General features: G+C 43.3%; 1 protein-coding gene across 1 annotated transcript; it reads right to left on the reverse strand.

Moving 5' to 3' along the window:
• Positions 1 to 36,354: 36,354 nt before the first annotated feature.
• On the reverse strand, positions 36,355 to 36,820 carry LOC103229403 (large ribosomal subunit protein eL22). Its single transcript, XM_007987425.3, has one exon. It carries the CDS (start codon positions 36,796 to 36,798, stop codon positions 36,412 to 36,414), a length of 387 nt encoding a protein of 128 aa, XP_007985616.1. The 5' UTR covers positions 36,799 to 36,820; the 3' UTR covers positions 36,355 to 36,411.
• Positions 36,821 to 72,089: the final 35,269 nt, after the last annotated feature.

The following is a 72,089-nucleotide window of genomic DNA, read 5'->3' on the forward strand; positions in this document are numbered from 1 at the left end:
TGCCACCCACAGGTTTGGGGTGTCCCCAACAGGATTTATTGCCAGCTCCATGGAGCGCCTATGCTGGTTCTTGTTTGGAGATATAGTTATCAAAATATTGTCACACTGAGTAATGATATAGCTCTGCCAACACATTTTAATTCTGGTTAGGCTTTAACAGTCATTCATCAGCCCAGAAAGGGAAGGGGAATGCTTGGCTAGTCTGCAAGCTCCTCTACGGCACAGTGCCTCCACTATTCCAGGCTGGGCCACCCCAGGGTAGACAAGTGACAGGTAATTGCTGAGTAAGTAAATGAACGAACGAATGAATGAATTCCCAAGGGCCCATGGGGTGAGGGGAAAACGGGGCTGGGTGTGGTGGCTCATGCCTATAATCCCAGAACTTTGAGAGGCTGAGGCAGGAAGATCACTTGAAGCCAGAAGACCAGCCTGGGCAACGTAGTGAGACTCTGTCCTACAAAAATAAATTTAAAAATTAGCTGGGTGAGACGGCATGCACCTGTAGTCCCAGCTACTTGGTAGGCTGAGGTGGGAGGACTGTTTGAGCCCAGGAATTTGAGCTTGCAGTGAGCTATGATCGTGCCACTGCACTCCAGCCTGGGTGACAAAGTGAGGCCCTATCTCTAAAATAATAATAATAATAATAATAATAATAATGATAATAATAATTTCATTAACCACAGCTAACATTTTTTTGTTCACTTATGTATTCTGGATGCTGTTTTAAGCCTTTTATGTGTCTGTTGAAGTAGAATAGTTATGTGTCTGTAGAACAGTGACTGTCATTCTAAGTGCTTGGAATATGTCCCTTTTCATTTAAGATTTCATTATTATTACTATTTCATTTAATTTTCACAGCAATCCTGGGAGGGAGGCATTATCTCCATTTTGCAGAGAAGAAAACAAAGTCACTGGGAGGTGGAGCAACTTGCCCAGGTAACCTAGCTAGTAAGTAGTGGTCCCAGGACTTGAACCCCAGCTGTCTGGCCCCAGAACTCATGGTGTTACCCATCAAAAAAAAAGCAGCAAGGACTTGGCTGGAGGGGTGACAAGAGAAATGAGAAAAAGCTGCCGACAGAGTTGAGAAAGGAAGGGTGCATGGGGGACCAGGCTGAGAAAGAACAGCACAAGGGGGCCTCTGGGAGAAGAAGGGCAAATGGGAGCCCAGAGTCGGAACTCGGTTCAGGGTACCCACCTCCCCCAGGGCTGTTTCCCTGTGAACATGATGGAAGATGACAGATTCAGGATTAATGGAAAGATTTCAGCTCTCCAAGTACCAGGTGGAAATTTGCCTGAAGCATGGCCAGAGTATGATTTGTAAGCAGGCCCTGACCTCGGCCACCAGCCAGGCCCCATTCCCTTCACACTTCTCCATGGGGTCTGGCTGGACCAGGGTCCCTGCTGAGACAGGTTAAAAGGGCTTAAAAACAGGCAAGAAACAAGAGGATGAATCGATTTTTTCTCAGTGAACTTAATGCTCTCTGAAGGAAGTTTGTAATTATATGAATTTAGGTATAGGGGAGAAACCTAGAGCTGTCTGTTTCTCTGTCCCTCCAACCATTTATTACATGGGGACATTTGCTAGTATATGTCTCCACAGCTCATATTTTTGGATGAACAAGGTGAGTAGGTGCAGGTGAGCACCTGCATGGCCCATAGTAAGCAAAATCTTTGATATCATCGCATAATCTACAAATACAAAATGGTAGTAGGAGCCATAGTCTCTGTGGTCCTACAGGCCAGGCCTGAGGGCCAGAGCTGCTGGTGGGTCCATTGGAGGTCGCATCAAAGCCCAGCCCTTACCTTCAGGGAGGCTGAGCTGGTTTGGTTGTGTTAGGAGATTGGTTGAGGGGAGCTGTGGTCAGGGTCCTCTTGTTGAGCAAGTCAGGCCAAGTGAATCTGAGGAGTTGCTTAAAATGGGATCAGGGTATGGTAATTCTATGATGACCAAGTTTTGGCCAAAATGCTGCAAGAATAAGACTGTTGGGGGCTTCTGGGAAAGATGTTTCATTCCTAATAAGTGAAAAGCATGAAAGGAAAATGCCATTTTTGCTAATCTCTCTCTTTTTTTTTTTGCAGTATGTTTTTGGATACTGTTGTGTGATAATGTGATGCTTGGAATATGGTAGCTATGTTGCGACTAAGAGGGGGAGTGTAGTATAGTGAGGATGGCAGGGGATTGATGGAGTTGGGTCCCAAGGACATAGATAAGCCGCTATTCTTACCCTGGGACTGCCCACCTCTATCTTGTGTCCAGTAAGTAATAACTGTCTCTACAATTTAAGCCACCATTGGTGATATTTGTATTCCTTGCAGTGGAGGTAATTTTAACTGATTTAAAAGCATAAACTCCTGAGCTGGATTCCTGGGTTTTAGGAAGTCCATACTTTTTGAACTGGCTCCTAGGACCACTGTGGATGCTTTAGGCCCATGGGTTGGCTTGCATCTTTGTGTGTGTGTAAAGGAAGCAGAGAATAAAAGGGTTCTGGTTAGTGTGGGAACCATACAGTTTTGCTTCAGGTTGTGTATTCCTTGGTGTGTTTTGTTCTATTTGATTTCCTTGCTTTTCCTTTGGGAAATTCCTTTGAAAATGAAACAAAAGCTCACCCTATCAATTTGATCAATAAATTTTCTGGCCTAGTTCCTTGGAAAAGCCATATATGAGGAGCTGAATCCCATGGTGGGAAGAGAATCGGGGAGAAGACCTCAAAATCAATAACACTGATTGTGTACTTATAAATGTCAGACATTAAAAAGTTTACTTCTGGACTCTCAGTTTTATTACATTAATCTATATATGCCAGTGACATGTTGTTTTAATTACTGTAGCTTTGAAGTAACTTTTGAAATTGGGAAATGTAAGTCCTTCAAATTTGTTCTTGTTCTAAGATGGTTTTAGCTATTCTAGATCCCTTGAATTTTCATTTAAATTTTAGGATTAGTTTGTCCATTTCCTCAAAAAAGGTGGCTGGAATTTTGATAGAAATTATATTGAATCTGTAGATCAACTTGGAGAGTATTGCCATCTTTTTTTTTTTTTTTTTTTTTTTTTTTGAGACAGAGACTCACTCTGTCTCCCAGGCTGGAGTGCAGTGGCACTATCAAAGCTCACTGTAACCTCAAATTCTTGGGCTCATGCAATCCTTCTGCCTCAGCCTCCTAAGGCTGCCACCATGCCTGGCTTATTATTTATTTATTTATTTATTTTTGAGATGGGGTCTCACTCTATTTCCCAGGCTGGAGTGCAGTGGCGTGATCTCAGCTCACTGCAATCTCCACCTCCTGGGTTCAAATACATCTCTTGCCTTGGCCTCTCGAGTAGCTTGGATTACAATTGTGCACCACCGAGCCTGGCTAATTTTTTTTGTTAGAGATGGAGTTTCACCATGTTGGCCAGGCTGGTCTTGAACTCCTGGCCTCAAGCAATCCTCCTGCCTTGGCCTTTCAAAGTGCTGGAATTACAGGCATGAGCCACTGTGTCCATCCAGTATTGTCATCTTAACCACATGTTTTAATTCTTCTGATCCATTAACGTAGGATGTCTTTCTATTTTTAAGGTCTCCTTTAATTGATTTCAACAACATTTTGTAGTTTCCAGAGTATAAATTTTACACTTTTTAAAAGATTTATTTCTAAGTATTTTATTCTTTTTGATACTATTATAAATGAAATTTAAAAAAATTTCATCTTTAGATTGTTTGTTGCAAGTTTATAAAAACACAATTGATTTTTGTATATTGACCTAGTATTCTGAAATCTTGTTGAATTCATTTATTTCTTCTGGGTAATTCTTAATGGGAAAACTTTTTTCCCCCTTTAATTCTACTTCTTATTTCCAAGCTTTCTGAGTCAACCTTGGCTTTGTAAGTGCTTCCCGCTCCTACCTGTAAGGTGTGAGACCCCATTTTTAACACACGTAGGCTGAACATTTCAAAAGCAAATAAATCTGATGAAACTAGATAGTCCTCCATTCTTTATTAGTTTCACTCTTGCACTGAGTCTAAGGTGGGGAATAATTTAGGTGTGGAACAATATGGGGAATAATTTTAGGTATTGGGGGAAGGCAGGGAAAGGAGATCTGTTTATTCTGGGACTGGGAAGAGAGGGTCTGAGCAGAAAGAGGAGTAAAGGAGAGGGAGCAAGAAAAAGGAAATGCCCAGCACCATGAGGTGAGTTCCCAGAGAACATGTGAGAAAGAAAGCAAAAGTCAAAAGAGGCGAGGGAACAGTGAAGGGGGTGCAGTGAGGACAGGATTCAGACAAAGGCACATCAGGGTATCTTTGAGCCTGTTTGCCTGGGATAGGGGGTGCCGGCAACTCACCTGAGAAGGGCTCTTTAGTTTTAGTGAGGCTGGGTGTAAAGAATATGATTGTCACCCATTTATCACTATCTGCATCAATTTTGTCTGCTCTATGTCAGGCACTGTGCTGGTACTTACACGCATGACTCCTTAAAATGACCTTGGATTGTAGACCATTTTGCTGGCAAGGGAACTGATTCTCGGAGAAGTTCAGGAACTTTCTCAGTTAGTAAGGGACAAAGTCAAGAGCTCAGAGTTGGCTTCTTTGACTTCCAAGTCTGCCTTCTTCCTGCCCTGTCCCAAAGCCTCCTGAGCACTGGGCTGGGGGAGTGTGCTCTGTGTGCCTGCTCTTTTCTCCCTTCCTGCAGAAGTTGCCTCCCTCGCCTCCTCTGAACATTTCTTTCTTAGGGTATGATGTGTGGGTGTGTTGCTTCTAGGTCCACTTTGTATCGCCGTTTTGCAGGGTATTCTGAACTGAGCTTTACCCTGATGGCCAGAGTTTTCTGCCTTATTCAGGCCTTTGCTGGGTCCAGGTGAGAGAGCTGGGAATGGGAAATGTGAAACACACGCTCCCTTTTGCACTCAGAGTTCTATGACAAGTTGGGAGATGAGCCTTCTTTGTCTTTGGGCAGACTTAGCTGGATTTAGTTTTGTAGCCATAGGAGAAGCCCATGGCTATCCCACCAACACTTTGGCTGGGCTAATAACACTTGGCCACCTGGAAAAGCAACTGGGACATAGCTGGATCTCAAAATATGTATTGAATGTTGAATAAATGGTTTCTAGTCTTTGCCCCAGCACCAGCATTATTGGGGACTGTATTCAGTTAATGATTTTCACAATGGGAGGCAGTTCTGGTTTAGATGAGGCGGTGGTTATCATAGATACCTTGTTATCATAGGTACCACCTTCACAAACTCATCTTTCTGCTAAGTGAGCAAATATTTATTGCTTTATGAAGAGGTGCCAGAGACAGACCAGCCAATGAATCCTGGTTCTCATGGAATTTAGAATTCAGAGGGGGAAACAGAGATAAAATAACTACATGTGGCCAAATCCTGGGCACGGCTGTCTTTTGTTTCCATGTGGCTTTTTATGTGGCTTTTCTTGATAAAACACCTGTCATTGTGCCAGCTCCTTCCTTCTCCCTCTTGCCTTCCCTAGGCTTTTGATGTTACAGCTATACCTCCAGCCATCCTCTCCTTCTGCCCCTTACCTCAGCACTGGGTATCAGTTTGCCCTTTTCCCTGCAACAGTGGTTTTCCATGTCCACCTCTCTGAAGAGCTCCAGGCAAACAGTACAGAGCTCTTGTTAATCTTGATCTGTAAATCATTCTCCCACCCTCATCTCCACTCATAAATTCTGGTCCTCATGTGGAGCATCTCTTGGTTGAGATGGGTTTTGCAGAGCAGTTTCTGCCATCAGAAGGAACATTCCAGAGAGAGAGATGCTGTGGAATAACATCCTTTTAGGCTTAATTCTTCCTGGGTGAATTGCTTGTAACTGAGTTCCACCCCAGGAGTAAAAACAATTCTTATGTTTATTTCCATCCCTGTCTCCTTCACTGAACATGTCTTTAAGGACATTTAGTGGGTTAGATGCAGGGTCAGGGGCTGGAGATGTATATAGTGAGCAGTCACCGTCCCTGTTCTGCCCTGTAGGACAGACAGGATGTACCTATCAAATGTCAGCTAATGAGATATTATGGAATTATAGAATGTCAAAATTAGAAGGTACCTTATCATTTATTCTAATATTTTGCAAACTTCTTTGATCATGACCCACAGTAAGAAATACATCTTATATTATGAACCAGTATGTATGTATTACATTATCCATACATATGTATATACACACAAATATATATGTCTGTCTCTATCATTTATCAGTCATCTCTCTATCATATAACTATATCTTACAAAAGTTTTACAAAGCAAGTGTTTCAAAATAGTAGTTGTGTCTTCTTCCATCTCTTGGTCTTACGTAATGTAGTACCTCTGGATCAGTGGTGTGCTTGATTCAGCATGGACCAGCTCATGAGAATCAATTTCCAAATTTTCAGCAATATTGGGAGCTGATTATTAAAGTTGTTATTAAAAATTAAATTCTGTAACTTACAGATAAATTATAGTAAACATAAGGATAATAAGTATTCAAAACTTATTTCTGAATTATTCAACTACATTTTCTATTATCTATGCTCTTGAAGTTATTTACATGTATTGTACCTGCACAGTGGAAATAATATCTGATGTGTTACTTCCCATCTTGTCCAATTCTGTGCTCAGAGAAGTCTCATTGGTAGCTTGAAATTGGTCATGGGGAAAATATTTACATTACAGGGACTGGCAAATGCCATAGGGCTCCATTCCCTGGAAAGACAGTTGTTAAGCATTTACCAGCATACCATTGCTCTGGAGTCACACTAGTTGGGTTTAGTCTTAGATCTAGCACTGCTAGCTGTGTCAGTTGGGCAAGTTACTCAACATCTCTGGGCCCCAGTTTCTTTGTACAATGCACATCCTTCTACGGTTGCTTTGAGGATTAAGTGAGTTAATACACGAAATGCTTAGAACAGTACCTGGCACATGGCACATAGATAGGTGTTACCTGTCATCTGGGCTAGCTGTTGCTAGGTTATCCCATTCACTCTGGCAGGGTACGGTGTCCTGTTCACTCTCTCCTTACCTTGCCTTTGGACTTGACGTATGTGTTTGTCTTCTCTTCCCAGCCAGATCATAGATTCCCTGAGAGCAAGAGTGATTGGCTTCTTTGTAAACTCTAGGTCTCAGTCTTAAACCAGGTGCAGTCTAGATGCTCAATCTCATTGACCAGATTACAAAAATCTTGTCTAATATCCAATGGGAACCCTCAGAACACAAGGGCAATACTTACCATTACTATGCACACACTTTCTATTCTATTTCATGTGTTGACCCACAGCTCACTAAATTAATTTTGTGACTCAATATTAAGTCCAAACGTTGCAGTTTGGAAAACAGTGTTCTAACGATCTACCTGGAGCTTGCATTCTCTCCAGTTGTCAAGTAGTCATTGCTTGAATTTCTTTGGTGATGGGGAACGTGGTTTCTACCTAGGAAGCCAGTTCTAGCTTTGTGAGCTTTGGCTGTTAAAACATTTTCCTTATAATGATACTTTCCCTGGTCTTCCATAGATAACTGACTCCTTCTTCCAGGTAAAATCTCTTTCAGTGTTTCAAAATGGCAGTTGCCCTGCTTCTCTGTGGCATCCTTCTTCTCCTGGTGGAGGGCTCTGGGGTTGGATGGCTGATTTGAGGAAGAGTAGGTATTTCTGTTCAGGCTGCCCTGAGCTGACTTGCTGGCACAGGCAGCCCAGCAGGTGGTTGACCTGTAAATCACTAGGCCTTACTCTCCCTGCATCTCAGCATCCTGTGTTGGTGATGAAGCATCTGGCCCCTCCCACTCGCATCCCTCCCCAGCTCCGAACAAGTCCTCATGGAACTCATTTAGGCCCTGATTCTTTCTTGCATATAGCAGCTGTGTTATTTGAAGAAGTCAGGAGACTCTCCTGCCTCAAAACAGTTCATCTGGGGACTATATTTTACCATTAGGGATTTAGTCTTTTGGGGGTAAACAGTGCTGTCTCCATGACATCCTAGTTTAAAATGGTGGCACCTGGGGAGAGTGGTGTACTGTGAATATGAAGCCTCTAAAATCTTAGTGTGAATGGACTTGTCAGGTGCGTTGCTCCCTACCCTACTGCCATGCTTCTCAAAGTGCATCAACTCCAAAGAAATACCAGAGGCAGCCCTGTGTTGTGTTGAGTTCTCAAACCTTCCTGCACTTTTGGAATTGCCATGGGAGGACTTCACTTAATTAGAAAAATGTTAATTTGATAACTATTGACGCCCACCTTCTATTCAAGGTAAATGTCACTCATACAATCTCATATTTAAAAGCATACAAATCTCATATTTAAAAATGCTTATATATATTAATAAGAACAAAAGGAAATTACCCCTTGGCCTATTTGCTTCCATCTTGAGAAGTCTTTAAAAAGTAAGGATTTCTTGGGTCTCTCCCTAAATCTACAGAAATAGAGTCTTCCAAATGCAGACCCAAAATCCTTTAAAAAACCCTCTCCAGGTGATTCTACCTGTGCAGAGAGACGTGGACACTCACGGAGTCATGGACTGATGTTTCTCAGTGATAGGTACCATATTTGGTTCATTTCTGTACTCCCACAGCTCTCTGCCCGGGGCTTGGTGCATATCATGCATATAGTAGGTTCTTAGTAAGCAATTTTTATTTAAACTAAACTAGAAGAGGTTGGGAGCTGGGCAGAATTGGATTCGAGTCTAAGCCTGTGCCATTACTGTGTACATTGGGCAGGTGACATCCTCCTTATCTGGGAAATGGAGATGAGAATGTCCACAATAATGGGGTTATGAGCCAGTAGGAACTTCCTACCCACTTCCAGGCCTCCCCTTCTTTGGGCTTTCAGGGAAGGGAGAGGCAGTGAATTCCAGGACAGAGTAAGTCCCAGGGAGTTCTGTGTCAATCACACAGGAGGCAGCTTTAAGCCTCTTTTGAGCGCTGTCCTCGCCCTACTTACCACAGGTCTGTATCTTGGAACACTACCTTCGGATCGTGCAGATGAAAAGCTGGGGACATTGGCAGGGCTGGAATCGATCCCTTCTCTGCCTGCTTGTGTCTGGTTTGATCGGATTTCTTGATAGCTGCAGTAGGGGACCAGCTGAAGCTAATTTCCAGCTGGACCTGCCCTAGCTCCTGAAGACTATGAGGGAGGTGGCATTGGAAAAAGCTGAGTGACCAGCAGGGAGCTTGCAGAGGAAAAAAGGAGGGTCTTGGATGGAGGTGGCAGTAGCAGCAGAGGGGCATTATTTGGGGGTAAGGTTGCAGAGGGGTGTGCCCTGCCATTTTGATCTATAGAGGAGGGGGCTATGACCTTCCCAACAGTCTTATTGCGCTGTGCTGATGCTTGCTTCCTCCAGTCCTTTTTCATCCTCATTTTAAGAATCATCATGTGAATGTATTTTCATAAACATTTTCTTATTAAACTGTGGAACTTTGGCATGCTTAGTGGAGGCGCTGCTCAGCATTAGTTCCCACAGGCCCAGCAGGCATCCGCACTTTGTGGCCTCCTGTTGGAGAAAGGGATTGGGTTTCTCCACTCCTCCTGGACTAGTCTTACTTCAGGGAATTGGTTTCTGACTGAGGTCTCTCGTGGGACCCTGGTGCTCCATTCTTGGAATGGTAAGAGATGAAAACTCTTGGAACTCTGCTACTCTGAATTTGGTTACTTTGGGGCTCAGCTGTCTAGGTATTAAGGCTCCTTGAGTTTTAGTTTCTTTATCTGTAAAATGAGATAACTATATCTTCTTTACCATGGCATGGGAATTCAGCAAGAAAACCCGGAGAAAGTCCCTAGCACAGTCCCTGGAACGTAGTAGTTGCTCAATAAATGGTAGCTATTGTTGCTGGTGGAATTTAAAAATTTTTCTCCTCTATTCTAAGATCCACCCCCTACCCCTGCCCCCTACATTTTAATATATTTGAATCTTGTTATGTCTTAAAGTCAATATGTACATTTTAGATATGGTGGTTTCCTCTCTTCTTCCCTCAAGAGCTGTTATTAAACCAATGTAAACCAATGGTAACTTTTTTTTTTTCTTGAGACAGAATCTCACTGTATTGCCAGGCAGGAGTGCAGTGGCATGATCTTGGCTCACTGCAACCTCCACCTCCCAGGTTCAAGTGATTCTCCTGCCTCAGCCTCCCGAGTAGCTGAGACTACAGGCACGTGCCACCATGCTCAGTTAATTGTATTTTTAGTAGAAACAGGGTTTCACCATGTTGGCCAGGATGGTCTCGATCTCTGGACCTCGTGACCTGTCCGCCTCAGCCTCCCAAAGTGTTGGGATTACAGGCATGAGCCACCACTCCAGGTCAATGGTAAATCTTATAACTAAAAGTTTCTCACATTTCACAGAAAATGTAGTGTCAGAGTTCTGTTCCTGATCCTCAGCTGGGACTACAGTAATTCCCAGGCTAGCCAATAACCTGCTTTTAAAAAGGGAGATTAACAGGTGTTAAAATCGTGTTAGCAGCTTCTTGAGCAAAATTAAGACATCATTGAAGAAAGGGGAGGGTTTGCAGAGAAGTAGCCAGCTGTGCAAAGCATTTCATGGAAAGGAAAATTATTTTGGAATTTCTTTGATTAGGTATCTCCAGAGCCAGGTCTCCAGTTCCATCCTGTTCTCCTGCCTGCCTCTTCTGTAGGGAAGTCTCTCTCCTCCTTTGGGATTATCTGCCTTAGGAGCTTTATTAGAGCCTACAGGATGAAGATGTCTGCACATTCGTGACTTAGGGTGTCTTGGATCTCCCCACACAGATCAGTCTACAAAATGCACTCAGTTAAAAAACCCAACAATCTAGGGCCTAATTTAATGATCTGAAAGATGTCAGGAAATAGGAAACTGTGGTGTACTTCTGGCCCCTCTATTCATATCCCTTCCTTTTTACTGTGTAAAGAATTTAGAGATGTCCTAAGTCTCTCTGTTTGGTTTTGTGTATGTGTGTTCATGCGCGTGTGCTGTTCAATTAGGGGACCTGATCAATATTACTGAGAAAATCTCTTACTGAAATCATTCCAGAGAATTAACAGCTTGCTGTAGTCAAAGGAAGCTTCCAATGCCATCATGGTGTCCAGGTGCGGGTCTATGAGCAGAGCCCTTCTGGGCCCCTATCTTTTATTCCCACGACCTTGTCAGAGTGGCAAGCGGATGGCTGCTTTCAGAGAGTGAGGCAGTGTGGACTAAGGACAATGCTTTAGTGGATACTGCCACCATGACTACTCCTAACATCTGTCGAATGCTTACTATGTGGCAGGTACAATGCTAAACATGCCACTTACATTTCCTAATTTGATTCTCACAGCATTCCTGTTAGAGAGATTCTATCATTAATACCATTTTGCAAATAACAAAAGATAATCAGAGGCTTGTTTTATAATTCCCAAGGCTACTGGACACCACACTCCAGAGTTCTCAGTTCTCTGCCAAGATCACTGCCTTTTGGTGGACCTGGGGGAGGGTGCTGAGAATGGGGACAGATCAGCCGGGAGGATTCTCTGGGTCCTGAGCTGTGTTTGCTCGTTTCAGTCCTGCTCTGTCTTATGTAGCTCCTGCCTCTAATCTCCCTTCAGAGCTGCACACCGCACAAATTGAGGGGCACTATTCACATCCAGGTCTGTGGCAGGAGGTGGCAAACTTGCAAAGGGTATGATACTTAAACAAAGCAACGATAACATCGTTGGCTTTGTGGACCATACAGTCCCTGTCACAACAACTCAATTCTGCTGTTGTAGGATGAAAGCAGCCACAGACAATTCCTAAATGAGTGGAATGGCTTTGTTCCAATAAAACTTTACTTACAAAAACAGGTGGTAGGTTGGATTTGGCCCACGGTCTGTAGATTGCTGGCCTCTGGTCTGTGTCACTCAAAGGGGCGACGTTCACAGAGACAACCATTTGGAGGAGTGCAACATGAGCCCCCTGCTTTGTAGTGGCTGAGGAGTATCTCCAAGAGACGTGGTGATTAGCTGAGGTAAATGACGCTCCTGTATGTGAGTGCCCATATGAATGAATCATGCTTTTTATTACAATTCTCTTAGTTTAATAATCCTTACAACAGAAGCAAATCTTTCAGCGTTCACAGGACAGCTTTGCAGGCAGGGAAAGACGATACAACTCAAGGGCTCTTTCCTCCCTGAGTTTCAGTGGCCTTTGGGGGAAGGACCCTCACACATGATGACCGTGGTCACTCGAACAGTCATTTGTGGGAGGTGCTATTTCCTACTTTAAAGATCAGGCCTCAGTGCAGGTAAAGCTCTTTTTCCTTAGTCCATTTTAGTGCAGCCAAAAGATGTAGAAATTCAAAATGTATCAGAGCATTTAGGGGAAACTGAAGAGAAAAATGCCTACAGTATAAGACATAAATACATCTAGTTTACCACATGTGGGTTTCTGACCCTACCTCAGCCAGCTTGTCTCCATTGGTCTGAGTCTGTCTTACTCCCAATGCTGTTCTAGTACCTTCTGATGAAGTCCTGCTTCAGGCCCAAGGGTGTTCCCTGTTCCTAGGTAATCAGTGGCACTCGGAGCTTGTCATTGTGAATGACCTACACGGAGGATCTCATTCTCAACATAAAAAGGGAGCCCAGGGCCGTGACATGTGGATTGGTTTTAAATAAATAAGAAAGCATACAAGCAGCACAAGGAAAATAAATTACAGAGAGAAAGAAAGAAAGTGAAAATCAGGTGTAGTCCTCATATCCAGGCAGGAACAATCACTGTGCATTCTGACACATCATTCCTCATGCCTTTTCTATACCAGGCTCGGGGCTTTTTTGGACAATAATTATAAACCCATACAATAGTAATGACAGTGCAGCAACAGAAGGGTCATTTTGACACGGCAGAATAAGCACTGGAAGGTGTTGGTGAGGGGATAGGGAGGGGAGAAAAACTTGAGGGGTGTGCAAGGTTCAGGGCTAGTGACTGGCTTCCGTGGCTTTCTGGTGCCCTGGCCTGGGTGCTCATCTCAGCAGCAATGGTGGGGAGGGCGGAGGGTGGTCGTGTTCAGCTGTCTCAGGTGTTCGTGCTCTCCCTGGCCTCAGAAGATGGGTGGCCACTATCCTGCAGGTGGAGATGGAGTTGGGGTGGGAGCTGGTGTCTCCTCCTCATTCTCTGCAGCTGCCCATCCACCCTGGTCAATGATGCTTGTCCATCCCTGCTGAGATCCAAGTCTAGCCATGTGCGAGGGGAACATCTGCTCCCACAGCTGCAGGGCCCTGCAGTCCTGGAACCAGAGTGACTTCAGAAGCCAAATGCGGGGCCATTGGTTATGTGTGTGTGTTGGTTAGGGTGGGGGGTGCATTGGAAGGTGGTGCAGAGTGGAAAGCAGGGGTCTGGTGTCATTGGAGGCATTGCTTTTTACCCTCTGGGCACAGCTGACCCATTGGACATGAGGGCTACTGAGTCTCAGGGCAGGATCTAAGCAGTGGGAGGTTGGCAGTGACTCCTTAAGCTCATCAGGCTGTGGGTAGAGAATGGGGCATAGAATGCACTTATCTCCTAGTTTCCGTACCATTGGGCATCGGCAATGTGAGAGTGGGTTTCTCCTGCTACCCTATTATGAGGGCTTTCTGGACGCGGTTCTTCAGAGCCTCAGAGGTCAGATCTTCACAGCCGGTCCTCCTTCCATCCTTTTTATTAGTTCTGCCTCTAGAGCTGCACAGATAGCACAGGGATTGGGAACCTGCACTGTGGTGTCAGACAGAAGTGGGCTCAAATTCAAGCTCCTTTGGGTACTGGCTATGTGACCTTGAGCAAGAGATGAGTCTCTCTGCCCTTGTTTGCTTGCCTGAGAATGGGGATAACAATCCCTGCCTTTGGAGGCATGGGAAGGATTCACTGAGTTAATGAACGTAAATCACCCAGCCGGGGTCTGTAGCTGTCAGCAGGCAGGTTGGTTGGTTTTGCTTCCTTTCTCTTGGTTTTGTTCACATCTGTGGACTCTGTGACTGATCTCTTTGCGGGATCCCGAGCATCTACCATTTGGGGCAGAATCAAGGTCAGTGCCATTAAGCCCCCTATTTGATCTGGCCATCTGGCCATCACCACTCACTGTTCACCCTGGCGACCTATTTCCCAGGCCTTACCAATATGAGAGTGTGAATGGCTCACACGGACAACAATGACCTGTTTCCCTGGCTTTGGAGTTTACCTACTTACCTGGAACCTCACCCCTGCAAAGTTCCTTCATCCCTGAGCCTGCTGGGAGTGCCTGGGGGCAGGGGTCTTGCGTGATCACGTCTGAGCTGCTCAGCAGCTTGTCACTCTGTGTTCCTCAGAGCCTGCTGGCCTCTTCTCTCACCAAGCTCCCCGCTGTTTCTTAGCAGACACCACCGCCCTTCCCATCATCTCTCACCAGGCCTGTCCATCCTGTCTCTGAAGGCTTTACGCTACTAAGGTTGCCCTCTGCGTCTGTGGTGAAGTGTGGATTTCTGGGGGTGAGGGTGAGGGCAGAAAAGTCCTTTTAGTGTATTTTGATGGTCACACTCTGCAGGGAGGTGGTGTCATCACACAGCTCTGTATCTGCCTTGCCCGGCAGATTTTCCCTTGAGGTCTGTCTTTTCACTTTTTATGTACAGCATCCCCCTACCCTGCAGACTTTTGACCTGGTTCCCCTGAGGAATGGCTGGGAATAGTTCTGAGAAGCTGACTAGATTCATCCCTGGGGTCTGGCCCTGGACTTCTTTGGATTACGAGAACCCCAGGAAGATCATCAGACCTCCCAGAGAGGTTCTGGTAGGCCTGCCCCGCTGGGATCCCGTCCAAGACCAGATACCCAGGCTCAGGCGGAGAGGCCTCCTGTCCACGTGATCATTCGCTATTGGCTTGGAGATCATCACAGGCCATCTGGCCCCCTCTTTTCCAAATAAGTAACCCTATTTCCTCCAACTATCCACTTTCTAGCTGCTTATGTGCTTTGTAATGTTTTTTGGATCCTTTCAAATCCTGCTGTTTGTTTTGGTGTGGGGCCAGCCGTGGCCCCAGGGGCATAGTCTGAGCAATGCCGATGGTACAGGCTCTTATAGCATTTTTTACACACCACCGTCTTTGTGTTAGGCGATCCTCCATCCTCGAGGGGAATGTGCCCCGCTCAGAGGGCTTCTCTGGAATCACAGGGTGTGCCTGCCGGTCAGCGGAGCTCCAGACGCCCTCCTGCTCCCAGCCCAGATGGCTCTCCATCCAGCCTGCCAGTTCAACCTCAGGCTTGCCCCAGAGATCCACCCTCATCTCTCTGAAGCCCAGTGGTCTGAGGACCACCTCACCAGGGCCACTTTGGGGGCTCTTGTTAAAATGCAAAGTCCCAAGCCCTCCCCAGGCCTACCTGCATCTTACACATTGAGTGTGTTAGGGATAGTGGCTTGTGGAAGAGCTCATAAACTACCTCTTCAGGGGCTGGATGGAACAGTTATCCTTGAGGAAAAATAAACTACTGGCCACAGTAAACAAAAATAAAGTTACAAAATCAAAATTAATAAATGTTTAATTAAATGTCTAGGAAATATAACTACGTCAACTCATCAACCACAAGTCAATTCACTCTCAGTTACATATCATTTATATTTAATGTGGGATGCAGATGGCTTTTCATATATTTGTTATGATATGGGGTGGTGTCCCCCACAGCAAGAATACTGGGGCTTCCTGAAGTCCTAAGATAGTTCTGTCCAGACCTTCCCAGCCAGGCTCTGGGGGCGAGGCTGGGAGTCTGCCTGTGTGTCAGGTTTCTAGGGTGATTGGCCATTGTCCCTGGATTCTGGTCTTCTAGGATTCCTGAGTTTGCTGTGGTGCTGATTGGGAGGGTGGTTACTGGAGGACCAGCTACACACTCTAGGGTGCCAATTCCCAAACCTAGCTGACCACAAGAATTGCCAAGGAACTTAAACATGAAAATACAAATGCCTGGGCCCTACTCCATTACCCCAAGCCTATTAAATAAATTCATCTGGTCAGGTGTGGTGGCTCACACCTGTAATCCCAGCACTTTGGGAGGCCGAGGTGGGTGGATCACCTGAGGTCAGGAGTTCAAGATCAGCCTGACCAACCTGGTGAAACCCCATCTCTACTAAAAATACAAAATTTAGCCAGGCGTGGTGGTAGGCACCTGTAATCCCAGCTACTTGGGAGGCTGAGACAGGAGAATCACTTGAACCTGGAAGGCAGAGGTTGTAGTGAGCCAAGATAGTGCCATTGCACTCCAGCCTGGGTGACAAGAGTAAAACTCTGTCTCAAAAAAGAAAAAAGAAAAAAAGAAAAAATAATAATTTCATCTGCAGTAGGGCTTGGGAATCTTTACTTTAATAACAACCTCTACGGGATTCTAACAGTTAGCCAGACTTGGGAACCATTGGAATTAAGAGCAGCAGACCAGAGCATCTCAAAGTTCTGGGCCTAGAGATCACCTGGGCATCTTGTTAAACTTTGAATTTTGGCTCAGCTGGTCTGGGTGGAGCCCCATATTCTTCATTTGTAAGAAGCTTCTGGTAATGTTGACACTGCCTGTCCACAAACCAGGCTTTGAGCATCAAGGACCCAGATCCTGGGCTGGAATTCTGCTTTAGCTACTTACCAGATAGGCAGCCTCTGGAAATTTTAATAACATCTGAAGGTCTTGGAAAAGAGATACTAATCAGTTTTCCCTGAAGGGCCTGGAGTTTTAATATAGAGCCAAGGGGCAGGTGAGGTTTGGTTGGCTCTATTCCCTGTACTTGGCTCAGTAACAGAGTGGTCTGTGGATTCAACAGAGATGGAAAATCTCAGTTATCACAAGAGAAAAGACCTTGGGGGTAGAAAACATTTCACTGTGCTACTAGGATCTGGAAACCGCCAACAAGAATTGACCCCAAAATTGGCATATCATATTAAATGATTTTGTTCAGAGAGATCTCCCCAAGGCCAAAACTGCTTTATGCATTTATTGAATTTCCCAGATTGCAGCCAGGGACCAGTTTATTCACCCTGAAGAATCTGATTTGTGACTGTTAATTTTTTCCTCTGGCTTTGTATTTCCCAGAGATATCCTTATGAGGTGATTAGATATTGTTCTTCTGAGACTGGCTTTCTTGGAAATTCTGTAAGATCCCTAGTATCCTTTTTTTTTTTTTAAGACAGAGTCTTGTTCTGTCACCCAGGCAGGAGTACAGTGGTATGATCATGGCTCCTCACTACAGCCTTGAACTCCTGGGCTCAAGTGATCCTCCCATCCCAACCTTCAGAATAGCCAGGGCCACAGGCATGTGCCACCAGGCCTAGCTAATTTTTGTATTTTTTGTAGAGATGGGGGGTCTCACTAAGTTGCCCAGGCTGGTCTTGAACTCCTGGCCTCAAGCTATCCTCCCACCTTGGCTTCCCAAAATGCTGAGATTACAGGTGTGAGCCACCACTTACCACTTTAATAAATTTCTTTACTTCTTAAATCAGAGTGGGATTGTGTTGTTTGTGGTTTAAAACCCTAACTGTTACGCGGATGGAGAGAGGCAGGGATCAAAACCACTGAAAATTTTAAAAATTGCTGTTCCACCTTACACTGTATGCTGAGCTAGGTAGCTAGGAATTTCAAATACCCCTATAATTTATTCTTTATATTGTGTTTGTTAGCAATTTGACTGAAAGCTTCTTGAAGGTGGGATTAGGTCATCATTCATATCTTCATTTATTTATTCAATCAGCCAATAAATATTTATCAAATGTCAGCTATGTGCTAGGGAAAAACTGTTTTAACCTGGCATTCTGTCTGGAAGAACCTGTGAATGGAGTTGCCACAAAAGTAGTATTCCTGCAAGGGTCTGTCCCAAAGCATCCTGAGATGGAGCTGGTTGGGAGTTCAAAAACAGAAGCACTAAACACTGGGGTGATCAGTCCAAAGCATTTGTTAGAGGAAGTTAGTGCTTCTAAGTTAGTACTTGCAGCAGTCCTCACAACAGGCAGCAAGAGAAAGGGATGGTCTACCTAGGTATGTCTGTAGCCAGGGGGTTAGGCATGGTGTTTATCTGTGGGTTTCAGGATTTTGGCCCAGGACCAGGGCTAGTTTATTCAGTGTTTTGGGCAACAACCTAAACAGCTCTCTCAGTGTCTGGGAATATTCTAGGTCCTGGCTGGCCTTGAAGCTGGCATGGGGAAACATGCAGCTGTCTAGGTAACACAGAGGTCATGGCAGTCTGTATTAGAGAAAAAGGTGGGGAAACTGGAGGACCCTCTACCTGAGTTTCCCAGAAAGCAGAACCTGAGACAAATGACTTATTGGGGAGTGATCCCACAGGGCAGGGATGAGGGGCAGGAAGAACAAATCAAGGGGGAAGGGGGAACCAAAACAAAGATGAACTATTGTGTTGGCCACAGCTGTGGGTGACTGGGTGATGGATCCCTTGGGAGATCTGAGGAGCCATGTGAAACATGTTCCTGGACCACCTGTCCTGGGTGGGTGAGGAAGAATAATCTATCTACCAACTTCTATCCATCATCTGTATTAGCTTCCTAAGGCTGCCATAACAAATTACCTAAACTGGGTGACTTAAAACAACAGACATTTATTCTCTCATAGTTCTGAAGGCCAGAAGTCTGAGACTGAGCTGTCGTCAGGGCCTTGCCCCCTCTGTAGGCTCCAGAGGAGGATCCTTTCTTGCCTCTTCCTAGCTCCTGTTGGCTGCTGGCAACCCTTGATATTTATTGGCTCCTAGTTGCATTATTGTAATTTCTGCCTCTGTCTTCACTTGGCCATCTTTCCTTTGTTTCTGTGAGTCTCTAAATCCCTCGTAAAAGGACACTAGTCATTGGACTTAGGAATTATCCTAATCAAGTATAGCCTCATCCTAACTTGAATACATATGCAAATATCTTGTTTCCAAGTAAGGTCACATTCACAAACACAGGGGTAAGCATGTCAGCATATCTTTTTGAGGGATGCAGTTCAACCACAACACAATTATTAAAGGTTTCCCTGCCATGCTAACTCCACCATAGTTTCAGTTTGCAGAGACACTGTATTAGTTCATTTTTACACTGCTGATAAAGACACCTGAGACTGGGTAATTTATAAATAAAAGAAGTTTAATGGAGTCACAGGTCCATGTGGCTGGAAAGGCCTCATAATCACGGCAGAAGGCAAAAGGCACATCTTGCATGGTGGCAAACAAAAAAGAATGAGACCCAGATGAAAGGGGAAACTGCTTATCAAACTATCAGATCTCACGAGACTTATTCACTACCACGAGAACGGTATGGGGGAAACTGCCCCCCATGATTCAATTAACTCATACTGGGTCCCTCCCACAACACATGGGAATTATGGGCACTGCAATTCAAGATGAGATTTGGGTAGGGACGCAGCCAAACCATGTCATTCCACCCGTGGCCCCTCCCAAATCTCATGTCCTCACATTTTGAAACCAATCATGTATTCCCAATAGTCCCCCAAAGTCTTAACTCATTTTAGCATTAACTCAAAAGTCCACGGTCCAAAGTCTCATCTGAGACAAGGCAAGTCCCTTCTGCCTATGAGCCTGTAAAAACAAAAGTAAGTTAGTTACTTTCTAGATACAATGCAGATACAGGCGTTGGGTAAATACAGTCACTCCAAATGGGAGAAATTGGCCAAAATGAAGGGGCTACAGGCCCCATGCAAGTCTGAAATCCAGCGGGGAAGTTAAATCTTAAAGCTCCCAAATTATCTCTGTTTACCCCATGTCTTACCTCCAGGTCATGCTGATGCAAGAGGTGGGTTCCCATAGTTTTGGGCAGCTCCACCTCTGTGATTTTGCAGGGTACAGTCTCCCTCCTGGCTGCTTTCATGGGCTGGCATTGAATGTCTGCAGCTTTTTCAGGTGCACAGTGCAAGCTGTTGGTGGATTTACCATTCTGAGGTGTGGAGGATCGTGGCCGTCTCCTCACAGCTTCACTAGGCAGTGCCTCAGTAGGGAGTCTGTGGGGGTGCTCCCACCCCACATTTCTCTTCCACACTGCCCTAGCAGAGGTTCTCCTTGAGGGCTCCATCCCTGCAGCTGTCTGCAGGGACATCTGCCTGGACACCTCTGCCTGGACATCCAGGCACATCCATACATCCTCTGAAATCTAGGCAGAAGTTCCCAAACCTCAATTCTTGACTTTATGTATCCAGAGGCTCAACACCACATGGAAGCTGCCAAGGTTTGGGACTTGCACCCTCTGAAGCCACATCCTGAGCTATACCTTGGCCCCTTGTAGCCATGGCTGGAGCAGCTGGGATGAAGGACACCAGCTCCCTAGGCTACACAACAGGAGGGCCCTGGACCCATTTTTTTCCTACTAAGCCTCTTGGCCTGTGATGGGAGGGGCTTCTGTGAAGGTCTCTGACATGCCCTGGAGACATTTTCCCCGTTGTCTTGGTGATTAACATTGGGCTCCTTGTTACTTATGCAAATTTCTACAGCTGGCTTAAATTTCTCCCCAGAAAATGGGTTTTATTTTTTATCATCAGGCTGCTAATTTTCCAAACTTTTATGCTCTGCTTCCTCTTGAATGCTTTGCCACTTAGAAATTTCTTCTGCCAGATCCCGCAAATCATCTCTCTCAAGTTCAAATTTCCACACATCTCTAGGGCAGGGGCAAAATGCCACCAGTCTCTTTGCTAAAGCACAGCAAGAGTCACTTTTGCTCCAGTTCCCAACAAGTTCCTCATGTCCATCTGAGGCCACCTCAGCCTGGACTTTTTTGTCCATATCACTATGAGCATTTTGGTCAAAGCCATTCAACAAGTCTCTAGGGAGTTGCAAACTTTCCCACATCTTCGTATCTTTTTCTGGGCCCTCCAAATTGTTCCAACATCTTCCTGTTATTCAGTTCCAAAGTGGCTTCCACATTTTTGGGTATCTTTACAGCAGCACCCCAGTCTAGTGGTACCAATTTACTATAACAGCTCATTTTCATGCTGCTGATAAAGACATATCCAATACTGGGTGATTTATTTTTAAAAAAAAAAAAAGGTTTAATGGACTCACAGTTCCACGTGACTGGGAAGGCCTCACAATCATGGTAGATGGTGAAAGGCAAGTATTACATGGCGGCAGATAAAAGAGAAGGAGAGTCAGGCGAAAGGGGAAACCCCTTATCAAACCATTAGATCTCATGAGACTTATTCACTACCACACTACCATGAGAACAGTATCGAGGAACTGCCCCCATAATTCAATTGTCTCCTCCTGTGTCTCTCCCACAACACATGGGAATTATGGAAGCTACAATTCAAGATGAGATTTGGGTGGGGACACCTCCAAACCATATTGGACACTGACATCAAGACAAGAGGCTTCCTGCTTGGCATGAACAGACAAGCTTTGTGGTGGGAGGTGAGAAGTCCTAGACGTGAACCTAAGGTGGCCAGGCTGTCAGTAGCACCTGTGTGAACCTGTCAGCGGCCACGCTGAATTGCTTGCTGCAGCAGTGGCTGGAATGAGGTGAGGCCCGAAGGATCTGAAGTGGTGCGTGAGAAGTGTCCAATAGGAAAACTGACAATGATCATGATATGATAGAAGCTGACACTGAGTCCTTCCTGTGTACCAGGCCCTGTGCATTAGATAAATTTTCTCATTTAATTTTCACAACAACCCCATGAAGCAGGTCCTATTATCTCCATCGTACTGATGAATAATCTGCCATTCAAGAGATGTGGCTTGCTTGGGGTCAACCCCTCCTACCCTAGAATGTAAGCTCCAGAAGGCCAGAGACTTTGCTCCATGCCTCAGCACCAAGAACAATTCTGGCATACAGTCAGTACTCCATAAATGTTTGCTTTCTGTATAAATGATGGAGCTGGGATTTGAATCCAGATTATCCAATGCCAAGGCCTATGCATTTAGCCTAACTAAGGAATTGGTGATGAGAAGAACACAGAGAGATGCTCTCCCTTTCATGAGCCATAACCCCATTTGGGAGACAGACCTAAATAGGTAATTATAAGTATTCAGTCCTGTGTCCATCCTAGCCTGGTGGCAAGCATGCAGTAAGTGTTGCATATACATTTGGTGGGCTGGTGCTGGGCTTGCACACCACAGAATTTGTGCTTTCTGCCCAGTCTGGCCCATCTTCAGCAATTACACTCTGGTCTCTTCTGTGAAGTCCAGATTTTGCCTGCCAGATGCATTTCATGACACTAATAAACATTCACACATACTCGGAGCATTTAGTCAGAAAAAATGGAGCCTAAAAGCTCCATGAAGCAATGTGCTTCCCCTTCTGCAAGCTGAGGGAGCATTAACTGAAACACATGCTCTACAGAAACTGGCTGCACCGTTATTGGAATTGCTGCACCCTCACTCTAACCAATCTATTTTTATTTGAAGCACTTACATTGCATGAAACTGAGCATAGTAACGACAGTCAATAGAGATGTATTTGTTTTTATTTAAACTCATATAAACGTGCTAATGCCAATAGTTTTTTTTTTTTTTTTTTTCTCCCCCCTGGAAAGTAAGACATATATGGAGGAGACGGAAATTTACACATCCATCAAACCAAGAGGGTCCATTTTCTCTGACACCATTTTTTGGGTTGTCAGTGATTTATGGTGGCAAACTGAAGACTGAGTTGGGGAAGTGGGGAGGAGGAGAGAAAGAAAATTCATCAATGTGGTTCATTTATCACATTTCCTTTAAAGAACAGAAGAGTTAAGAGTAGAGAGAGGGGACAGAACTGGGGAGTTTAAGCAAGAGTTGGATTTGAAGGACTAAGAGAGCAGCTGGATCCTTACGATTCTCATTTGCTGTCCAAATGTGCTTTGGAAGCTAGGCAATCGGGTGCAGTGTTGGGGAAATCCCTGGCATCATGAGATCTGGATTTGCTTCTATCTAGCCATGTCACCTTGACCAGGTCTTGGGCTTCCTCATCCCTAACCAGAACACCAGTATTGGCTTGGCTTGCTGGTTAAGATCATAGCTTCTCTAGGGCCACTGTGGATTGAAATCCTCACACTGCCATTACGACATTTGTGACTTTGGGCAAGTGACTTTACCTCTCTGGGCTTTGATTTTCTTCTTGATCTGGGAGGAGATGCTAATGGTGCCTTGATTACAGCCTTGCTTTGAGGTTTAAAGAAATAATGCATATCAAGGACTTAGAACAGGACCTGGCATGTCTCAAGCACTCAATTAATTCTTCTCGTCAGGAGAGCTAGAAAGGAAGTAAAAAATTATTTGTGAAAATTGTATCCTAACAACAGCAACAAAAAAGTATTTAGTCCAGAACCTTTCATCTTGCAGAGGAGGAAACAGACCCAGAGAGGTCTTGAATGTGTTTTCTATTTCTTCCGTAACAAGTCACTGCAAGACACATGGCTTTAAACAACACACATTTATTATTTTACAGGTCTGGGTGTCAGAGGTCTGAAATGATTCTTGTTTTAAATTTTAATTTTTTAAAAAACACTTTACTTACTATTACCAGTTTATCATAAAGGATACAAGTCAGAAACAGCCAAATAGAAGAGATGCAGAGGACAAGGCATGAAGGAAGGGGCATAGCGCTTCCACACCTCCCTAGTGTGCCACTCTCCAGGAGTGCCACCCTCCCAGCACCTCCCTGTGTTCACCACTTGGTAAGCTCTTGAAGTTTTGATGGAGGTTCAATTATGAAGGCATAATTAAGTCATTTGTGGTTAGCTCTATCCCAGCCTCTCTCTCCTCTCCAGTGGTCTAGGGGTGGGGCTGAAGGTCTCAACCCTCCAATCACATTGTTGGTTCCTCTGGCAACAGCCCCCATCCTCTAAGAGTCACCTTGAAATGAGTCTTATGGAGCTAAAATCAAGGTGCTGGTAGGGTTGGTTCCTTCTGGAGGTTCCTAGAGAGTCTTGGTTCCTTGGCCCCTCCAGCTTATAGAGGTTGTTCACATGCCTTGGCTTGTGGCTGCACCACTCCCCTGTCTGCTCCTGTTGTTGAACTGCCTTCTTCTCTCTGTGATTTCTGCTTCCCACTTATAAGGACTCTTGTGATTATATAAGGCTGACCTGGATAATCCAGGAAACTCTTCCCTCTCAGGATCCTTAGCTTCTTCACATCTGCATATAAGGTACATAGTCATAGGTTCTTGGGATTAGACTATGAACTTCTTTGGGAGTGGGTCAGTGTTAATCTTCTGTAGGTACTAAGGTCAGTGGCTGGTTAGTAGCATGGAATGATTTTCAGCAAGAGATTACTGGACTTAAATGCTCTTTTCATGTCCTGGTGCTGCCTTGGTTCTTGAGATGACCAGGTGTCTGGCCTGGAAGCATCTGGCCACGACAACGAGGTATCCTGGAATGTCTGAGGCCTCTTATCTCAGAGCAGTGGCTCCTACATTAGGTTACCTCCCTCCCAGTCAGGAATTCCTGGCTGCCAATGCCTCTCTACTTACTGAAGCTGCAGTTTGCAGCTTCCTCAGGGCCTGTAGTCTAAGTGGCCTGCTAGCTGGGGCCTCAGGGGCATAGGATAGGCAGGCTGGATCCAAAGCCTGGCTGGTGTGGAGCTGGGAATCTGCTATGATGGCATGGAGGGTGAGTGGTAGGAAGAAAGAGCTCACTCAGCCTGGGTCTGCTGGGTCAAATGGTGTGGATGGATGGAGCATGAACAGGAACACAGTGGGGACTTGAGAGGGTAATAGAGACAAGTGCTTTAGAGCAGTGTTTTCCAAACCTTAGCAGTGGAAGCTTTTTTTTTTTTTTTTTTTTTAAATTTATTTATTATTATTAAACTTCAAGTTGTAGGGTACATGTGCACAATGTGCAGGTTTGCTACATATGTATACTTGTGCCATGTTGGTGTGCTGCACCCATCAACCCGTCATTTACATAAGGTATAACTCCCAGTGCAATCCCTCCCCCCTCCCCCCTCCCCATGATAGGCCCCGGTGTGTGATGTTCCCCTTCCCGAGTCCAAGTGATCTCATTGTTCAGTTCCCACCTATGAGTGAGAACATGCGGTGTTTGGTTTTCTGTTCTTGTGATAGTTTGCTAAGAATGATGGTTTCCAGCTGCATCCGTGTCCCTACAAAGGACACAAACTCATCCTTTTTTATGGCTGCATAGTATTCCATGGTGTATATGTGCCACATTTTCTTAATCCAGTCTGTCACTGATGGACATTTGGGTTGATTCCAAGTCTTTGCTATTGTGAATAGTGCTGCAATAAACATACGTGTGCATGTGTCTTTATAGCAGCATAATTTATAATCCTTTGGGTATATACCTAGTAATGGGATGGCTGGGTCATATAGTACATCTAGTTCTAGATCCTTGAGGAATCACCATACTGTTTTCCATAATGGTTGAACTAGTTTACAATCCCACCAACAGTGTAAAAGTGTTCCTATTTCTCCACATCCTCTCCAGCACCTGTTGTTTCCTGACTTTTGAATGATCGCCATTCTAACTGGTGTGAGATGGTATCTCATTGTGGTTTTGATTTGCATTTCTCTGATGGCCAGTGATGATGAGCATTTTTTCATGTGTCTGTTGGCTGTATGAATGTCTTCTTTTGAGAAATGTCTGTTCATATCCTTTGCCCACTTTTTGATGGGGTTGTCTGTTTTTTTCTTGTAAATTTGTTTGAGTTCTTTGTAGGTTCTGGATATTAGCCCTTTGTCAGATGAGTAGATTGCAAAAATTTTCTCCCATTCTGTAGGTTGCCTGTTCACTCTGATGGTAGTTTCTTTTGCTGTGCAGAAGCTCTTTAGTTTAATGAGATCCCATTTGTCAATTTTGGCTTTTGCTGCCGTTGCTTTTGGTGTTTTAGACATGAAGTCTTTGCCCATGCCTATGTCCTGAATGGTACTACCTAGGTTTTCCTCTAGGATTTTTATGGTATTAGGTCTAACATTTAAGTCTCTAATCCATCTTGAATTAATTTTCGTATAAGGAGTAAGGAAAGGATCCAGTTTCAGCTTTCTACTTATGGCTAGCCAATTTTCCCAGCACCATTTATTAAATAGGGAATCCTTTCCCCATTTCTTGTTTCTCTCAGGTTTGTCAAAGATCAGATGGCTGTAGATGTGTGGTATTATTTCTGAGGACTCTGTTCTGTTCCATTGGTCTATATCTCTGTTTTGGTACCAGTACCATGCTGTTTTGGTTACTGTAGCCTTGTAGTATAGTTTGAAGTCAGGTAGCGTGATGCCTCCAGCTTTGTTCTTTTGACTTAGGATTGTCTTGGAGATGCGGGCTCTTTTTTGGTTCCATATGAACTTTAAAGCAGTTTTTTCCAATTCTGTGAAGAAGCTCATTGGTAGCTTGATGGGGATGGCATTGAATCTATAAATTACCTTGGGCAGTATGGCCATTTTCACGATATTGATTCTTCCTATCCATGAGCATGGTATGTTCTTCCATTTGTTTGTGTCCTCTTTTATTTCACTGAGCAGTGGTTTGTAGTTCTCCTTGAAGAGGTCCTTTACATCCCTTGTAAGTTGGATTCCTAGGTATTTTATTCTCTTTGAAGCAATTGTGAATGGAAGTTCATTCCTGATTTGGCTCTCTGTTTGACTGTCACTGGTGTATAAGAATGCTTGTGATTTTTGCACATTAATTTTGTATCCTGAGACTTTGCTGAAGTTGCTGATCAGCTTAAGGAGATTTTGGGCTGAGACAATGGGGTTTTCTAAATATACAATCATGTCGTCTGCAAACAGGGACAATTTGACTTCTTCTTTTCCTAACTGAATCCCCTTGATTTCTTTCTCTTGCCTGATTGCCCTAGCCAGAACTTCCAACACTATGTTGAATAGGAGTGGTGAGAGAGGGCATCCCTGTCTTGTGCCAGTTTTCAAAGGGAATTTTTCCAGTTTTTGCCCATTCAGTATGATATTGGCTGTGGGTTTGTCATAAATAGCTCTTCTGATTTTGAGGTACGTTCCATCAATACCGAATTTATTGAGCGTTTTTAGCATGAAGGGCTGTTGAATTTTGTCAAAAGCCTTTTCTGCATCTATTGAGATAATGATGTGGTTCTTGTCTTTGGTTCTGTTTATATGCTGGATTATGTTTATTGATTTGCGAATGTTGAACCAGCCTTGCATCCCAGGGATGAAGCCCACTTGATCATGGTGGATAAGCTTTTTGATGTGCTGCTGAATCCGGTTTGCCAGTATTTTATTGAGGATTTTTGCATCGATGTTCATCAGGGATATTGGTCTAAAATTCTCTTTTTTTGTTGTGTCTCTGCCAGGCTTTGGTATCAGGATGATGTTGGCCTCATAAAATGAGTTAGGGAGGATTCCCTCTTTTTCTATTGATTGGAATAGTTTCAGAAGGAATGGTACCAGCTCCTCCTTGTACCTCTGGTAGAATTCAGCTGTGAATCCATCTGGTCCTGGACTTTTTTTGGTTGGTAGGCTATTAATTATTGCCTCAATTTCAGAGCCTACTATTGGTCTATTCAGGGATTCAACTTCTTCCTGGTTTAGTCTTGGAAGAGTGTAAGTGTCCAGGAAATTATCCATTTCTTCTAGATTTTCCAGTTTATTTGCGTAGAGGTGTTTATAGTATTCTCTGATGGTAGTTTGTATTTCTGTGGGGTCGGTGGTGATATCCCCTTTATCATTTTTAATTGCGTCGATTTGATTCTTCTCTCTTTTCTTCTTTATTAGTCTTGCTAGTGGTCTGTCAATTTTGTTGATCTTTTCAAAAAACCAACTCCTGGATTCATTGATTTTTTGGAGGGTTTTTTGTGTCTCTATCTCCTTCAGTTCTGCTCTGATCTTAGTTATTTCTTGCCTTCTGCTAGCTTTCGAATGTGTTTGCTCTTGCTTCTCTAGTTCTTTTAATTGCGATGTTAGAGTGTCAATTTTAGATCTTTCCTGCTTTCTCTTGTGGGCATTTAGTGCTATAAATTTCCCTCTACACACTGCTTTAAATGTGTCCCAGAGATTCTGGTATGTTGTATCTTTGTTCTCATTGGTTTCAAAGAACATCTTTATTTCTGCCTTCATTTCGTTATGTACCCAGTAGTCATTCAGGAGCAGGTTGTTCAGTTTCCATGTAGTTGAGCGGTTTTGATTGAGTTTCTTAGTCCTGAGTTCTAATTTGATTGCACTGTGGTCTGAGAGACAGTTTGTTATAATTTCTGTTCTTGTACATTTGCTGAGGAGTGCTTTACTTCCAATTACGTGGTCAATTTTGGAGTAAGTACGATGTGGTGCTGAGAAGAATGTATATTCTGTTGATTTGGGGTGGAGAGTTCTATAGATGTCTATTAGGTCTGCTTGCTGCAGAGATGAGTTCAATTCCTGGATATCCTTGTTAACTTTCTGTCTCGTTGATCTGTCTAATGTTGACAGTGGAGTGTTGAAGTCTCCCATTATTATTGTATGGGAGTCTAAGTCTCTTTGTAAGTCTCTAAGGACTTGCTTTATGAATCTGGGTGCTCCTGTATTGGGTGCATATATATTTAGGATAGTTAGCTCTTCCTGTTGAATTGATCCCTTTACCATTATGTAATGGCCTTCTTTGTCTGTTTTGATCTTTGATGGTTTAAAGTCTGTTTTATCAGAGACTAGTATTGCAACCCCCGCTTTTTTTTGTTCTCCATTTGCTTGGTAAATCTTCCTCCATCCCTTTATTTTGAGCCTATGTATGTCTCTGCGCGTGAGATGGGTCTCCTGAATACAGCAGACTGATGGGTCTTGACTCTTTATCCAGTTTGCCAGTCTGTGTCTTTTAATTGGAGCATTTAGTCCATTTACATTTAAGGTTAAGATTGTTATGTGTGAACTTGATCCTGCCATTATGATATTAACTGGTTATTTTGCTCGTTAGTTGATGCAGTTTCTTCCTAGCCTTGATGGTCTTTACATTTTGGCATGTTTTTGCAATGGCTGGTACTGGTTGTTCCTTTCCATGTTTAGTGCTTCCTTCAGGGTCTCTTGTAAGGCAGGCCTAGTGGTGACAAAATCCCTAAGCATTTGCTTATCTGTAAAGGATTTTATTTCTCCTTCACTTATGAAACTTAGTTTGGCTGGATATAAAATCCTGGGTTTAAAATTCTTTTCTTTAGGAATGTTGAATATTGGCCCCCACTCTCTTCTGGCTTGAAGAGTTTCTGCCGAGAGATCTGCTGTTAGTCTGATGGGCTTCCCTTTGTGGGTAACCCGACCTTTCTCTCTGGCTGCCCTTAAGATTTTTTCCTTCGTTTCAACTTTGGTGAATCTGGCAATTATGTGTCTTGGAGCTGCTCTTCTCGAGGAGTATCTTTGTGGCGTTCTCTGTATTTCCTGGATTTGAATGTTGGCCTGCCCTACTAGGTTGGAGAAGTTCTCCTGGATGATATCCTGAAGAGTGTTTTCCAACTTGGTTCCATTTTCCCCCTCACTTTCAGGCACCCCAATCAGACGTAGATTTGGTCTTTTTACATAATCCCATACTTCTTGCAGGCTTTGTTCATTTCTTTTTCTTCTTTTTTCTTTTGGTTTCTCTTCTCGCTTCATTTCATTCATTTGATCCTCCATCGCTGACATTCTTTCTTCCAGTTGATCGAGTCGGTTACTGAAGCTTGTGCATTTGTCACGTATTTCTCGTGCCATGGTTTTCGTCTCTTTCATTTCGTTTGTGAGCTTCTCTGCATTAATTACTCTAGCCATCAATTCTTCCACTTTTTTTTCAAGATTTTTAGTTTCTTTGCGCTGGGTACGTAATTCCTCCTTTAGCTCTGAGAAATTTGATGGACTGAAGCCTTCTTCTCTCATGTCGTCAAAGTCATTCTCCGTCCAGCTTTGATCCGTTGCTGGCGATGAGCTGCGCTCCTTTGCCGGGGGAGATGCGCTCTTATTTTTTGAATTTCCAGCTTTTCTGCCCTGCTTTTTCCCCATCTTTGTGGTTTTATCTGCCTCTGGTCTTTGATGATGGTGATGTACTGATGGGGTTTTGGTGTAGGTGTCCTTCCTGTTTGATAGCTTTCCTTCTAACAGTCAGGATCCTCAGCTGTAGGTTATAGCTGTAGGAGATTGCTTGAGGTCCACTCCAGACCCTGTTTGCCTGGGTATCAGCAGCAGAGGCTGCAGAAGATAGAATATTTCTGAACAGCGAGTGTACCTGTCTGATTCTTGCTTTGGAAGCTTCCTCTCAGGGGTGTACTCCACCCTGTGAGGTGTGGTGTGTCAGACTGCCCCTAGTGGGGGATGTCTCCCAGTTAGGCTACTCAGGGGTCAGGGACCCACTTGAGCAGGGAGTCTGTCCCTTCTCAGATCTCAACCTCCGTGTTGGGAGATCCACTGCTCTCTTCAAAGCTGTCAGACAGAGTCGTTTGCGTCTGCAGAGCTGCTGCGTTTGTTATTATTTACTGTGCCCTGTCCCCAGAGGTGGAGTCTACAGAGACAGGCAGGTTTCCTTGAGCTGCTGTGAGCTCCACCCAGTTCGAGCTTCCCAGCAGCTTTGTTTACCTACTTAAGCCTCAGCAATGGCGGGCGCCCCTCCCCCAGCCTCGCTGCTGCCTTGCTGGTAGATCACAGACTGCTGTGCTAGCAATGAGGGAGGCTCCGTGGGTGTGGGACCCTCCCGGCCAGGTGTGGGATATGATCTCCTGGTGTGCCGGTTTGCTTAAAGCGCAGTTTTGGGGTGGGAGTTACCCGATTTTCCAGGTGTTGTGTGTCTCAGTTCCCCTGGCTAGGAAAAGGGATTCCCTTCCCCCTTGCGCTTTCCAGGTGAGGCAATGCCTCGCCCTGCTTCAGCTCTCGCTGGTCGGGCTGCAGCAGCTGACCAGCACCGATCGTCTGGCACTCCCCAGTGAGATGAACCTAGTACCTCAGTTGAAAATGCAGAAATCACCGGTCTTCTGTGTCGCTCGCGCTGGGAGTTGGAGACTGGAGCTGTTCCTATTCGGCCATCTTGCTCCGCCCCTCCTAGTGGAAGCTTTTTTATTATTTATTTTTTAAAAGCATACCCATTAGGATGGCCATTGTAAAAAAAAACTTAGAAAATAACAAGTGCTGGGGAGGATGTGGAGAAATTGAACCCTGTGCATGGTTGGTGGCAGTGTAAAATGGTGCAGCTGCTATAAAAAATATGGAGGTTCCTCAAAAAAATTAAAAATAGTATTACCATATGATCCAGCAATCCCATTTCTGGATATATACTCAAAGGAATTGAAAGCAGTGACATGAACAGATATTTGTACACCCATGTCCATCACGGCATTTTTTTCTTTTTAGACAGAGTCTCACTCTGACACCCAGGCTAAAGTAAAGTGGCATGATCATAGCTCACTATAACCTTGAACTCCTGGGCTCAAGCAATCCTCCCATCTCAGCATCCCCCTCCAAATAGCTGGGACTATATAGGCACATGGCTACCATACCTGGCTAGTTTTATTTTTGTATTTTTTGTAGAGATGGGGTTTCACCCTGTTGTCTGGGCTAGTTTGAACTCCTAACTCAAGTGATCTGCCTGCCTCAGCCATTCTGCGATTACAGGCATGAGCCACCCTGCTTGGCCAGCACTTTTTGCAATAGCCAAAATATGGAAACAACCCAATTAAGCATTGACTGGTGAATGGATAAATGAAATGGATAAACAACACACACACACACACACACACACACACACACAAAATCACACAATGGAATATGATTTAGCCTTAAAAAGGAAGGAAATTCTGACACACGCTACAATATGAATGAACCATGATGACATTATGCTAAGTGAAATAAGCCAGTCACAAAAAGACATACTGTACAATTCTGCTTCGAGTAGTCAAATTCCTAGAGACAGAAAGAATGGTGATTTCCAGGAGCTGGGGGGAACAGGGAATGGAGAGTTACTGTTTAATGGGTACAGAGTTTCAGTTTTGCAAGTTGGAAAATGTGCTGTGGATGGATGGTGACAATGGTAGCAAAACGATACGGATGTACTTAAAAATAGTTACAGTGCTGAACACAACACAACCCCCCACCCTGCCCCTGCCCAAAATCAGGAAGCTAAGCTAGCCATAAGTGGAGCTGCTGAGGCTGGAGTGGGATGTGGATGCACACAGCTCCGACTCTTCATCTCCTTTCCACCCGCTGCAGAGGCAGCAAGATATCTACTTGCAACCCTAGAACTCTTTGGACAGCCCTTGGGAAAACCTGTTTTAAATGCTTGCCAAACTAATTGAGTAATGGACCCTGGCTACCTGTAACTTACATCCAGTGCACCTTGTTGGCACCACAAATTCTCTTGCTTTTTTGTTCTCAAATGGTCTCTGAGTTGAATGATGGTGGGGAAACACTGTCCCAGGAGACAAACGCAAGCGGTGGTGTGACTCCCAGGCATCCACCTCTGGGCCCCCGAAGTGCCATGTGGTAGCTGCATCAGGTCACCTGAGCCTCTAAAGGCAGTGAGACTCTAAGCCTCTGCTCAGGGAGGACAAGATGAGGAGATGCCCAGCAGACTTTTGCTGACAGCTGGAGCTTCCCCTATTGCACCTGCCCTCTACGGGAGGCTCTGCCCTCTGAGGGCTCCCTTGCAGGGTTGTCTCAGGAGCAGCTGGGGATTAAGTGGAGGGATGGACACTGTAAGCAGAGGGAGCAAGTCTTGCTCTGGTGGCCTCACTTGCGGCTTCACTCTTGGTCCGTGTGTTCCTTGGGCTCATCTCACAGGCTGTGCCCATCAGTAGTTGTGGCCTTTGTGAGTCTGTGGCTTTCTCTTCCTCTGATGTTCATCTCTCCTTTCTTCCTCCTCCTACTCTGACATCTTCTTTCATCTTCTTCCCCTAGCTGGTCCCTGTGGGCAGATAACTTGACCAGACTGGCTGCTGGAAGCTGTCCAAGGCTCAGCTGGAGTGGGCTCTGAAAGGAAAGTGTGGGTCATTAGCTCAGGACGATTGAACAGTCTCTGCTCCCCCTGGTTGCACCTTTTGGCTATTGTGAAAAATGCTGCTGTGAACATGGGTATAAAATTGTCTGGCCATGTTCCTGCTTTCCATTCTTTTTGGGATATGCCCAAAAATGGAACTGCTGGGTCATATGGTCTAGGCTGCCCCTCTGACCACTGAACCAGGCATTGGCTTTAGCAAGTTGGGATGCATGGGGGTTGGTGAGAAGGGATTGGTAATAATAAGAGCCTCTTGTCTGTGTAAAAGGGTCAATAAATAGCTGTCACTATGTGGTGTGTGGCAAGGCTCATGTGAGTGACACAGACCATAATATTATAGGAAATTGGAGACAAGAGCCGTTGCCCAAAATAGGCCATATGGGGTAAATGGATGTATTAGTAATCTTTCCATTGTGAGGACAAAAAGGCTTAAGTAAAAAAAAATGTGGGAGGGACATTATAGCCGGGAAGTCCATATGTAGACTTAACCTGAGGCCTGATCTCTGTTCTCAAGTGATGTCACTGGGGATCTCTGTCTCTCCATCTCTCAGTTCCACTTCCTCTACATTGACTTCTTTTTCTCCGATTTCTTCTACATTCTCTTTTTCTCTACATTGGCAATGTGGCTTTTGGAAGCGCCAGGCTTGCACCCATCTGCTCAGCAGTGAGGTGGCCATCAGGTTGCTTCTGCGAGACTAGAGGTTTCCTGCAGGACATACATTTGGAAGAATAAAGATAAAAGTTTAAAAAATAGATTGGGTTCAGGTATTGGGTGTCCTTGAATGTCAAGGTAAGCATTTGGGCTTTGGTGAGAGTTTTTGAATAGGAAAGTGACCTGGTTAAATTGGCATCTGGGGAAACTAGTATCGGTACAGTGAAATTTGAACTAGAGAAGTGAGGGGTAGGGATTGAATGACCATTGAGAAGGAAGCTATAGATCTCTAGGGGTGAGTGGAGGGCTCGGAGTGACCCTAGAGCATTGACCATCCACTGTTCTTCTGGGACTGGCATGGTTTGTGAGAGGCATAGCCAGGGGCTAAGTGAATACTAAAGCTGGAGTAGGTGGCGGTGGGTGGATGATGGATGAAGATGTGGGTGGAGGGATGACTGGCTGGGTGGATAATAGATGGAAGTTGTGTAGAGAGAATATACACACATGAGGAGCCCCAGTGAGGATATAATGAGTGAAGTTCCGCCTTCACTCAGGTAGGCATATCAGAAAGGAAGGAGACTTTTTTTTACAGTTGCTGATCCCAGCCAGCCAGTGAAATACCCATCACCTCCAAGAAGTTCCCCCTTTTCTCACTGCAGATGTAACCCACGAATCAGCAAAGATTAGGGCCCAATATTTCCCACCTCTAACCTGCTTTGCATCTCACATATCAGGTTATTGTTTCTGCTAGAAAATTTTAGAGTGTCTTGCCTTATCAGGGAAACCCTGAGTCTTCATATGACTTGTGTTAGGAGAGGTTGGCACCAACGAATATTTTCCTGTCCGCCACAGGAGGTTCTATTGTATCTCGTGTGAGGCTGATTGGTGGGGAGGGGGGGGGGGGAGGATATTGGGCATTCATAAATCTAAAACAAAATAATTGAATGTTTACCACATATTAAATCTTGTGGTAAGTACTGAGACCAAAAGATTAAAAAAGTGAAATAACATTTGTGATTCCTTTGATGGTAATGAACAGAAAGCAACCCTGGCAAATATAAGCCAAACTGGCAATTAATAGGAAGGATCCTGGGGTGGTTTCCAGGATCATCAGAAAGGGAGACTAGCCAGATGTCTGGAAGAGCAGGAGCCAGACCCGACAGGTGCCCCCAGTGCCCCTTATCAGGAGTTTTTAAGGGACTCCAAAGATCTCTAGCCTTTTATAGCTCCTTAAGACTTAAATCCCCCAAGAGAGAGAATCTAATTGGCTCAGGCTTGAATCAGGTGTCTCTCTTGGGAATGATATGCCATGCCCAGGAGGTTAAAGGGTCATGAAGCAAAGACACAACTGCCCTTAGGAAACGGACCATTCCCAGAGAAAAGAAGAATAAACCGCTATTGTAAGCCAGGCAGCCACCCAAATTGATATTTACTATAAAAGCCTCTATTCCTGAAGCTTCCAAACTAACTGCATCCATTCTTGGTCTGGGAAAAATAGAGAAGGTTGATCCGATACTCCTTTTGATACCTCAGTGTTCACACCTGTGCATTGGGTTGTTCCCTCTCTTGGCAGGAAATCATTTGCTCCAGGCATCTGGAGATGCTCATCCCATCTCTGAGCAAAACAAGGCACAGGGACCTATTTCATTGCTTTCTAGGCTACTCACAAGGCTGGCAAACCCCACACAGTGCATGGATACCAAAGGGGGCTACCTGGGTATTGTCCAAATTTCCTTAACAGCTCCCCTTCAGGATGTTTTGCAATGGCATCAGCAGCAGGTGTACCTGCAAAGGCTCCTCCATCATTCCTTTTTACTTACAGTCAGTTAAATTTGTGGTCATCTGGTTTTTTTCCCCCTTCTGGATAGAGTTGGTGATTGGTGCTTCTGTTGTAAGTGGGTCAGAACCTAAATAGGTCATCTTGGTTTCCTAGATGTTGTAATCGTGAAATGAACTGGGCAAGGGAGGGTTAGGGAGAAAAGCCTAACTGGCATCAGGAGGGAGAGGGAAGGTGTGCTTGGAGCTCAGGGTCCCACTTTTAGGGATGTGAAACCTCGGTGAGAGGTGTTAAGGATCCCTAAGTGAATTGATGGAGAAGTGGCTGTGGGCTTTGAACCAAGTGGAAGATGATGTGTGTGAGAGCAACCCTGCATCTGTCTGACCTCATCTGTGAAATGTGATAAGAACTGACAATGATCCTGGATCTTTCAGAGGCTGGAAATACATGGGAGAGGGTAGAGGCAGGAGGAGGGATATGAGAGGTGGTTATGGGCCAAATTATGTCCCCTCCAAATTTATTTGTTGAAATTCTATTCCCCGGTACCTCAGAATGTGACTATTTGGACAAAGGCTCTTTAAAGGGGTAATTAAGTTAAAACGAGGTCATTAGAGTGTGCCTAATCCATCATGACTGTTGTCCTTATAAGAAGAAGAGATTTGGACACAGACACATTTGAAGGCAAGACCATATGAGGACACAGCCATCCATAAGCCAAGAGAGAGACCTGGAAGAACCAACCCTGCCCACCCCTTGGTCTTGGATGTCTAACCTCCAGAATTAGGAGAAAGCACATTTCTATTTTTTTTTTTGGCCCAGAAACCCGCATTTTATTGACACTGTCATTTTCCCACAGAGTATCTTAGAAAGATGTCACGTTTTCTTTTAATGAACGAGAGGAGCCCACTTGTATCCCTGAATCATTGTTTGAGAAAAGCAACAGATAAAACTGACAGTCACACTTTTTAAAATCAAACAGTTACTACCTTCAGCCCACACCTCCACACCGGCATCTGCCTCCCCAATGGCTGTCAGTTCCGTAAAGTCACCCTCTCCTTCTACTCTGGTATTACCACGAGAATTGAAACTTTTAAGCAGAAAAAAAGAAGTCAAGTTACAAATAAGTGAGTGGCGAACCAAGAGAAGCCCTTTGACTATGATTTCCAATTTTCTGTTCAATCCACACTGCAGAGATACAAGGATAAACCACCATTTTGGTTCCCAAGTTTTATTCAAGAACTCATACAAAATATTCCGGATAAATGAAATTTAATCCTCATCTTCCTCCTCTTCTTCGTCCTGGTTAATCTGGAAGTAACGTAATTCGTAACTCTCTTTGCTGTTAGCAACTACGCGCAACCAGTCACGTAGATTATTCTTCTTCAAATATTTTTTGGTGAGATATTTCAAATACCTTTTGGAGAAAGGCACCTCAGATGTCACGGTGATCTTGCTCTTGCTCCTTTCGATGGTCACCACCCCTCCACCAAGGTTCCCAGCTTTTCCGTTCACTTTGATCCTTTCTTGCAAAAACTGCTCAAAATTGGCAGCATCCATGATTCCATCTTCTACAGGGTGGGTGCAATCAAGAGTGAACTTCAGAACCTGCTTCTTTTTTTTGCCCCCCTTCGCCACAAGTTTTTTCACTGGAGCCATGGTCGCAGCGGAGTTAGAAAGGGCCACATTTCTATTTTTTAAGCCACCAAGTCTGTCATTTTTTGATGGCAGCCCTAGAAAATTAATACAGGGGCCCTGTGTGGGGTTGTATTCCTCTGTGCTTCCTTACCTATGGAGCTGGTTTTTTCAGTCCTCTAAGTTTTTTGCATTGGCCTCTGTTCTGGGAATTCACTGGCTCAGAACTTCTGGGGGCAGCTTCTGCCTTGATCCTGAGGCGCCTTTCTCTTTGGCTTAAGGAACTTTTTCCTATTTGACAACTGAGGCAACTGGGAGAGATTGTTCAGGGCCGACCTCAAGTTGAACCATGGGACACTTCCTCATCTTCCTTCTCTGCATTCCTGGCATTCTTTCAACTGTCCTCTTATGTGGGGATGGCCAGGTCACCTCATTTTTGTAGGCAGAGAGACTAGAACCATGAAGGTATCTCACCTGTCAGTGAGCTGGAGACCTCTTTGAGCCCCTGGACTCAGTGTGGTGAGCTTAGAAGATTACTTTGAGATCAGAACTTGCCTCACTGACACTCAGTCCGGCAGGGCAGGATAATCTGAGGACAGTGGGAAACGTGTCCCAGAATGTCTCCCCTGTGAAGTCTGTATGAAATGACACATTCGTTCAGTTCTGGGGATAAAAGGCTTTTGAAAACCCTGTGAATTATCTGGGAGGGCCATGAAGTGGTTTTCCCCGACCTGAACATTTTTTAAAATTTCAATAACTGATTGTTCATTGCTATCATATGGAAATACAATTGATTTTCATATATTTTGCATGTGGCTTCTTAGTCCTTGTAGATTTCTGTAGATTCCGTTGGGTTGTCTACATAAACAGCTATGTTTTCTATGCATAAAAACAGTTTTACTCCTTCCTTTCTAATTTAATTGCCTTTTCTTTTTTGCCTAATTGCACGAGCTAGGACCTCCAGTGAAATACTGAAAAGAAGTGGTGAGAGTGGTCTTTCCTGCCTTTTTCCTGATCTTTGGGGAAAACTTTCAGTCGTTCACCATTAAGAATGATATTGGCTGTGAGTTCTTCACTGATGTCCTTTATCAGATTTAGGAAATTCTCTTCTATCCCTGGTTTGCTGTGAGTTTTATTATTTTAAAATCAGGAATAGAGTTAGATATTACCATATGCTTCAGCATCTATTGATATGGTCATGTGGTTTTTCTCTTTCAACTTGTTAACATAATGAATAACATTGCTTGAATATTAAACCAACCCTGCATTCCTAGGATATATCTCACTTAGTGATGATATATTATCTTTTTTCATATTTTTGGATTCAGTTTGCTGAAATTTTGTTCAGAATTTTCGCATCTATGTTCATGAGGGAATATTAGTTTGTGGTTTTCTTGTAATTTTTTTTGGTCTGATTTGGTATCTGGATAATGCCAGCTTCATAAATGCTATGGGAATTACTCCTCCCCACCTTCAGTCTTATAGAAGAGTTTGTATATATAATAATTAGCAGTATTTCTTTCCTAAATGTTTGGTACACTTTACCTTTGAAGCCATCTGGGCCTGTTTTCTTTGTGGGAAGATTTTTAACTACAAATTTAATTCCTTTAATACATAAAGGGTTATTCAGATTAATTATTTCTTCTTGAATGAGCTTTAGTAGTTTGTGTCTTTGAAATAATTTGTCCATTTTATCTAAGTTGGTGAATTTATTAGCATAAAGTAATTTATAATATTCCTTTATCATTTTAATATCTGTAGAATATATAATGAGGTCATCTGTCTCTCTCATTCCTGATATTGGTAATCCGTATCTTCCCTCTTTTTTCCTGATCAGTCTGATGAGTTTTATGAATGCCTTCAAAGAACCAGCTGTTGGTTTTTATTGATTTTATCTTTTTTACCTTTTTTATCGTTCACGTATGCTTTATTACCTTGTCTCTTTGCTTGCTTTAGGTTTAATCTTCCTTGTTTTATTTAGTTTGTTAAGGCAAAAGCTGAGGTCATTGATTTAGTTATTTTTTTTTTTTTTCTTTCCTGATATAGGAAAGTACTAAGTACTGCCTTGGTGGCATCCCACAAACTTTGATACGTTTGATTTTCATTTTCATTCATTTCTAAATACTTCCTATTTTCCCTTTTGATTGCTCTGTTGACCCATGGGTTATTTGGAGGTGTGCTATTTAGTTTCCAAATGTTTGAGTATTTTTTAGAGATTTTTTAACACTTTGCATGGCTCAAATCCTTTAAAATTTATTGAGGAACATGTTTTATAACATAGAATATGGTTTATCTTGGTTAATGTTCTGTGTGCATTTGAAAAAAATGTGTGTTCTGCCATTGAGTAGAGTGTTCTTTAAATGTTAGTTAGGTCAGGTTGGTTGATAATGTTCAAGTCTTTCATATTCCTATTGATTTTTTGTCTATTTATCTTATCAATTATTGAGAGAAGTATGAAATCTCTGACTATAACTGTTTTCATCTATTCTTGCAGTTCTATAAGCTCTTGCTTCATGTATTTTGAATCTCTGGCAATATTATTTGAATAACAATATCATTAATAATAATAATTAATATAATATAGCTATTATTAATAGTCAAATATTATTATTTGACTCTCTGGCAATATTATTTACTCTGAAATTTACTTTGTCAGATATTAATACAGCCACTCAAACTTTCTTTTTATTAGTGTTAGCATGGTATACCATATTCCATCTTTTATTGTTTAACCTATTTCTGTTTGTATATTTGAAGTGCATTGCTGGTAGGCAGCATACAGTTGCTTTTTAAAAATCCAGTCTGACAATCTCTGACTTCCAAAATAAATGGTTTTTAGACCATTTATATTTAATGTGATTATTATTCTAAGATATAGCTAAGTTACTTGAAAACAGTGTGATCCTGTAAGGTCTAACTTTTTTTTTTTTTTTTTTTTAAATGTAATGGCACAGTCTCAGCTCACTGCAACCTCTGTCTCTCAGTTCAAGCAATTCTGCCTCAGCCTTCTGAGTAGCTGGGATTACAGGCATGTGCCACCACACCCAGCTAGTTTTTGTATTTTTAGTAGAGATGGGGTTTCCCCATATTGGCCAGACTGGTCTCGAACTCCTGACCTCAGGTGATCCACCCACTTCACCTGCCAACTCCCCACATAGTCAAAAATCTATGTATAACTTTTGGCTTTCCAAAACCTTAACTACCAATAGCCTACTGTTGACTGGAAGCCTTACGGATAACATAAACAGTCAATTCACACATATTTTACATGTTGTATGTATTACATACTATATTCTTACAATAAAATAAGCTAGAGAAAAGAAAGTGTTATTAAGGAAATCATAAGGAAGAGAAAATATATTTACTATTCATTAAGTGGAAGTAGATCATCATAAAGGTCTTCATTCTCATTGTCTTCATGTTGATTAAACTGAGGAAGAGGAGGAAGAGAATGGATTGGTTTTTGTCTCAGGGTGACAGTGGAAGAAAATCCATGTATAAGTGGACTGGTGCAGTTCAAACACATGTTCAAGGGTCAACCTTGTTACACAGGACTTGAGCAGTGTTTAGTCTAGGGCAGGGGTCCCCAACCTGCAGGCTTTGGATCAGTAGTGGTCCATGGCCTGTTACGAAAAGGGCTGCACAGCAGGAGGTAAGTCATGGACCATTACCAGCGATGGTAAGCATCACCATCTGAGCTCTGCTTCCTGCCGGATCAGTGGCATTAGATTCTCATAGGAGAATGAACCCTATTGTGAACTGCACACGTGAGAGATCTAGGTTGTGCGCTCCTTACGAGAATCTAACTAACGCCTGATGGTCTGAGGTGGAACAGTTTCATCCAAAATTCATCTGCCCTTACTGCCCCCAATTTGTGGCAAAAAATGTCTTCCACAAAACTGGTGCCTGGTGCTGAAAATGTTGGAGACTGCTGGTCTAGGGCCAATTATTCCCCACTACTGAGTATTCTCAGTAAGATACTTCAGAAAGACCCTTCTAGGTATTCTACTCAATGTCCCATGAATTCTGGGCTTTTCTGGTCTGGCTAATGGGAACAGGCTCTATTCCCATCCCTGAGTGAGGTTGGGTCCTGTTTCCTCTAATCCGTTTAAGCAGTTATTTCCCTACCCTCTGTTAGTTTCCTCTCTTACATGAAGACTTGCGGGGGACCCTTTGGAGATCTCTGATGTTCTCTCTCTTTGAGGCTGTCTTCTCTCTGATCATCTGACTTGCAGACAATAGCTGCCTTAGTCTCCCCAGACTCTCAGCTGTCTTGTCAACTTAGGGAGTCTGCTGGGTCCCACTTGCATCAGGGCCTGGAAACTTTCTCAAGGCGGTAAGTTGGGGGTAATCTTAGGGCTTATCTCATTTGTTTCTGCTCTGTCAGGGATCACTGGCTTTTGTGTCCGTTTTCTCTTTATATATTTTCTGGTTTCCTAGTTATTTCAGTGGCATGGTAAATCTGCTTCCTGTTATTCCATCTTGGATAGAAGCAGAAGCCTTAGATAACTTCTTTTTTTTTTTTTCTTTAAAAGAATACTGTTTTTTAAACTGCCTTTGAACACCTTAAAGGGGGCTTATATTCTCAATGTACCACTCCCTGACATTTCCTAGTTAATTATTTTGGCTCACTTCTTTCATTTGTGTTCCTTGCTGGTCCTTTTAGTCATTTTAATTTACAACCCTTTAAAGACATGAGACATAGAATAGGTAAGCTTTGGTGATGATGGGTGTGGTAGAGTATAGACAGGAGGTTCCATGAGTGGGGATAGCAATATGATATTTTAATCTTTGTATCCCTAGTGCCTTGTACACATACATGTTTATTAAATGAAAAAAGAAAGGATCAGGAAAATCTGAATTATTGCTTGGTTGGGCCAATAGATTTCTGGACTTTTAGGTAGATATTTCTAAATGCCCTCCAAAATATTTGTAGTAATTTATACTTCCACCAACTCTGTGTGAGATAATTACATATTTGAAAATATTGTTGCGTTCTTCTGTAAGTCTTTTCTCCTTCAAGTTAAACCTCTTGAGCTCTGAGTAGGTTGATGTTATGGACTTAATGTTTGTGTCACCCTAAATATATTGAAGCCTGAATCCCCAATGTGATGATATTAGGTGGTGGGGCCTTTGGGAGTAATAAGATCAAGAGGGTGGAGCCATCATGAATGGGATTAATGCCCTTATAAGAAGAGACATGAGAAAGATGATCTCTTTCTCTGCCATGTGAGAATATAGCAAGAAGGTGGCTTTCAAGCCAGAAAGAGAGCCCTCACACAAAATCCACTGACACTTTGATCTTAAACTCCTAACCTTCAGAACAGTGCTACCGAAACACCAGGGGTTTGGTCTACGTCCTGCTGCTTGCTACACAGAAAGTCAATCACTGAGACAACAATTATTGCCAAAGAAGAAGGTTTTAATCAGGTGTTGCAGCTGAGGAGATGGGAGATCAGTCTCAAATCCATCTCCCTTACCCAGTAAAATTAGGGGTTTACATATTAGCACAGAAAAGTAACAATGTGTAGGAAAAAAGGAACTCAGGAGGAGTAAGGAAGCAGTCATGATGAATGAGGGGCCTGGTGTCTCATTGTCCAGATGCCGTGATCTGTTGAGCTTCAGTTCTTTGATAGTTTTGGTGAGGCCTGAGGGTCCTTTTCTGAGGAAGAAACTCAGAAAAAACAAGTGTAGGTTGCAAGCTTTAATACCAGAAAGGTCAATTTCTATGTTTATCCAAAAAAATCCTGTCTATGGGACTGTTGGGTCGGTTTCAACAGTGGGGAATGAATTATTTTTATTGTTTGAGCTGCTCAGTCTGTGGTATTTTTGTGATAACAGCCTCAGCCAGTGTAGACAGGTAGTGTAGAAGATGCAGAAGGTTTATTGCCGTGTCCCCTTGGCTCACTGAGGTCACTTTAATGTCGTTCCTGACATGGTGTCTCCTCTCTCTGCCTTTAGAATTCTCAAGCCCAATAAGCATACCACTTACTTGTAGAAGATGGAAATGCTGGCAAAATGACCTGCCAGAATGTCCTTCAACCAATGCGGGATGAGAGTTGGTGGATCAATATCCCAGCTGCCTCCTCCAGTGGGGGATCAATCCTGCCATTTGTTTTAAACAATCCCTCAGCGGTTCTTGGGGCAGGATTGAGCCCCCGTTTTCCCATAGTGGTGACCTGCTCCTTAACGTATCTTTAATTGGGATTCCTTCCCTTCCTGTTTTACTTCTTTAGGCCTTTACTGTGCTTCCTGGGATTATCTCCCAGATAAACTATGTGTACCACAGTTTCTGTCTCTGAGTTGGCTTTGAAGGAGTCCAGACTAAAAGAGATTGTTTTGGTAAGGAACTTTCCTAGGACTAAGAGCATCTGCTATGCTGTCGCTGCCCCTCATCCCAATACAAACACCTAAGTATGGTAGGGGAGGTGGCTGGAAAAGGGGCTTGGCTGGAAGGCTGGGTTGCCAGTGGGCCCCTATCCATAGCAGCCATATTGACCCCCTTTCTGTGTTTCTAAAGATGGGCAGATCTGTGCATCTTGGACGAGGTCTGGCTGGGTGCTCGCTCCTCAGGTGGCCTTGGTGTGTTCAGATACACAGGTGTTGACACTGAGGACTGCAGTCAAGGAGAGGTGTGGTGGGACCGAGACATGCCACTGGGCTTGATTATTTCACTTGCTGCTTGGAACAAGGGTTCTCATTTCTAAGTCACCATTTATCAGAACTTCAGTAAATCCTTTTGTGTGCAGATCTGTAGAACCAACAGATACCGTGTAAGCTCTTTGAGGCAAGGTCTGTGTCTTACTTTCATTTTTCTTTTCTTTTCTTTTCTTTTCTTTTTGGAGATGGACTCTCACTCTGTTGCCCAGGCTAGAGTGCAGTGGCACAATATCGGCTCACTGTAACCTCTGCCTCCCGGGTTCAAGCAATTCTACCACCTCAGCTTCCCAAGTAACTGGGATTACAGGCACACACTACCACACCCAGTTAATTGTTGTGTTTTTAGTAGAGACACGGTTTCACTTTGTTGGCCAGGCTGGTCTCGAACTCCTCACCTCAGGTCATTTGCCCACCTCAGCCTCCTGAAGTGCTGGGATTACAGGTGTGAGCCGCCCAGTGTATGGGTCTTATGTTCTTAGTACCTTTTGTAATTTCATTTTTCTTGAATAGGTAATATAATTTTTGTGGTTCAAAATCTTCTTCTCCCTCCTGCTCTCATCCACTCAGTTTCAACTCCAGCCCTACCCGAGGCACTTCTGTAACTTATTTAAATAAGCTTCTAGAGTTTCTTTATGCTTATGCACATATGAATCAATTCTTATACTCTGCTATGCCACTCTGCTTCATAATAAAAATTATTATACAGCATCTAATTTTCTGCTTATTTCTCCTTGTGATATATCTCAGTGATACTTTCATATCTGCAGATAGGAAGCATCTTTATTCTTGAATAGCTTCATAGAATTTCATAGTGTAGATGTATCGTAATTTATTTAGCCAATCCTTATCAATGGTGATTTGGGTTGTTTCCAATCTTTTGCTATTACTTCAATGTTGCTTCAATGAATAACTTTGTTCATATGTTATTTTGTGCATATATAAGCACATTTATAGAATAAATTCCTAGAAATGGAATTGTAGATCATAGAGCTTATTCATTTATAATTTTGGTAGGTTTTACTCAGTTGTCCTCAGTCAGGGTTGTATGAGCATATATTATCACTAGGAATGTATTAGGGTACCTGTTTCTCTATTGGTTCACCAACAAAGTACATAAATAATCAAATTGTTGGAGTTTTGCCAAACTGATGGGTGAAAAATGGCATCATAATATATGTATTTTAATTTTTATTTCTCTTATTTATATATTTAATTTATATAAATTTGAATTTCTTTTTTTGTGAATGCTGTAATATTTCTTTTTTCATTTTTAATGGACTTTATTCTTACCTATTCTCATGGTCCTTTTTCCTACAGATTTTGATAGTTCTTTATGTCTTATGAAGATAAAGTTTTTATGGCATGAGTGAAAATTTTTTTTGCTGTTTATTGTTTGTCTTTGACTCTCCTTATGGGTTTCTTTGTGCTAGGAAGAAGTTATTTTCATTTTTAACGATTTCTTATGTAGTCATATTTATCAATTTTTATAAAATGCCTTTTAGATTTTTAAGCATAGTTAGCAAAGACATCTTCTACTCTAACTTGGTATCCTTAACATAGTGCCAAGAGCAGTTTATTTCTTACGAATGTTATAATTAATAGGTAAACGAGGCCCTTCTCCATGTATTTTTATTCTAAAATCTCTGTTTCCCCCTCCCTCCAACTTCAAATTAGGCAATTTGATCAGGTCAGTAACACTAACTCATACTCAGTTGTGACTAATTGGTGAATTAACTTTCCCAAAAGACATTTCTATTTTAAATAAGAAACTGAGTCAATTGAACTGACTTTCAAATTGCTGGAAAGTCGGAAAACTTGGGAAAGCCATCAGGGACACTCCGTAAGTGGCAATGATGGCTGTTCCATACTCCCGGCTCCTGTTTCCTCATACCACGGGTCTAGGATCCCAAGAAAAACCCCGCTTGGGATGGGAAATGATTCTTCCATTTTGGACTCCATTTCTGAACATAGTAGCTGTGATGTTTATATGGACTGGTGTCAGTTGGAAAGTAGGGAGGTTGGGCAGCATTGGGTAAAATGATTAAACTGAATTTGTCTTTTGTGTTGCAGTCTGTCTGTCTCCTTCCTCCTCCTCCTCCTAATCCTTTCCCCTAGTCCAGGGGACCAGTGGAAGTTACTGGATAAGAGGTGCATGGCAGTAAGACAATTTTGTGGAGTTCTACTAAGGAAGGAAACTCCATTTTCACCTGGGCCCATAGTCTGTCATTAATTGGCTGTATGATTGTATATAAGTTGCTTGATCTCCCTGCCCTCAGTTTCCTGACTTTATAAAATGAGAGGGAAGGACATTAAAGACCTTAAAATGTTTAGGCTTTCAAGTCTGGCAGTTCAAGGTACTTGAGTTCTCTTGGCTGAGGGTTGTTGTGAAGGAAGCTTAAAGTCCTCCCAGATGCCTCATGCTCTTGTTTCTCAAACCTTAACTCTCGATGACCCCAGAGGGCTTAATCAGTCTCCACATCTGCTTCTACTGCCTGTCCCCTACCTCCAGTTCCCTCACTGAGGCTGAGCCTCAGTAGAGCCAGATGCAGGCATACCTCGGACATATTGTGAGTTCAATTTCAGGTGACCACTATGAAACTAATATTGCAGTAAAGTGAGTCACACAAACCTTTTGGTTTCCCAGTGCATATAAAATTATGTTTACATTATACCATAGTTTATTAAGTGTACAATAGCATTATATCCAATAAACAATGTACATATCTTAATTTAAAAATACTTTATTGCTAAAGGATGCTAATGATCATCTGAGCCTTCAGCGAGTTGTAAGCTTTTTGCTGGTGGAGGGTCTTGCCTGGATATTGATGGTTGCTGACTGATCAAAGTGGTGGTTGCTGAAGGCTAGGGTGGCTGTGGCAATTTCTTAAAATTATACAGCAATAACATTTGCTGTATCAATTGACTCTTCCTTTCATGAAAGATTTCTTGGTAGCATGCAATGCTGTTTTATAGCATTTTACCCATAGTAGAACTTCTTTCAAAATTGAAGTCAGTCCTCTCAAATCTTGCTGCTGCTTTATCAACTAAGTTTATGATTTTTATTTATATTCTATATCCTTTGTTGTCATTTTGACAATGCTCACAGCATCTTCACCAGCAGCAGATTCCGTCTCTCTCTCTTTCCTTTTTTTTTTTTTTGGAGATGGAGTCTTGCTCTGTCGCCCAGGCTGGAGTGCAGTGGCATGATCTCACTTCATTGTAACCTCCGCCTCCCGGGTTCAAGTAATTCTCCTGTCTCAGCCTCCCAAGTAGCTGGGATTATAGGTGTCCACCACCATGCTCAGCTCTTTTTTTGTATTTTTAATAGAGATGGGGTTTTACCATGTTGGCCAGGCTGGTTTTGAACTCCTGACCTCAAGAGATGCACCCGCCTTGGCCTCCCATAGTGCTAGGATTACAGGCATGAGCCACTGAGCCTGACAGTAGATTCCATCTCAAGAAACTGCTCTCTTTGATCATTCATAAGAAGCAACTCCTCATCTGTTAAAGTTTTATCATGAGATTATAGCAATTCAGTCACATCTTTGGGGTCCACTTCTAGTTCTATTTCTCTTGTTATTTCTATCTCATCTGCAGCGACTCCCTCCACTGAACCCCTCAAAGTCATCCATAAGGAATTAGAACCAACTTCTTCCAAACTCCTGTCAATATTAATATTTTGACCTCCTATGAACCACAATTGTTCTTAATAGCATCTAGAATGGTGAATCCTTTCCAAAAGGTTTTCAACTTACTTTGCCCAGGTCCATAAGAGGAATTAACAGACATGAAAACATTAATTTCCATGTCTGCTAACACAACGTCCATTCTGCAGCCCATGGATCAAGGAATAATTTTGACTTTCAAGTCTTAATCTTTAAGAAATGTAATTGCAACTACTCAGGAGGCTGAGGCAGGAGAATCACTTGAACCCGGGAGGCAGAGGTTACAGTGAGCCGAGGTCATGCCATTGCACTCCAGCCTGGGCAACAGAGCAAGACTCTGTCTTAAAAGAAAAGAAAAGAAAAGAAAACATTAATTCCCTTGCACATCTCTATCAGAACTCTTGGGTGACTAAGTGCATTGCCAATGAGCAGTAATATGTTGAAAGAAGTCTTTTTCCTTAGGAGTAGATCTCAACAGTGGGCTTAAAATATTCAGTAAACCATGGTATAAACAAATGTACTGTCATCTAGGCTTTATTGTTCTTTTTCTGGTTCCCAGGCAAATTATATTTAGCATAATTCTTAAGGGTCATAGGATTTTCAGAATGATAAATGAGTATTAGCTTCAATTTAATGTCACCAGCTGCATTAGTCCTTAATAAGGGAGTCAGCCAGTCCGTTGATGCTTTGAAGCCAGGCATTGGCTGGGTGTGGTGGCTCACACCTGTGACCCCACCACTTTGGGAGGCTAAGATGGGCAGATCACCTGAGGTCAGGAGTTTGAGACCAGCCTGGCCAACATGGCGAAACTCCATCTCTATTAAAATACAAAAATTAGCCGGGCATGATGGTGCACATCTGTAGTCCCAGCTACTTGAGAGGCTGAGGCATGAAAATCGCTTGAACCTGAGAGGTGGAAGTTGCAGTAAGCCAAGATCACACTACTGCACTCCAGTCTGAGTGACAAGAGTGAGACTCTGTCTCAAAAAAAAAAAAAAAAAAAGAAACCAGGCATTGACTTCTCTTCTGTAGCTGTGAAAGGCCTAGATGACGTCTTCTTCCAGAATAAGGCTGTTTCATTTACATTGAAAATCTGTCTAGTGCAGCCACCTTCATCAATAATCTTAGCTAGATCTTCTGGATAACTTGTAGCTTCTCTATCAGCACTTGCTGCTTCACCTTGCAGTTTTATGTAATAGAGATAGCTTTTTATCCTTAAACCTCGTGAACCAACCTCTGCTAGCATCAAACTTTTCTTCTGTAGATTCCTTACCTCTCTCAGCCTTCACAGAATTGATGAGAGTTAGGGCCTTGGTCTGGATTAAGCTTTGGCTTAAGGAAATGTTGTGGCTGGTTTGACCTATTTAGACCACTCAACGTTCTCCATATCAGCAGTAAGGCTGTTTTGCTTTCTTATTCATGTGTTCACTGGAGTAGCACATTTAATTTCCTTCAAGAACTTTCCCTTTGCATTCACAGCTTGGCTAACTCTGGTGCAAGAGACCTGGCTTTTGGCCCATCTTGGCCCTTGACAGGCCTTCCCCACTAAGCTTAATCATTTCTACCTTTTGATTTAAAGTGAGAGATGTATAATCTTCCTTTACTTGAACACTTAGAGGCCATTGTAGGGTTTTTAGTTAGGCTAATTGCAATATTGTTGTGTCCCAGAGAATAGGGAGGCCTGAGGAGAGGGAGAGTGATAAGGAAACAGAGAAGTCTAAACACATGCAATGTTTGTCAATTAAATTTGCCACCTTGTGTGGACATGGTTGGTGGCACCCCCAAATAAATACAAAACTAACATCAAAGATCTTTGATCACAGATTTACAAAAGTTTGAAATATTTGATTATGATCAAAATGGAAGACAAGGAATGAGCATGCACGGTTGGAAAAATGACACAGACTTGTTCCATACAGGGTTGCCACAATTTGTAACGAACACATTATTTGTGAAGTACAGTAAGCAGAGCACAAGAAAACAAGGTATGCCTGTAATCCTGTGACATGCAATAAAATAAAGTATGCCTGTAATCATTTGTTTATGTAATTGCAAGTGAGTAGTTTATACACTTCTTTGCATTTTTTAATTTGTAATTTCACTGGGTTACAATTACAAAATTGTAATGTGACTGAAAGTTTCAACCGGACTATCAATCTCCTTGGTATATTTTGTGCTTGAATATTTAAACAATCTTTTTTAAAAGAAATAAATAATTGTATGGGGTCTTGGCTGCTGGTGTCTTCCCTCTTCTTTATCTCCCGGTATTGCAGAGATTCAGTGCTGCTGACGCTATAGCTTCAAGTTACAGAGCGTTTTTCATAACAGTGGGTTTTATAAATAAGATACATCTATTTTGTTCATATGTCAGTTCTTGAGTTCCTGGGAAGCCATGAAGACACAGAGTTGCTGCAGTTATCTGTGACTATTTCCCGTAGAGGCGGGGAAGGCCGGTTCTTGGCATTGGCTATAAGGCCTTTGCCGCTATCAATCCTGTAGGAGAAGTAAAGTAGGAAAGTTGAGTTTTGCCTGCTCTGCTCTAGTCTTGTTGGTGTGGAATATTTCCAGGGTTAGGATTAGGATAGCAGGTACCTCTGAAAGAGAAAATTTTCCCCAGCGTCACTGGCCAATTGGGTTTCCTGGTTTTGCTGCCTACATCCATAGACTTTAAGCCAGTCTTCATTGAACTCTTATGTACAAAACAAGGCTTTGGTCTTGTGGGAGATAGCTCCTGTGAGTTTCTGTGGTGCCAGTAATCTGTTCCTAGAAATACACACCATGATGCCCACTCTCTAGAACTGAGACTCTGCTCTGGGGTCCGTCTCCAGATCTTAGGCTTAAGGGGAGAACATGCTGGTGGCCCCTCTCTGACTTCCCCAGAAAGAAGGGAGGAGGGGATGTACCTAAGGGGGCAGATTTATGCTTAAGTGATAGCAGGACCCAAAGAATACGCCCCTTCCTGGATAGAAAGAAAATGATTGCCACAAGGATGGATTATGGCTGGCATTTTAGTGGCTAAAATTTACAAATCACATTGGGAACACGAGAGATTATTATCTCCCAACAAGCCTGGGGCATATTCCCTTTGACACCCATGCATATAGGATGCCAGGCAGACAGCATCTCTTGTTGCTGGGTCTATAACTTCTCCCTGGATCCTCTTCAAATATTTGTTGAAGGCAGGTATTGGTGCGGCTGCAGGCCTGTGAACCATGGGGTGCTTCTGGAGATATTCTCAATGCAGAGAAGCAAGAGGTTATGTGAGGGCTGGGGTATAGGTTTTTTCCCTCTGGCGGGCAAGTGGTAAAATAATCTGAAACTCTGTGTGCTGAGTAGCTTTAACCCAAGAGTTCAGAGGTTGATAGATTCCCTGACTCCTGTTCGTAGGTAGCCTCAAAAACCTCAGAGCAAACCCTCAAATGGGTCTGTGCTTAGGGATGAATGCACAGACTGTCCAGGGTTAACAGTCTCTTCACCCTGAGAGTAAGTACATCCTGCTGAGGTATACAGAGTTAAACGTTATCAAAACAGAACTTTGCAAGGCCTTTGCTAGCAAGTGTAATGTACACATAAAGTATGTAATATTTCCCAAGCCTACCTAACCTTGGTCGTAAATGTCTTTTTCTTGCTTTCTTTTTTTTTAAAGGAGCATCACAAGGGTTTTATATTCTGCAAACCACATCTGGAAACAGCAATCTTGTCGACTTGGAGTGAATTAATGGTTGAATCAAGGCTTCCTAACCCATGGGCTTTCCACCTTCATTCTTGTTACTCAAAGTGTGGCCCATGGACCATCAGCCTGGCCATCACCTGGAGATTGGTTACAGGTGCAGTATCTCAGACCCCACCCTGGACCTACTGAATCAGAGTCTGCATGTTAACGAGATCCCAGGTGGCGGGTGTATACACTGAACACTGACATGCCCTGCCCTGCTCCGTGCTGCTGCCTTTCTGCTTCAGAACCTTCCAGCCCCCTGGACTCGGAGGTCCAAGGTGAGAGTCTCAGGGCAGTGACAACCATTGTGCTAGGTTTGGGTTTGGATAGGGGAGATTTCTGGGCCTTCTGGTCCTATTGAGGTGTCCTCCTCTTGGCTTCCAGGTGGCAGTAATAATTTATATTAGGGAGAGAAGCCAGCTCTATAAAAAGATTCAGAAGTAATAGAAAAAAATTGTGAGACCATGGGAAAAATATAAAGCAATATATTAAGCCCAGAAGGATGAGGTCCCTGAGTGGGTAAGCACAGACAAAATTAGAAGGAATTTTAGGCAAATTTATGCCAAAGGCTGGGCTGTATGTGGGGAGGGTGGTAGAGTGATGCCCCAAGGCCTCCGCCCTCATCCCCTCTGACAGGAGCCTGGGAGAGGAGCCCAAAAGACATCTTTTTTCAGCTGAGTGTGAGAAGTCCCTGCCAGATCAGATGTTCAACTTTAAAACAAATGGAGGAAAAACGATCAAATGCAGTCAACTAGAAAAATCCGCTTTTCCTATTTCATAAAAAGCAAGAGCCCATATGATAATCCCTCCCTTGGCACATGTTAGAGATTTCTTTATTGTCTCTTTGCTTGCGGCCAATTCTGCCACACCCATCTGGTGGCCTCGCTGCAGCAATTCATTTGTACCAGGTCAGCACACAGGTTCCAGTCCAGTGGGTCTAGAGCTGGATTCTAGCATTTTCCAGGGAGAAGGGCCTGCCTAGCTAGCTGTGTGGAAGGACAGAGGAAAAGGAGGGTAAGTGGTGCACAGAAGACACGTTGTTCCTTCTCTCCCCAGAGAATGGAGGTGTGGACTTCCTGAGGTAGAGAGTGGAGGTGGCTGGGTCTGTCTCCCTCCCAAGTCATGGCTGAGATGCCTTAAGTGCCAGGATTGTAACTCTCCTGCTGTGCCCCAGAAATAAGCACAGCATCTGGTATTTGCCCTAGAGATGCTTAATAATTATTTGTCAAATGAACTTTGACAAAACCAAAACCATTGAGGCAGCTATAGGGTAATAGTGATAGAAAGCTCATGAGACATGCCATCAGGAGATCTGGGCTTCAGGACCGAATGTTGCTGTGTGGCCCTGGACAAGCTGTTTATCTCTCTGAAACGTAGTTTATAACGTGATGATTGCAGTTTTCATCTCCTGGAGGTGTGGGGAGGATTAAATGAGGTCCCATGTGAATGGCACATAATTAATGGGAAGGATTTAAATGTGAAAGGGGATTCCTTTCCCCCATACATTGTTATTCCCATGACACCCCCAGTTCATGCACTCACTGTAAGGAAAGGAAACAAAATTGAAGAATAAACTGTCACTCAGATATCAAGGAGGCTTAGACGTGAAGTCTCCATAAGAATTGAGCTAAGAACTCAGAGCTGAGTGTGGGCGACTTTGGTGTCAACCTTGGCTCCTCTTCCCCTCATATCCTCATTGAATCCTTTGGCCAATCCTGATTTGGGTACTCTCATGACCTCCTCTGCCATACCCTGATTCAAGCTACCATTATATTTCACCTGGATTCCTGCAATAACCTCTTGACTGGTCTCTCTGCTTCCTATCTTGTACCATTTAAGTCTATCCTCAACACCTAGAATGATGCCGTTGAAGCATAAATCTCTTCATGTCACTCCTCTACCCAGAAACCTTCTGTGGTTTCTCATCTTTTTTGGAATAAAAGCCAAAGTTCCTACAGTAGCCTCAGATGTCCCCACTCCTTGACCTTGGCCTCTCTGGCCACTCCACTTCTCTTTCACTCTGCCCCAGCCACCCTGACCTTGGAGGTCATTGACTGTGCCAGGCAGGTTTATGCCTCAGGGCCTTTGCACCACTGTCCTCTCTACTTGAAAACCTCCCTCCTCCATTGTTCCCTTACCATCTTCATATCTTTGCTCACTGTCACCTTCATGTGAGGCCTTCTCTGACATTCCTGTTGAAAGTCACTCTTCCCATCTCCCATCTGATACTTCATAGCTCCCTTTTCTATTTCTCTCCGTTGTACTTATGACCATAAAATATACCTTAAATTTTATCTCTTTGTTTCCTCTACTAGGAGTTACACCCTGTGAGCATTTTGTTCATTGCTGTATCATCTACTCCCAGCTCATTGCCCAGTACGATAGTTGAAATATTTGTTGAATAAATAACATTAATTAATAAACTTTCAGGCTTTGCCCTTATAGAATCTTGTCTTGAGGCTTGGATCAGAGGTGTGGAGTGCAAAGGTCCCAGGCTTGTTTGGCAGGTCTTATCCTGAGTGAGGCAGCTTCTGTAAGATGTTATAAAGTAGGTATTGGTGTTCTGTTTGCTGGGTTTGTCTCAAGGGCTTCTGGGTGAGGAATATGTCACTGGGAGGAATTTATTACATTGCCCTAGCAACTGCTTCCTGAGTTTCTATTTTCTGAAAGCTTGCTAATTTGCCTTATATTTCTCTTAGTCTTACCCTCCATTCCTCTTTTTCTTCCTCTGCCTTCCACCCCTCATTTAATGAGCATCTCTGTGTTGGTCTCTCACCCATCACCCAGGCAATGGATGGGAACTGAAACAGATGCCTACTTATTTGGTTTTCAAGGTATTGCTCCTGCAAGCCCCTCATTTCTACTCTTTCCAGCCCAGTGGCACTGGGCGTGATGAGCTCTACCCATAACTCCAGAGACTCTGAATCCTGATTCCCTAGAAGCCCCCACTTGGAAGTACTTTGGGCCTTGTGGTCCAAATGAAGAATAGCTCTCACTGATACTAGCAGGCTCTCTTGAGACAACTTCTGGTTTCCAATATGCACCTGCATCCCTTGTCTTCGGGCTTGAGGCTTAGCTTATTAGCTCTGTGTCTTCAGCAAATTACCTACCTCTCTGAGCTTCGGTCTATCACTTTATCTAAAATGGGGCAATATAGCCTACCTCATGGGGTTGCTATGAGGACTGGGTGAGATCCTGTATGTTTAGTACCTAGTATAGGGCCTGGCATGCAGGAACCACTCACTGAATTGTAGCTTCTATTAGTATTGCCATTATTGTGTTGTTGTCACTGATACAATTGACTCCATAGCTTATCTTTCCAATTAAACAGCCCCTGTACGTGTGTGTGTGTGTGTGTGTGTGTATGTACGTATATGTGTGTGTAGGTAGGTAGGTAGGTGTGGGGAAATTTACAAGTTGTCATTGTAAATTCATCAAGAAATAAACAGGAGATTTATAGCTTGAGGGCGATTAATTCTGCAGCTTTTCCCAGCATCATCTCAGTTCCAGAACAAATACACCCCTTTAATGGATTATAATCTTTAGGTATTTGGAATATAAAACAGCCTCTTAGGTTCCCTGTTGTGTTATGAGAAAACAGTAACAGTTTAAAATGCAACCCACAGGCAGGCCTCTGGATGGAGTCGGCTCTCCTGCTATTGGCCCTTGATGGCCTTCAATGAAAAGTTGGTGAAACATATATTCTTATCCTCCCCCATGGTGTCACAAGAAGAGAAAACAGAATCTAAGTGCTGGGGCCAACCTTGACAGTGGTGGCAGTAAAAGACTTTCAAGTTAGATGGAAATATTTTCTTCCTTCTCTCACCTGGCAAACTTCCATTTAGCATGCAAGATCCAGATCTGACGGCCGACCCTCCCAGGCAGAAGAAATCACCTTCTCCTGTGTCCTCTGTAGCTGAGAGGAATGGGTTCATTCCTCTCTCACTCTGTGTCTTACTTTATATTGTAATCCTGTTGCTAGGTCTCCATCAAGCTCTGCAAGGCAGGCCGATCCTTGTGGGCAGGGCTGAGGTTTGGGATAACTTTGCATCCCCAGGGTCCCACACATGGCCTGGCACTGTGGTATGGGACTGGGGACAACATTGATTGACTTCCTACCACATTCCTGTGCACTTGGCATATGTTACATTACCGAATTCTCACCACAGTTCTATGAGGGAGTTTGTACACAGGAGCAAATTGAGGCTCAGAAATTGTATGCAACCTGCAATGCATTACTAATACATTTGCAGAGACAGGATTTGAACTCAGATCTGACATCAAAACCTTTGCCTGCTTGCTTCCTTTCTTTCACTCTCTTTCTTTCTCTATTTGTTTTTCTTTCAGTGGAGTGAGTGGTTACGGGCGTGGCCTCTGGGGCTGACTACTTGGATTCCCGTCTCAGCCTCATTATTCACATGCTGTGTGAGTTTGGACATGTTACTTAGCTTTTCTCTGTCTCAGCTTCTCCATCTATCAGGTTGGATAACAATAGGACTTCCCTATAGGATTGTGGTGTGGATGAAATAATATAAAATAAAGACCTTAGAACAGTGTCTGGCAGTATGCAAATATTTGCTATTACTAATATAATTCCCCTGCCTAAGTCATGTCACATGTGCTTTCCGTAGCTGCCCATGTTCTTTCTGTGCCACGCTGCCTCTGGTGTTGAATGAATGACTTAGGATGGTAGCTGAGTGTGTCCAGCAGACAGCTGGGCTCTCCTCCTGGTGGGTCTACGAAGTGGCTCTGGATACACATTCATGTGATATTTCACCTTGTGCCTTTTGTCTCTCCTGGCTTCAGAGGGTTCTTGAGAATCATTTGTAAGCTCTGGGAGGTCCTGGCTGAGTATGAGAACTTGGGTTAGCACATAGCCCCCAGTGTGGCTTTCTAAAACATACCCCTGAGTTTAACATTCCCCCGAACTGACACCTCCTTCTAACAGTGTAACAAGAGGCAGCATGCACAGAGGTTCGAAGTGAGGCCACTGGAACCAGACCGCTTGGGTTCAAATCTTGTCTCTTCCACTTGGTGGCTGTGTCATCTGAAACAAGTTATTTAATCTCTATGAACCTCTGTTTTTCCATCTGTAAAACAGAGATAATAATAATAAGGTACCATATAGAATATTATTGTGAGAATCAAATGAAATACCCATAAAATCCTTAAAAGAGCAACTGGAATATTGTAAGAACGCTGTAGGTGTTGATTGTCATTGTTGTTATTATTGTCATTACTGGGGAAGATCCTGGTAGATTACTGCATGGACAAGCAGAGAAAAATTTGTGTCTAGAAGTCAGGGTTCTCTACAAATGAGAGAAAGACAGGGTCGGGTGAGTGAAATGAAACATATTCAATTCCTTCTCCCACACTCACTGATCACATACGTCATGACTCTGGAAGGAAGGAGCAGGGAGTAGGGGCAGAGAGAAAGGGGCGGAGAGCATTCTTTTTTTTTTTTAATTATTATTATACTTTAAGTTCTAGGGTACATGTGCACAACATGCAGGTTTGTTACATATGTATACTTGTGCCATGTTGGTGTGCTGCACCCATCAACTCGTCAGCACCCATCAACTCGTCATTTACATCAGGTATAACTCCCAATGCAATCCCTCCCCCCTCCCCCCTCCTCATGATAGGCCCCGGTGTGTGATGTTCCCCTTCCCGAGTCCAAGTGATCTCATTGTTCAGTTCCCACCTATGAGTGAGAACATGCGGTGTTTGGTTTTCTGTTCTTGTGATAGTTTGCTAAGAATGATGGTTTCCAGCTGCATACATGTCCCTACAAAGGACACAAACTCATCCTTTTTTATGGCTGCATAATATTCCATGGTGTATATGTGCCACATTTTCTTAATCCAGTCTGTCACTGATGGACATTTGGGTTGATTCCAAGTCTTTGCTATTGTGAATAGTGCCGCGATAAACATACGTGTGCATGTGTCTTTATAGCAACATGATTTATAATCCTTTGGGTATATACCCAGTAATGGGATGGCTGGGTCATATGGTACATCTAGTTCTAGATCCTTGAGGAATTGCCATACTGTTTTCCATAATGGTTGAACTAGTTTACAATCCCACCAACAGTGTAAAAGTGTTCCTATTTCTCCACATCCTCTCCAGCACCTGTTGTTTCCTGACTTTTTAATGATTGCCATTCTAACTGGTGTGAGATGGTATCTCATTGTGGTTTTGATTTGCATTTCTCTGATGGCCAGTGTTGATGAGCATTTTTTCATGTGTCTGTTGGCTGTATGAATGTCTTCTTTTGAGAAATGTCTGTTAAAAACCCTAGAGGAAAACCTAGGTAGTACCATTCAGGACATAGGCATGGGCAAAGACTTCATGTCTAAAACACCAAAAGCAACGGCAGAAAAAGCCAAAATTGACAAATGGGATCTCATTAAACTAAAGAGCTTCTGCACAGCAAAAGAAACTACCATCAGAGTGAACAGGCAACCTACAGAATGGGAGAAAATTTTTGCAGTCTACTCATCTGACAAAGGGCTAATATCCAGAACCTACAAAGAACTCAAACAAATTTACAAGAAAAAAACAAACAACCCCATCAAAAAGTGGGCAAAGGATATGAACAGACATTCTTTTACTCCATGGAAATTTGAAACCTTGGAGCCAGGGTTCTCCCAACATCTACCATGGACCTGGTGCTGTGCTTGATCACAAAGGGAATATAGCAGTAATTGTTCTCTGCTCTCGTGGGACTTGCATGAAGTGCAAAGTTACTCTTGCTTTAAGTTATTCTTACACGAAGTAAAAAGTTACTCTGACTATGGAAGAACTTAATTAAACCTAATGAATGTCCTGACCCAGGCAGGAGACCTGAGCTATGGAAAGCCTGGTTTGTTGTCACTTGCCTGGCTTGGGTATCTTATGGTTCTCTGCAGATCTGCCTCTGAGGATGAGGAGGTCCAAGGACCTCAAAGGGGCCTAGGACAGACATTGACTTCACCGCTTCAAGTACGAGCAAGGGCGGCACTGCAGGAGGAACTGCCCCCCTCTTCTCAGCCAGTGTATGAATCACCAGGGAGGGAAGCAGGGACTAGAACTTATTATATCCAGGCCAATTATGAATGGTATTTCTACTGTACAGATGAGGAAAGTGAGGCTTGGTGGGGGGTTAAGCAACTGAGCTCCAGGTATCCTACTGAAGGTCACTCAGCTATGACACTAGAGTTAGGTTAAGCCTGGGTCTGCTTGATGCCAGAGCCACACCCTTCCTACTGTGTCACCTTTGTTTTTCTATAAAAAGACACTTCCCCAGTGGTCCCTGTGCTATATACGGGAATGGCAATTATTACACATAACAGTGTTGCTCATAGTAATCAATTAAGCAACCAATTTTGTTGTTTTTATTGGCCTGAATGGAAGCATATGTGGGCAAAGTCAAGTCAATTTCACCTTAAGAAACGTAATAATAGTGACTCTAAAATATGTTGTGTGTATTTGTGTGAGGAAGCTCTCACTTTCCCATTCTCCATCTGGTGTGCATGCATTGCTGTGGCTGGTCCAGTAACAGAGGTGGTTTTGCAGGAACAATGACAAAAGGACCTACTGAGTTCTAGGTTACTGCTTGTGTTGGCAGAAAAGACATGCAGCTAGTGTGAGAATTCACTTTGCCATCTGATTTAATGTACTAGCCACACTGGAAGGATGACCCTCACTCACATAGAATGGTGTATAGTTGCAAGCACCCCAGAGTGGCCCCTTGGCAGCTGTGAGGCTGGAGTCAGGCTATTTACAATGATTTGGAACATAATTACAAAGTATCAGCCCTGTTCAAGCCACTCTGCTTGGGCTGTGTTGTGGGTAGCATGGTCTAGATTCCCTAGTATCCCAGGAATTTTTGGCAGAAGAAAAGAGTGAGCCAAGGCTGGCTTTGGAGAGTAGTGCAACCAGCACTTAAATTGTCAAACGTCCAGGGCTTAGAATATTGGCTCTCAAACTTGTGTGTCCAAAAACATTCTCTAGGAAGCTTGCTAAAAATGCAGATGTCTAGTCTCCACATTGAGAAGGTTCAGAGTGGACCTGGAAATCTGTATGTATGAAGTATCTCTGGTGATTCTGATGTGGATGCTTCATGGACCACTTTGAAAACAGTGGCTCAAGGTCTGAGGATGGCTGGCATTAAAATCTTAGAAGAGGCCAGGCATGGTGCTCACACCTGTAATCTCAGCACTTTGGGAGGCCGAGGTCGGAGGATTGCTTGAGGCCAGGAGTTTGAGACCAGCCTGGGCAACATAGTGAGACCCAGTCTTTACAAAAAATTCAAAAATTAGCCGGGTTTGGTGGTGTGTGCCTGTAGTCCCAGATACTGGGGAGGCTGAGGTGGGAGAATTGCTTGAGCCTGGGAGGCTGAGGCTGCAGTGAGCCATGATCATGCCACTGCATTCAGTCTGGGGAACAGAGCAAGACCCTGTCTCAAAAAGACAAAAAAGTCCTAACAGCTGAACTTCTGATATGGGAGCAGTCAGCACTAATGGTCATAGGACAGCAGAGTGGCCAGGGGCCTCAGGCCTCCAGGCTGGGGTATAGGGCTGGGCTTCAGTCCCAATGGGTGAACTGAGCAGCAAGAGAAGCAGGGCAGAAGGCAACACAAAGCAGCTGATCACATGGTGGAGTTAGACAAGAAGGTTTCAACCCACAGCTCATGAGGATTTGCAGGGGTCAAATTCATCTCTGGTACATCAAACATGGAGCATGGAATCCGCAGACACTGATGGAGAAGCTGTCACCATGTAGCTCATGGCAAAAGGCCAAGAGACCAGGGTTTGGGATAGTGGTGTGGAAGATCCCTGGAGGAAGGGAGTGCTATAGTTGACTTAAAATTTGTTGGTGGCTTTCCATCACACTTAGAATGTAGCTTGCAGTAACCTGGCCCCTGCCAACCTCCCCAGTCTCCCTTGGGTCTTTGTCCCTCTCAATGTTCCAGCCAAACTTTGAAAACATGTTTTTTTATAGACACCAAGGTTGTTCCCCTCAAGGTCCTTCCCCAGTCTCTTCCCTTTGCTTGGAGACCCTCTTCTTCCCTTTTCACCCACCCATTATTAAAGGGCTGATGACATTCATGTCTATCCCTCTTCCTATCTGCTCATTCCCGGCCCCTTCAAAAGCAACTAAAGGAGGCACAAGTCTCCTCCATGAGGTGAGTTTTCTGCTGCTTGCCAGGGCCTGTCCTAGGGGACTCCTGTAGCTTTCACTTCTGTGCCTGGACATAGAATTTAGAGTAGTAGTGGAGAGTGCACAGGATCCACTTACAACTGTTGCAGTTTTGGGAAGGGTGGTGAGGCAGAGGCCAACTGGGCTCTCCCTGCTAAGGAACCAGAGATGTCTCAAAGATTGGTCAAATTTTGGGGACATTTGGCCCCAGTTGCACTGTGGCTGTAAGTCCAGAAATGGTGTGTTGTTAGGAGTCAGGAGCAGAGAATGAGGAAGGGTTGGAGGTTAACTGAGGCTAACTCTAACATCTTGTATCCGTAGTACCTGCCAGCACATACCTTTACTTCCTTACATACACACACGTATAAAGTGCTCCTTGATTTGTGTGTGTGTGTGTGTATGAGTATATATGACATACAAAGGAGTAAGAGAGGCCAGGAAACATGCCAGGAGCTTTGGGAATGTCCCAGTAGTTCTGACTGAGTCAACAAGCGGGTTGCCTCCTGGGCACTATTAGCTAGCTGGCTGTAGGTATTTATTCGATGGCGTCACCATCCATTGGCTTAAGCAGATCCGTGATGGAACAGGCAGTACATCTTCACAAGAACTCTTACGCTTGCAAAAGGGACATGTAAACAAGGTTTCTGAGTTTCTTTGGACAGTGGCTCCTGCTTTGTCTTTCTGTTCTCTAATTTCTCAGAAGGTCAGACCTACGTCTGCCTCCCTCACCACCTCTGGAGCCTTCATGACTCCCTGTCTCAAGTGGTAAAGGCCAACTCAGTTTTCAGCTCTCAGCTCTGATGTTGCTGCTCCAGAGATGGCCTCCTGACCTCACATTCCAAAGGAGGTGGCTCAAAAATTCTCCCTCCATTTTTCTCCTGACTAACCCTTCTTGCATTTATGGGTAGGCCATTGTTGCATTTATGGATATTACTTTATATTATTTGTGTATTTCTTTATCTCTTTCTGTCACTGGACTGTAAATATCACATCTGCCTTGTTCATCCACTGCTTCCCCAGTGCTTTGGGAGAGGCAATGTGCTTCTCAGTCATTCTTTGCTGAATGAAAAAAATGGATGAATGAATACAGAGTTGGTTCTTAGAGAATCAATAGGGCTTTGATGGAAGACAGCCAGGAAGTCATTAAAGACAAACGAAGTAACATGAGTAAAATTTCAGAAACGGGAAGTGACGTGTGACATCTTTGGAATATGTTGGGTGAATCTGTTGGTTAGAGCACAGGGCTTGTTGGGGGTGGAGTGGAAAGGCAGACTGGGTCCAACACACAGGGTTTGAATTCTGAGCTAAGGAGATGTGACTTCATTCATTAGGCTGTGGGAAGCCACTGGAGGCTTCTGAGCAGGGGAGTGATAAAGACGGTGGGGAGATGGCTCAAATGGTGGTATCCTGGGTGGATGCAGAGGTAAAATCCAGAGGTGGGAAGGGCAGGAGGAGACTGTTGCAGCAGCAGCCCAGGCAGAAAGTGATCGAGTCTTGAACCAGAGCAGTGACAGTGGGAGGGGAGGGGAGAAACAAATGCAAGAGACATTGGGAAGGAAGAAATGGCAGACTCCAGAGGCTGATTGGATGTGGGGACAAGGGAGTTTCTCAGTCATTCAAGGGAAAAATGCCGCCTCCATCCTTCTGCTAACTTCAGCTCAATGGCAGGAGTGTACCAGTGACAAAGAGCTGACATGATCAGTGTCTGGAAGCATCTGTAGAAAGTCATGAAGTCACATGTCTGTAGGCAGCTGAATGTGAGTGGGAAAAAAATTTGTGTCACTAAATGGTCCTCTTGCAAAATGTGAAAGGAAATGAGCATTTATTTTAAAAAAATGTGCTGGGAACACGATGCCCCATCTCTTCCAGTGGCTGAATTGCTCTGGAGGAATTGCTCCCAGCCACCTGGCTGTGGTGTGGGCTGCATGTCCTTGAAAAGAGATTAAAATAATGGCCAGAAGCAGCCCCGGGAGGTTTCCTTCAAGCTTTTTTGCTCATTAGATCAGCCTGAACTTCAGCCATGTCTGAGGTGGGACATGCTGTTCTGCTAAAATATACAGACGGCTTTCAGAGAGATTTTAAAACGGAATTTATTAAAGCAACAGTTAGTAGTGGACCCACTAATTGTGTAAATTTCTGCAATCACTTGATCATTGTGCACCTCCGTTTCCTCACTTGTCAACATAAGGGCCTGGACAAGATAGAAACTCCATTGTTTCTTCTTGTGCTAACATTCTATGATTCCGTGTGCCTGATGGAACCTATTGAGGGTGGCTTCAGTCAGAATGAGGTTGAAAGGAGGGAGATCTTACAGAGTTTTTATTTAGGTGCCAAGTATTTGGAGTCCAAGCTTTTTGGGGGAACAGCTTTTTCCTCACTGAGCTCCGGTATTACATACTGTCCTCTGCCTGCGCCTCATTACTTTTCCATTAAACAGGGTCACTTGCTGATAGATCGCCTTGTTTTTAGGCTGAGGATATTTTATATTCATCTTCAACTGGGTGGCATATAGGGTTAATATAATTTTGGCATAATTTATATTCATTGGGGTCATTTGCTGTTCATCAGGCAAGCAATAGAGCATCGTGGTTAAGAAGCTAAGGCAGGGGAGATGCAGAGATATGGGTTAAAGGTTACAAAGTTTCCATTACAAAAAGTAAATTCTGGAGATTGAATGTACAATATGGTGATGATAGTTAACCAAACTTTGTTGTATTCTTGAAATTTGCAAGTGTTGTCATCATTCATATACACAATACTATGGGAGGTGATCAATGTTCATTAGCTTGAGCATGGTGATGATTTCACATTATATATCAAACATCAAGTTGTGTACCTTAAATATATGTATGTTTTATTTGTCAGTTATACCTCAATAAAGCTAAAAAACAAGAAAACACAACAGAAGCCAAGGAAGTAGGTAAGCTATGAAGTGTGAAGCTGGGGTTTGAACTCAGGAAGTCTAACTAGGAGGACCCTGTTTTACATGCTACTTGATGCAGGTACCTTTTTATTAGTGTGCTCAGACTGCCCTAACAAAATACTGCAGATTGGGTGGCTTAAACAACATAAGTCATTTTCTTACAGTTTTGGAGGCTGAAAGTCCAAGATCAAGATGTCATGAAGTTTGGCTTCTCCTGAGGCCTCTCTCCTTGCAGGCAATCTTCTCTCTGTGTCCTTTCCTGGCCTTTCCTTTGTATGAACACACAGAGAGAGCTGTTTTCTCTTCCTCTTCTTCTTCTTATTTTTTTTCTTCTTCTTCTTTGTCTTCATCTTTGTCTTCATCTTCATCTTCTCCTCCTCCTCCTCCTCCTCCTCCTCCTCCTCCTCCTCCTCCTCTTCTTCTTCTTCTTCTTCTTTCTTCCTTCTTTCTTCTTTCCTCCTCCTCCTCCTCCTCCTCCTCCTCCTCCTCCTCCTCCTCCTCCTCCTCCTCCTCCTCCTCCTCCTCCTCCTCCTCCTCCTCCTTCTTCTTCTTCTTCTTCTTCTTCTTCTTCTTCTTCTTCTTCCTCCTTCTTCTTCTTCTTCTTCTTCTTCTTCTTCTTCTTCTTCTTCTTCTTCTTCTTCTTCTTCTTCTTCTTCTTCTTCTTCTTCTTCTTCTTCTTTCTTCTTCTTCTTCCTTCTTTCTTCTTTCTTCTTTCTTCTTTCTTCTTCTTTTTTCACAGAGTTTTTGCTCTGTCACCCAGGCTGGAGTGGAATGGCACGATTTCGGCTCACTGCATCCTCTGCTTCCTGGGTTCAAGTGATTCTCTGCCTCAGCCTCCTGAGTAGCTGGGATTACAGGCACCTGCACCACGCCTGGCTAATTTTTGTATTTTAAGTAGAGATGGGGTTTTACCATGGTAGCCAGGCTGGTCTCGAGCTTTTGACCTCAGGTGATCCGCTTTGGCCTCCCAAAGATTATGGGCGTGAGCCACCTTGCCAACCTCCCTTCCTCATATGATCTCGTTTAATCTTAACCACCTCCTTAGAGGTCCTATCTTCAAATACAGTGACATTGGGAGCAGGACTTCAAAATATGGATTTTGGGGGATCACAGCTCTGTCCCTAACAACCTTCTTCATGGACTCATTGAGAAGATGAAATGAGATTGCATGTGAAAAGGATGTTATGAGGACAGTGCCTGGCATACAGTTACTGCTCAGAGCTGCTGCTCTTGTTATTATCATTATTACCTTTCAATGTGGACACAGGGAAGGGACTAAAACTCTTCCAAGGTACTAAGAACCCCCAAGGGGGCAGGGTTTCCTCTTCTCTCCATCCTTACCACCTAAGCCACCAATCTCTTGCCTGGAGTCCTGCAACAGACTCCTATTCTTCCTGGCTCCACATGTCTCCTGTGTCCACCTTAGCCAGACAAGCATGAGTTTTTAACATGTAAGTCAGGTGATGTCACTCATTTACCTAAAATCCTCTGGCTCTCCATTAAACTTTGATGACTGTGCTAACTCCCGCCATGGCTTCCAACCCCTCCTCAGTGCAGCTCCTGCCCTCCTCTCCCACCTCGTTTCCAATCAGGGTTCCCCTTGTTCACTATGCTCCAGTGACACTGGACTCCTTTTAATTTCTTGAAAACATCAAGCGAATTCTAACCTTTAGGCACTTTACCCTCATGTGTTCTTAAGTCCTAAATATTCTTTCTTCAAATATCTGCTGGGTTTGCTACCTTATGTCATCTGGGTCTGAGCTCAAAATACACCTCTCTACCACTCTCTCTAAAGCTTCTCCCTCTTCCAGGGTGGCTGTCTACCTTATTGCCCTGTTTTATTTTCTTTATGGCACTTAGTACCATCTAAATGACCTCATCTTATTTGTTTATTTGCTTTTTATCTTTCTTTCTTAGTAGACTATACACTCTCAGAATGAAAGGATCATTTCTCTTTGGTTCATTGCTGTAACTTCAGTGCCTGGCACAGAGTATAAGCTCAAAGTACATTATTTGAATGAATGAATAAATGAATGAGCTTGAATCTGGAGATTCAAATTAGGTGGGGACTTCTGGGGATAAGCATCCACAAACTGAGGACAAAGATCATGATGGCAAAGTAGAGGGAGGGGTATTTTTTCTTCCTCATATCAGCCTTATTCAGAATACCTATTTTGGGACCAGGTGCAAGCATTTAAATTTTGGTCCTTATGGTAGAACGTGATATTAATAAAATTTTCTTGAGTTGTGGAATTCGGACTACTTTGGTCTTTGTTTAATTTATCCCAGGCCCCCAAAGAGTATGGCTGCTGTGCTGAAAAAGTATCCAGGCACGAGTCACAGACCCTAAGTCTTGTCTTATGAGCCTTGGCTGATAAGAGCTCTTCTCTTATCAGCCAAGGCTTTCCCCTGCATGCTTAGTCCTGCCCATGCCCAGGGGTCATGCTTTCCAGACTAGAGAGTATACTATGCATTCTTTCTAGGGTGATATTCTAAGTATTTAATAACCGGTAAGAATGACGCTGACCATTCAGCTATAAACAACCAGTACAGCTGAACTAATGTGCATTGGTTGAAAGTCACCTCTGACTACCCCATCAATCCCCTCCATAGTAAATATTTTCATAGAGAGTTTTCTCTATTGCCAAAGAGGAAGTGGCTGTATCTACATGCCCATCAACCTTCCCCTCCCCACCTATACCAGCCCAGCCTTTTCCTGTGAAATGCTTCACTTTCTCCGTTATAGCCAGAGTCCCTTTTTCTTTCTTGGGATCTAGTACTAGCAGCCTGCCAAGTACACCTTCATTCAATGAGTATTACTGAACACCTTTTATGTTTCAGATGCTGTGGTGTTTGCTGGAGATAGAGCAATGAACAGACGTAAGTCACCTCCCTTGTGGAGGTTACATTAAGGATATTCCACTATTTCTGCATAGCTCTTTATAAGGTACAATCAGCCCTCCATATCTGTGGGTTCCACATCTGTGGATTCAATAAAAAATATCCAGTTAAAAAAAGTTTCACAAAGTTCCAAAGAGCAAAACTTAAACTTGCTGTGTGCCTAGTACTATGTTGAATCAAACAAATGAAATGATGTGTAGGCATCATATTAGGTATTATAAGTACTCTAGAGATGATTTAAAGTGTATGAGAGGATGTGTGTAGGTTATACCCAAATACTAAGTAATTATATAAGGGAGCATCTGAGGATTCTGGTGTCCATGGGGGTGGTCCTGGAACCAATCCCTCACTGATACTGACGGATGACTGTGTAATATTGAGTTACTAAGTTACTGAAGTCCTGGGGATGGATGTGAAGAAGAAACCATACTTGAGATGCAAGAGGCAGGATTTACTACGTAGTTCTCATGAACTTCAACCTTTTGCCCCAAGAGGTGGCGCCCTTCCCCTTGTACTTCTCAATTTGCCCAGGTCTTACCCACAAATGGATTACCCACCCGAAACCACACCAAATCATCTGTCTGCATGTATTGCTGCTGCCTGGAGGTTCCTATCCCATAGTGCTGGGCACTGTGGGTCATACTGGACATGCGCAGGCCTTTTAAAACAATGATCTAAAATTTTCATCTATCAACCCTTACCTCCCTTTTTACCTTCTCTTATTTTCTCTTGACAGAACACGGGGTTTTGATACAACTCTCAGTGGAGTTGCTCCGTGTTTTGGCAGATTGAGAGTCCCACAGGCGTCCTGCCTGTACTCCTCCCACATGAGACATCCTATTACACCAGGAGAAAGTGTGGGCCTGCTCTTTTAGATGGAGACGTGAGCCAGCTACTTCTAGTGGAATTCTATCACCCCCTTTCCCTCAGGCTTGCTCTGCTAGTTCTTTTCTGCTAACTCATTTGCTTTTGGTAATTTTGTCTCCTGAATCACGACTGAATCTGATATGCAGTCTCATTTGGCTGTTAATATTCTCCATTCCAAAAGACAGGAAAGTATTTCAGTTAAGAAGTTTTTGGTCTCAAATAATGGAAAACTCAATCCAAATTGGCTAAAGCTGAAAAGGGGAATCTATTTGCTTTGGAACTAAATAGTTTGGGCAAGGCTTTAACTAGGACTCAAATGAAGTAATCAGAACTTGGCTTCTTTCCCCACTTTTGGCTCTCACAATCCTTGAGATGGGCTCCATTATCAAGTAGGCTTTCCCTTTGTATGAAGAAGATGATTGTGACATCTTTCCAGGCAGTTCTGTCATTAATATCCAAGAGAAAGAGGAACTTTGCCTCCCTGAGGGTTCAACCCAAGACTGAGTCTTCTTAGCCCTAATTGGCTTGATTTTGATCATATACCTTTCCTCAACCAATCACTGTGGCCATGGGCTACATAGATTGGCTTAGGCCAATCAGGACTCAACTCCTGTTGGTAGGGGTGGAGCCAAGCATGCCAAATTGCTTGGTTCGAAAATTCGCAACAATATTGGGAAAGGCAAATGGGAATAGATGCTGGGACAGCAACAGATGTTTTCTACAGCAAGCAACTTGACTTTGTCTTGTAAGTTGGTTCTTACCTCCAGAATTGATGTGGCATTCAGTGTGGTTTCTCTGATAGAAGTTTTGTGCACACTTTTAATTTCCATCTTGCAGGTCTTTCTAATCACTTTTCTCTACCTTATTTTTCCTTCGGGGGAATATGGTCTTGGAGATGTTGTGCCATCTTCCCTGGCCCCATACCAGGTCACTGCAATAGCTTAGATATTTTAAATTCAAAAGGCACCATTTTCTGCAGCAAGAAGGTGATAATCATGGTAGAAACTAACTGCAAGTTAATAGCGATAGGTACATCAAAAATAGATAAAACAGTCCAAGTTTGTCAAGGTCTCAAGGATAACCTTATTGATTTTATTTGACTTGATATCTGTGACATTTATCACAATTTATATCCTATAACTTTTAGTTTTAACCCGATGGAGGATTTCTTAGAATCACTAGACTTAAAGAAACCTTGGTAATGATAGAATTCAAATCCCTCATTTTTCTTGTTAGAAACAGACCCAAACAGGTCACATGACTTGCCCCAGCTTACATAGCAATATCTAGTGCCTAGAATTCTGATCTTAGTCTCCTGCCCTCATTGTCCTTGTGAGTGTCCACCAAGTGGCAGTAAGATGTCAGGACTCACTCTTCTGAGCCCAGGTGCTACATATGTCCTTCCATTCTCACTGGAGCCACTGAGCCTCCAAGTACAGATTTACAGTCATTCCATCTCTTTTAAAAGGAAAAATATAATTTTATTATTAAAACTAACATAAACACTATATTTTTCCAGCAGATCACAGAAGAAACATAAGCCAGAAGTACAATTACATATTTTCTTTCTTTCTTTTTTTTTTTTTTTTTTTGAGGCAGAGTCTCACTCTGTCACCCAGGCTGGAGTGCAGTGGTGCAATCTGGGCTCAATGCAAGCTCCGCCTCCCGGGTTCTCACCATTCTCCTGCCTCAGCCTCCCTAGTAGCTGGGACTACAGGTGCCCATCACCACGCCCGGCTAATTTTTTGTATTTTTAGTAAAAGGTGTTTCACGTGTTGGCCAGGATGGTCTCGATCTCCTGACCTCGTGATCCACCCGCCTCGGCCCCCCCAAAGTGCTGGGATTACAGGCATGAGCCACTGCACTGGCCACATATTTTCTTACTATTCACTAATTGTAATTTGTAACTAAAGTAATCCTAACGATATTTGCAAACTGACTAAAATTTTTGTCTTCTCTGTCACTCTTGGGTGTCTTACCTGAGATTTATAGGAATCTGGGACATCAGGCCTGTTAAGCACCAAAAACTGTTGTAGCTTCTTTTGGCTAATGGTATTCATTCATTCATTTAACAAATCTTTGGTCAGATCCTTCAGATTAGAAAGTCTTTCATACGGGGTGTTTTTGTTCTTAGCTTGCTAAAATATCCCTGGAGACTTGGGTTTTCCTTTTCTTAGTTCTCCATTTCATGTGGTCATGGCTATCACAATAATGATAACATACATATATGTCTATGTGTGCGTATGTATATTTCTAAACAGTTTACATAGATTAACTCAGTTAATGTTCATGACAACCTTATTAGTAAGTGTTACTACCACATACACCTTTCATAGGTGATAAAAAGGAAGTCCAGAGAAGTTATGTAACTTACCCAAGGTCCCACATCTGGTAAGTGATGGACCTGGGATTTGAACCCAGGCACTTGGCTCCAGAGTCGAAGCTTTGAGCCTCTAGAGATAGGGAAGGCTCTGTACACAGACTGTATAGATTACACAGACAAGGAACTGTCTTTTGATCAATTTTTCTCAAATAAGAAGTGGGAAATTTTCCACTTTATATTAAAGAAGAATAAAATCAACACCATTTCCAGCTTACTCTGGGAAGATTGCTAAAATAATTTAATTAGCAGTTGTTTCCGACTTCTGGTTATAGAGGTCCATGAGTGCTTATCTGTAAGAGAAAGGACTATTCTAAAGGATTTTTGAATGCGTCTCTGTCCAGATACTGAATCTGGCCTATTCTCACCCACAGTTGCTTTTATCTGGCTGACCAAGAGACGGTTCTCTTTGCAGTTCATTCCAAACTCTAACTCTTCAGGGCAGGCAATGTGGAATGGTAGAAACAGCGGCGGACTGAGAGGGCTGAAGTATGACTCTAACCCGAGGCATTTCCCTTCTCTAGTCAGCCTTGCTTTCCTCATTTGCTCAAAGAAGCATTTCTGTTAGATGACCCCTATAGTGTGTTCAGCTCTAAACAGCCCAAGTTTTGGTTACCTTGTTTAGTGTACCTTCCAAATCTCTCTGATGGCAGAAAACAGAAATTCTGATTATGATGAATGAAATGAAGTGGGCTATTTCTGTTCACACAGAGAAGTCTTAAGGTGATGGAGGGGCTGTTCATGGCTGGTATAGATGCCCATGGTTGTCATCCAACATCATGGCTTCTTCCATTTTTTCCGGCTTTTTCATTCATAGTATGTGACTTTCATCCTTATGACTACAAGATAGTTGCTGTGCCTCCAGGAGTTGTGATCATGCTCCCAGCAGAAAGGAGGAGGAAGGAGCAAAAAAGAAAAAGTGCCAGTATTGGGGGGGAAAAAAAAACCCAACAACAACAACAACAACAACAAAAACAGAAGTTTTCCTCAGAAATCCCTGATAGACTTTTGCTTTGGTCTCGGTGGCCAGAGTTGGGCCATATGACTGCTCCTTTTTATGAAGGTCTGGGAAAATAAATGTTTCCAGCTGAGTACATTGTAGCCCTGAACAAAACTGAAGTTTTGTGGTGAGGAGGAAAAAGATACTAGAATGGGGAAATTACTAGCAGTTCCGGCACATGCCATGGTCTGCTTGTTTGTTCTAAACTTAAAAACAGACAGATAGATGAACAAACACACACATCTCTTTCTTTCTCCATTTTCTTCCTCTCTGGCTGGATATAGAATTCCTCCTTGAATAACCTCTATTATTATTAAACATAATGAATTATTATTAACATATAGTTATTAATAAAATTGTTAACCACTAATTTATGCACAAAGGCATGAACAATTAGACTAAGGAGTTCCAGATTTCACTTGTCAAGGCAAGGGATGGGCATACTTCACCACAGCAGGTAGAAAAGAAACTGAAGAAGGAGCAAGGCTAACCCAACAGGCCCAACAGCCAGGTTTGGATTCTAATTTCAGTTTAGTGTGTCACTTGGGAGATGCAACTTCACCTGTGGTTCACAACTTACCCTGCTTTATTCTATAAAAGTAAATGAGATGATGGGCTGAAACTATTTGCATTCCTTGAAAAAGAGCTATTTAAAAAAGCAAATCTGAGATAAAATATGTATTCACTAATATACATCCTCCTGGGGAACCATTAATTTAGAGTTTGTCATCATTCTGGCAGAAGTTGAATTCCAGAGGAGCTCTTTCATCTTCTTAAGAGAATAAACTGTTTGCAGGCACTAGAAAAACACTTTTATTTTACAAAAGTAAAAGGAATGATAAATAGAATTTTTCTTAGCTATTCAGGATTTTTATTTGGCAATGCATCGTTACCTTAGTCTAGTTTTATATTTTTCCTAAAAGTGAAAAAATTGTATTTCTTTAGAAATGTTTTATAATTCAGACTTTTAAAAATGGATTCAGACAGAGTCGCTATTTATGTATCTCAGTGAGTTCTTTCTGCATTATTATCCCAATAGGAAAACCCATCATGGTGTTGTCTTAGGATTCACTTTGAGTCAGTAGGAAGAATGATGAGCTTCTTAGGAGCAGTGACCTTTGTTTCCTTTCCACTTAGAAAACACCTTGGCAAAGTATATGAAGTCAGTCCTCAGTAGGCTAAACAGTTGCTGAATTACTCTCCTTACTACATTATGAGATGACATGTATCATCTGCCCATCATTAAGCATGGCATGTAAGTAGGTGTTTAGTAGATGGTAGCTATAATTGTGAAAGGCAGAATAGTAGAGTGATTAAGGAAACGGAATCTGAGATCGGATGCCCTGAGATTGGAATTCCAATGCTAACATTGGAATTACCAGCTGGGCAGAGTTACCAGCTGGGCAACTCATTTCTCTCTGACCCTCAATTTCTCATCTGTACGTTGGTGGTAATAATACCTACACCATAGGGTTGTTGTGAGGATTAAATGAAATATGGCAGGTAAGGTGCCTGACACCAGGTCTGGCACATAGTAAGTCCTCAGTAAATGGTAACTAGTAGTAATTTTGCTGTTGCCAATATGAATGTGTCTCATCTAGACAGTGATAGATTCAAACTTGTCTGCACAATCCAAATTAGAGCAACACAACACAGGGTGTGCTCCTGAATGCTTCCCAGATCATAATTTGGGATGTTTGGAGTCAAGGAACTTAATGCTGAATCCACCTTCACTGTCGAGGATATTGCTCCCACTGTACTGAGGGTCATTTGAGAAAGTCTTCATTTGCCCTCTGAGGAAGGGAAAAAGGTGCTTTGGCTGTTCACTTTCTCACGCCAGGTGGCTCAGTTGTCTTGAGAACTCATGATATGCATTTTGCAAAGGCTCCAACAGAGCCTTTTGCTTGTTGCCCAGTCTATGTATCCCATCTAGATTTTGTTTGAGCCCCACCTCTTGATTGTAAAGGGGACCCATTTACTTATAAGAAGAAGCTGAATCTGCTTTTGATTCCTAACAC

The sequence above is a fragment of the Chlorocebus sabaeus genome, chromosome 24 (genome assembly GCF_047675955.1).
Source record: "Chlorocebus sabaeus isolate Y175 chromosome 24, mChlSab1.0.hap1, whole genome shotgun sequence".
Lineage (NCBI taxonomy): Eukaryota > Metazoa > Chordata > Mammalia > Primates > Cercopithecidae > Chlorocebus > Chlorocebus sabaeus.

What these genes read in the sequence shown, in the direction of transcription:
- LOC103229403 (XM_007987425.3), bottom strand. Translation starts at nt 36,798, where the DNA reads ATGGCTCCAGTGAAAAAACTTGTGGCGAAGGGGGGCAAAAAAAAGAAG.